Source organism: Lolium rigidum, chromosome 7 (genome assembly GCF_022539505.1).
Source record: "Lolium rigidum isolate FL_2022 chromosome 7, APGP_CSIRO_Lrig_0.1, whole genome shotgun sequence".
In the NCBI taxonomy this organism is placed as follows: Eukaryota; Viridiplantae; Streptophyta; class Magnoliopsida; order Poales; family Poaceae; genus Lolium; species Lolium rigidum.
The window spans coordinates 125,478,487-125,550,575 of record NC_061514.1 but is presented as its reverse complement, the minus strand read 5'-3'; the positions used below and the strand labels follow the sequence as shown (position 1 = coordinate 125,550,575).

The window sequence follows — 72,089 nt, the reverse complement described above, 5'->3', positions numbered from 1 at the left end:
GTGACCTGTCACTCCCTGTTCCGGGATATGGAACTGCGAACGCTGCCGGAAAGGAGCTCCATGAAGTTCTAGTAAACCGGTGAAGGCTGACGGACATAGTTCTTTTGAATAAAAGCAACCTCTTGAAGAAATGATTATGAAAACCTGCATTGGTATTAGACTTTCTGGTCTAATGCCGTAGCTAGTGCATTAAACACCTCTTTCCTATAATGAACTTGTTGAGTACGCTCGTACTCATCCCACTCTTAAATCCCCTGCTTAGATATGGAGGCATCAAAGGAGGATCTACAGTGCAACACGGAGACCGAGGAGTCAACAACTACTTCAAGGGACAGGAAACCTGTCAGAGGAGGCAGATACCACATCCAACAAGGAGAAACCTAGATTAGCAATAGAAAGGAACTAGTTTCCTAAACCTAGCTCCTATTTAGCTAGAATCTATTCATAGCCTCTGTAGTTAGTTAAATACTCTTCAAACAGAGTTCGTGTTAGGACTAGTCTACGAGTCGTTCTTCTGGAGTTTATTTGCGGTTTTACCTCATTGTAAAGTAGGAGGTCTGTGCTGATCTTATGTAACGAGTCGGTGTTGTAATTCTATAGACATGCCTTGGACCCGCATATGTTTCGTTGTACCACTGCGAGCGATATAATACTAGTGGAACGGTGTTTCATTGGTGTTATATCAGACTTGCATACTACACCATGCGGTGGTATGCTTCGGGTCACCACGATTGGTATCGAGCAAATGCTTTGACCTTAGGATTAAAACCCTTTAAAGGAGACCTATAGGATTGGTAGTGTCTATAGGAAGTTTTCTTAGTTAAACCTAATATTCTTATGACTTGAGATGGATATTCACTTGAGAATAATCCTGACACACTTGAGTCAACATATCTTATCTATCTTTCCTAAGTGAAGCTAGCTAATTCCAAGTATGTAGAACACCATTAAGTCCTTAAAATCATAGATGAGTAGACCACAGTTGGTATACAATACATGGTAGTCCAAAGAGAGGATACAACCATAAGGAAGATATCCTATTGGAAGATGTGTACCAACACATGTTATGGTTAAGTAAGAGTTATTCAGACCTATAATATGAACGATATCATGTGATAAAGATAAATATATTAGGAAGATATCCTACTAGAAGGTGTATACAAGACAAGTAATAGGGTAAGAAAAATTTATCTAAACTTGTGAAACAACTGATAGTAAGTGATACAAACAAGTGATATGAGATAGTATAGACCATGATGAGTCAACCATGGGATAAGGAAGAGGGATAGGAATAATGTATGTCTACTTCCATGGTAGGGATAGTAATCATATAAGATTCACTTGAGAATCATTATGTGATGGATTAGAACATTATAACCTTGAGGAGGAGAACAATAAGAAACCAGGTAATAGTGCAAAAGCTGTGCTTCAAAACCATGGGAAGTGTGCCAAGCACATCATGACCATAGTTTTACAATAGTATAAACACTTGAAAGTATAGGAGCTATATTCCAATAGTTATGTGTTTAGATGAGCCATGTTAGAACCTAAACCTATCATGTGAGATAGTCCTCAATATAATGAAGGTTAAGTAGTACTTCCAAAGAACATTAGGTTAACCTTAACCATCCCCAAACCACTTTGTGTCAAGTTTATCCCATTGCAATTGTGCAATTAAGGTAAATATTGAGACAAATAGTAGAATGCCCTATATTCGTGCTAAGTATCACGATATAAACCTATATTATGTGGTGTTCTATACTACACATTAGAGCCTGACGTTTAGAGATGTCTTATTCAACAATCATATTCAGGCTTATGAGGATGTGTACTATAAACACAAAGCTGAATCTTCTTGGATTTTATTGGGTTTTAATTGTTTGACTAGATCCATGCATGAAGCTTGACTTCGATATGCAAATGCATGTTGCAATATCAAGTTCTTACTTGATGCTATAGATCTAGAGGGTAATGGAAAACGTGTGAGGAAGTGACGATTTCTGAAGGTTATGAAGACAAGAAGAAGGTTCATCAGATAAAGGAAACAAAGTTGTGGGAAGCAACCACAATACTCTGAAGGAAGTACCAACCTAAACTCATGCTTTACCTCAACAGAGGAGTACTTTAGTACATAAGAAGCATGAAGGTGAGAAAGCTGGTGATTATGGTGAAGCTCAAGCAGATCCATAGTCAACCTAGAAGAGGGAATGCATGGGAAATCACTTCGAATACTATAATCATAGTGTTAGCTAGTGGTTTTCTTGCAACAATAAACCCTCGAAGAAAGAAAGATGACCTATGAACCCATAGAAGATATAAGAAGACCATAGTTGGTATCAGAAGATCACGATTGGTATAGGATCAATACTGCGAGATAAAATAGAAGATGTCTCGACCAGTTTATAAGAACCTATAATAGAATCCATTTTTAGATATCAAATAGCCACAGTTGGTATAATAACCACAGTTTGGTATTACAAATAGTCCACTATTTAATTATTTGTAACAAAAGTTTGTAAACAAATAAAAATCTTGTCAGCCAAATAGCTAGATCTATAAACATTTAGTCGAAGGATTCACATTGGATGTCCACAATTGAGTGGATACACCACAAACATTCTTCGCGAGACCTTAGAAGAAGTAAAACCCATAAGTTAGAACCAGACCAATATGCCAACCATAAATCCAATAGTTGGAAGAAAAGGAGTTGAAGACCATAAGAAAACTCTAAGGGGTAGAGTAAAGACTGAGTGGATGTACAATAACCCAATATTTGGAGTAAGAAAGATGAAGAAGGTCCGAAGCGAGAGGAAGTTCAATCTTATTTTCATAAGATTATTGAGCACTATTTTCGAAGTATGCCGGACCGGAAGTCGAGGTTTATACCTCGAGGAAGTAAGGATTGGACTATAACTTGAGAAAGGGAGTAATATTTACTCAGAAGTACAATAGCTCAAGTCAGCTAAGTTTAATGAAGTTGGATGAAGAAGATATTGTAGACCAAATACAGCTCGAGTAGGTCAAAGACTGAAGGGATTTGACAATACCAATACCAAAGACTAATAGAATGCTTCCTTTCATGGAACTTAAATAACCCAAAATAGTTATAAGTATCAACTATAAACCATGATTGGATGGACTATATAAGTCTAATCCATTCCTAGGAAAATAAACCATCACAACCATTTCCATGGTAAGTACCTTATCAAGTACCATTACTGCAATTTTTGTACTAAGGGAAAACAAAGTCCTATTTTATCAAATAGGAGAATGTTATCCAATTAGTCTTCAGTCAAGACTAGCAGCACCAGAAGAAGTCTCAATCATTGAATCTTCATTGAGAAAGGAAACAAGTTTATAGAGTTGGAAGAAACCAATGAATCAAAGTTAAAACCATGGTTCAGAGACAAACCCTAATGGATTCCAGGAAGAATCTGGACAAGGGATATATTCAATTATATCTAGTGAGATCAATATGGAGTTCGAGAAAAGTGGCAGTCAATACAAGTCAGAACCACGCTCCGAAACGTGAGAGAGATCAAACTTCGAGGACGAAGTTTAGTTTAAGGGGTAGAGACTGTAATATCCCGGGTAATGGGGTTACAAAAATAGAGGAAACAGATGTGTGCATTGCATTCATGCATAGAAAATGCTGGGAATTTTCGCGCTTTAAAGTAAAACAATCACAAGATATCGAAGTTTCACTTGACCTTGGTGGAATTGAAGTAGCTCATCAAGTCAAGTGCTATAAACCTCAATGTGACTTTGCTAAAACCTTGTTTTGGGTAGAGATGATTTGATCAAAGGGGTTAGATCAAATGGAACTAATATCAACACAGCAACACTTTACCAATGATCAATTGCTTGATCTAATAAAAGATTATAATAAGGTAAGTCTTGCCATAGCATATGAATATACAACTACTTGTAAATCAAGTAACAATGAATGAAGAAACTATTCTTCACCCATCTTTTCCATGTCTTAAACAAACCCATGATCCTACCCTGAACCTCATGGTATTCATATTATTTCATTCTTGGAAACATAACAAGGAGATCCACTCTAGAAAAATATATCTTTCTCTATATCAAATAGTTAAGCAACAAACCTAGAGAGGTGAGAGTTCTATTATAATTATTAGAAAAGCAATAACAAACCTTGAGCTAAACCTTGGATATACATCCAAGTATTCAAATCATCCTCTACATGAGGAACCCTAGAGTAATATACAAGTCCTTCCCAAATGAGAGAGAGACCAATCATACTAATTCTAGTTTTACCTATTTAAGAATCAATGTTAAACTTTGAACTAAAGTATTAGGTAAACCATTCCACCTTGAAGTGGTGAGATCACCAAATACCAAATGGAATAAGACTATATCCATGACTTAGTGAAATAAGGAGTGGAATAATCCAACTAAGATAGACAATTAAATCTTTAGCCTAACAAACTAAATAAATATTAGGAGTACACCATAAACCCTAGAATAAACCATTCCTGTATGAGAGAACTCAAGCTATAGAGTTACACTCAAGATAGATGAGGCAACACCTGAAATAAAGGGAGAGAACTATTCTTTAACCAGATGATCATATCATCATTGTTGAGTAGAACCCTAACATAATATCTCAGGCATTCTCCTGGGATATAAACTAATGAGTCAATCATAGAAGTTTTATCCTAGAAAGTAAGCTAGAAGTGCTATACATTAATTGATCAAGACAATGCTTGATCATGGAACTGAGAAACCAAATTAATGAGAGATATCTTAGGAAGCCAAACCTTGAACATTATAAATTGAGTGATGATCATAAAACCTAAGAACTTAAGGTAGAGATATTAAGAACAAGTTGATCATGTCTAATCCATGATCATGCTCTTGATGTTTGTAAGGATAAGTTAAAACCCTACTAAAATAAGTAGATTTCATCACCACATGAAATCATAGGGAGATCAGTAATAAGCAACCCTAGACTTATACCTCAATCCCAACTTGTGAATCTCTTGGTGATCAAAAGTAGAATCCTACCACATTTACAGTCCACCTATTCTTCACTTAAGAACTACATGAAAACCTTTAGTGTCAAACTCTATACTTTATATGGTGGGAAACCATATACCCATATGACCAAAGTTAACTATAAAAAGAAATATAACCAATGAAGTTACTTAAATGATAAATTGAGGTTAACAATAGAAGCCAATTGGTACAAGATAAAACTAATTCTCAATATCATAGTAACTAGAGGAGAACATAAAATGTTAAGTAAACAACCACCTATCATGGTTAGGGGAGATTAAACCCTAGCATGCAATATGGTGTCATCTCATTTCTACAACCTTGAATTAAATCTCAACACTGATTTATGTATCACTATGGTGATCATAATATAAAACCAGGCCATACTTGAGATTCAAACCAATTCCCATTAGGTGAATATGCTTAGAACCCTAGGATTGTTCACTAGTTAAATCCTAGACTTAATTATGGAGCATAAGAGGAACATAGTTGAAACCCTTTATTTAAAACCATGTGAGGTGATCAATCACTTACCTTTGTAATCAAGACCAAACCATTATGAGAACAATATTTACTCTAGACATTTTCAATATTAATAATAGTGTTCATCTTAAAAGGGGTTATAAGAGAATTTACAAAACTACAATAAATAGGTGATTCCATAAAATAATATGTAAGTGAAACAAACTCTCAATTAAGAACCCAATACCTTATAATAATCTTTAAAATGCTTTGAGCACTAATTATACACTTTAAATAATCCAAAAGAAAATTAAAGGGTAAATATAAACTCATGCCTATTTGTTATTTTGAATAAGCCAACAATATGCAATATAATCCAATATAAAATAATTGTTTCAAACGAAATAGTGGTGTAATAATCATTGCACCAGATCTTAATAAAACTCACAAATAAAAGATCTGCAAGAATAAACAGAATTCAAATATGAAATTCAAATAGGAAATATAAAACAGAAATTCAAACAGAAAAAGAAAAGAGGAGAAAAAGACTTACCGAGGCTTACCAGCCGTGCGGCCCGTAGAGAAGCCCACCATCTCAGCCCAGCAGCAGCCCATGGCCCGGCGGCACTTCACAGCCCAACACGCCCACGTACCCCTTCATAAAAATTTAACGAGGAGGAGTTCATCCTCATCCTCTCCATCGTGCTTGGAGGCCACGACGACGCCGTGATCGTCTTCCTCTTCGTGCTGGCGCCCTCTCCGCGACCGACTCCGTGACGAGGCACGCTCTGGCGTTGTATAAAGGCTCGCGACGACCTCTCGTTCTCGTTTTCTTCCTCCCTGCTCCAAAAATTCTCCCCAGACGAAACCCTAGCTCGCCCCGGTCATCTCCCTCGCCGCCGTTCGGAGCCTTCCCAAGCCTCGCCGTGACCGCCATGAGGACCGTCGTCCTCGACTTGTTAAGCCTGCACCAGGAATCGAGCCGACGCGTCCTAAATCGACCTCACCGAGCCATCTTCTCCGCTCCCGGCCACCGTCTCCGCCGGCGATGGCGTCGCCGTCCGGCCACCTCTGCCTCGTCTGGGCACTCCGACGAGTTCCTGGTGAGCTCTTGCACCTCGTGGACCATTCCACTCTCTCCCTCGCGTCCTATACCGTGTCATCGCCGGAGACCTGCCAAGCTCCGCCGCGCGGCCTTGCCCGTCGGGCAAGCGCCGGCGACCTATAGGGGCGGCGCCACCACTCGTAGACTCCCCGTGTCGCGTAGAATCGCAACGAGCATCATCGCGCGCCCGTTAGTCGCCGGAATCTCACCGTCGTTGCCGAGTCCGCCGGCCACCGTGAGCTCCCGGACCTGGTCTCGATTTTGACCAGTCCACGCTCACGTGGCATCCGACGTGGACCAAGGCCCACAGGTCGGTGACCACGGGTAGAACTAGCTCGGGTGCGTTTAACGATTCTGTTCATTTTAATTCAAATTCAAAAATTGCTGCAAGTTCAAGTAAATTTAGAAAATTCATTACAATTCAGAAAAATACAAATTAGATATCAAAATGTTCCTAAAAAGAAAATCTATCCAATAAAAATATAATATAGAATTTTTATGGTTAATAAAAAATTAATTATTTTTAACTCATTAATTAAGTCTTTTCTTTTATACTTGATTGAATTAAAATTCAATAAATAAGGAAAACTCTAAAAATTAAATAGAAACCAGTAAAGAAATAAAGAAAACTTTAAAACTAATTTCTTTATTTATTATTTTGTTAAATCCTTATTAGAGGGATTTAAACCCTGTTAATAATTCTCTTAATTATTAATTCATTAAAAATAATAAAATGTTAAATCCAATATTATTTTTATTTCAAAGTTATTAATAATTTCAACTTGATAATAAAGTTCTTAACTTAAGAACTAAATAGTAATTATGAAACCTAGTTCCATTTTAAAATAACCTTATGGTTTCATAATTCCATGTGAACACTAAAACCCTAATTCTATTATGAAACCCTAGTTCCACCATTTTATGTGTAAACCCTAAATGGTTTCCAAAATCTAAACACTAGATATAACAGGAGATCATGTACTTCCTTTTGAATTCATAGAACCATAATTAGCAAATTAATACTTGCTATGTTCACATAAAATCTAGGAGTCCTATTATCAATAATGTAATGTATGCATACCTACTCAACCTAATTGATCAAGTAGGATCAACCAAATCTAAACCCTAGATTCCATTACCAAAACCCTCATCTTTAATTATCCATGCCTAGCATCACACCATTGTGATGAACCCAAATAGCAACCATGCTTATTATCTTGCATTAACTAACCACACTACACTAAACCATACTAGTGTGAAATACTTAGGAACCATTCCATTTAAGAACCAACCATTCTTTACTTAGGGAATTAAATAGTAAACCTAAACAATCTCAACCCTAATTATAATACTTCTTATTACTTAAGAAGTATGTTCTTCGAAAGTTATTCTTTTGAAGAAAATAAGGAATCATCGGCAACCACTGCTTATAAGGACCTATAAACCCTAGCCAGCTATCACTAGCAAGATAAACCAACCTTGACAACAACCATGTATAATGAATTGCTTAGAATACCTAGGCTTATCTTAACCTTACAAGCCCTAGGTGTTGATGAATCCAACTTTATTGGGATCCATCTAATATTTACTCCAAAAACTACTTGGAACCATAATAAATTATAGAACTCCACCAACCTAATTATCATACTTGTTCTTTATTAAAGAACATGTTCTTCAAAAGTTATTCTTTTGAAGTATATGATAATTAATCCTTAACCATGCCATCTAATACTAAAACCGACCACTTGTTCTTTACTTGATACCATTATGCCCATTATCATTCTTTATGTGCTCAATTGATTATTATTCTTTATTGTCTACCTGTTGATAATACCAAGTAATCACACCTGAATAAGAACCTTGTATGTGAATCACTCTAAAAGTGCAACACACCCTAAACTAATCATTACCACTCACTAATCCTAAATCATCAGGGTTAGGTCACGCTTAGAGCGATTGCATCTCATTCTTATGCATTATTGCATCCTTGCCAATCTTTTAAACATCGTCCTTACCGGACGATGATGCTATTTCAGAATTTGGAGTTATTGCGTATCGAAGACCTTGTACGCATAATCTTGCGAGTCAAGAAAGGCAAGTTCATCACTTGCTCATGCCATTTGATTATTTCTATCAAATTACTTGCAAAGTACTATGGTTATCACTATTGCATAAAAACCAAAACCACTACTTTCATAACTATGAATATGACTATGTGGTGGGCAATGGAACCATGGATTGTGTTGATATGGTGGAGGTTCCATTGCACGGGTTTATATCCATCTAGGATTAAACAACAAATGTCGCCGATGATTCTTGTGCCGTAATACCCGTGTTAACCATAAGATCCGGAGTGGGACGGAGTAGTCAAAAGTGTTTCCACCTCTCGTTCATCAACGGATGCGCTTACCGTAGCGGTTGTGTCCGGCGAGAACAACCGGAGGGTGGGGATCCCATTCTAATTCCCCACGGTAAAGCATTGCTTGCCGTAGCGAGTTGTGTCTTGCGGAACAACCGGAGGGTGGGGATCCCATTCTAATTCCCCACGGTAATGCGGTCTATGATGGGTTGCAGCCACCGGCGTAGGAGTGTATGGTAGAGCCCAGCATTGTTGTCGTGGTCGGGGTCCACCCGAAATTACGGGAATAATGGGACCGACGTGGACCCAGGGTCGGCGCATGCAACAACGGGTGGGTGTTCGAGGTAGCGGAGGAACATGATTGGCTAGACCTTATACCGGGCCTCACACCATAGGAAGTGTGGACGGGTTGCGCGCCCGGTTGGCACCAAGGTTAAGATCTCTTATGGGTAAAGCAACACACCTCTGCGAGTGTAAAGAACCGTGACTCTGTCACTCCCTGTTCGGGATATGGAAGCTGCGAACGCTGCCGGAAAGGAGCTCCATGAAGTTCTAGTAAACCGGTGAAGGCTGACGGACATAGTTCTTTTGAATAAAAGCAACCTCTTGAAGAAATGATTATGAAAACCTGCATTGGTATTAGACTTTCCGGTCTAATGCCGTAGCTAGTGCATTAAACACCTCTTTCCTATAATGAACTTGTTGAGTACGCTCGTACTCATCCCACTCTTAAATCCCTGCTTAGATATGGAGGCATCAAAGGAGGATCTACGGTGCAACACGGAGACCGAGGAGTCAACAACTACTTCAAGGGACGGGAACCTGTCGGAGGAGGCAGAATACCACATCCAACAAGGAGAAACCTAGATTAGCAATAGAAAGGAACTAGTTTCCTAAACCTAGCTCCTATTTAGCTAGAATCTATTCATAGCCTCCGTAGTTAGTTAAATACTCTTCAAACGAGTTCGTGTTAGGACTAGTCTACGAGTCGTTCTTCCGGAGTTTATTTGCGGTTTTACCTCATTGTAAAGTAGGAGGCTGTGCTGATCTTATGTAACGAGTCGGTGTTGTAATTCTATAGACATGCCTTGGACCCGCATATGTTTCTGTTGTACCACTCTGAGCGATATAATACTAGTGGAACGGTGTTTCATTGGTGTTATATCAGACTTGCATACTACACCATGCAGTGGTATGCTGGGTCACCACAATTTTTCTGTCTATGGGAATTCATTTGATAGTTGTTTGCGAAATCTTGATAAAGTTTTGCAGAGATGTGAAGAAACTAATCTTGTTCTTAATTGGGAGAAATGCCACTTTATGGTTAATGAAGGAATTGTATTGGGACATAAAATTTACGAAAGAGGTATTGAAGTTGATAGAGCTAAAGTTGAAGCAATTGAGAAGATGCCCTATCCGAGGGATGTTAAAGGTATTCGTAGTGTTCTTGGTCATGCTTGGGTTTTATAGGAGATTTATTAAAGATTTCTCCAAGATTTCAAAGCCTCTTACTAATCTTCTTCAAAAAGATGTACCATTTGTTTTTGATGATGATTGTAAGGAAGCTTTTGAAACTCTTAAGAAAGCCTTAACAAGCTGCTCCTATAGTTGAACCCCCATTTGGAATTTACCATTTGAAATTATGTGTGACGCTAGTGATTTTCTTTGTAGGCGCTGTTCTTGGACGAGCGAGTAGATAAAAAATTGAATGTTATTCATTATGCTAGTAAAACCCTTGATGCTTGCTCAAAGAAATTATGCTACAAGCCGAAAAAGAATTATTAGTTGTAGTCTTTGCTTGTGATAAATTCAGATCTTATATTGTTGATTCAAAAGTTACTATTCATACTTGATCATGCTTGCAATTAGATACCTTATGACAAAGAAAGATGCTAAGCCGAGGCTTATTAGATGGGTACTTCTTTTGCAAGAATTTGATTTACATATTGTAGATAGGAAAGGTGCTTGATAATCCTGTTGCTTGATAATTTGTCTAGATTGGAAAATATTGCTTATGATCCTGTTCCTGTTAATGATAGTTTTCCAAATGAACAATTGGCTGTAATAAAGGTGAGCTCGCGAGACGGTCCATGGTATGCTTGATTATGCTAACTTTATTGTTTCCAAGTACTTGCCTCCAACCTTTTCAGCTCAGCAAAGGAGGAAATTCTTTTATGATTTGAGGCATTATTTACGGGATGACCCACACTTATATAAAGAAGGAGTGGATGGTATTATGCGAAGATGTGTCCCCGAATATGAACAACAAGAGATATTGAGTAAATGTCATGGTAGTGCTTATGGAGGACATCACGCGGGAGAAAGAACCGCGCAAAGGTTTTGCAATCAGGTTTTTATTGGCCAACTCTCTTCAAGGATGCGAGAAAGTTTATTTTATCTTGTGATGAATGCCAAAGGGTTGGTAATATCTCCGGACGTAATGAAATGCCAATGAATTATACTCTTGTTATTGAACCGTTTGATTGTTGGGGATTTGACTTCATGGGACCTTTTCCCTCTTCAAAAGGTAACACTCATATACTTGTTCTTTGTTGATTATGTTACTAAATGGGTGGAAGCCATACCTACAAAAAGTGCTTGATGGTGAGACCTCTTTAAAAATGCTTTTAGATATTATTTTTCCTAGATTTGGAGTACCTAGATATATTATGAGTGATGGAGGTTCTCATTTTATTCATGGAGGTTTTAGAAAAACTCTTGCTAAGTATGGTATTAATCATAGAATTGCTTCCAGCTTATCATCCTCAAACTAGTGGTCAAGTAGAGTTATCAAATAGAGAGATTAAATCTATCTTGCGAGAAAACCGTTAATAAATCTAGAAAGAATTGGGCTAGTAAATTGAAGGATGCACTATGGGCTTATAGAACTGCTTATAAAAACCCCATGGGAATGTCACCTTATAAATGGTTTACGGAAAAGCTTGTCATTTACCTTTAGAGTTAGAACACAAAGCTTATAGAGGTCTGTTAGAGAATTAAATAAAGATCCTAAACTTGCCGGTGATAAGAGGTTGTTACAATTAAGTTCTCTAGATGAATGGAGAAGCGAAGCTTATGAAAATGCTAAACTCTTTAAAGAAAAAGTTAAAAAATGGCATGATAGGAGGATCATCAAAAGAGAGTTTAATATTGGGGATAAAGTCCTATTGTATCGGTCTCGTCTCGGATTCTTTGCGGGGAAATTACTCTCGAAATGGGAAGGACCATATGTTGTCGAGGAGGTGTATCGCTCGGGAGCAATCAAGATTAGCTCTCTCCAAGGCAATGCTACGCAAGTGGTGAATGGACAAAGACTCAAGCATTATATCTCGGGTGATTCTTACAATGTTGATGTTGATATTATTCGAGTGGAAACACCGGAAGCTTTCATCAAAGGACAAATTGACGATGCGCGGAACTCAACTTCGAATAGGTAACAGTACTGGTAATGAAAAGTACGCAATTTATTTTCCGAACTATATTTTTGCTGTTTTTGGAAAATATGAGAAATTACGAGTTCGAAACGGAGTGGAAAGGACGCACGAGGCGTGGCACCATAGGCCGGCGCGGCTCGACTGGGCCGCGCCGCCCTATGGTTTGGCCGCCCCGTCGCCCCTTTCCGAGCTACGGTTCGATACGGTACTTTCCTTTTGTCGAGAAAATTTTTGCTATATAATTCCCGGACCCACTGGAGGTCCGTATATCGTGTTTTCGACGTGTTTTGCTTGAGCTGTTTACGCCGGGATCTGTTTTCAGTTTTAGAAGCACCATGGTCTCCAAGAACAAGGGCAAGGAGTTTCCAGATGAAGAAGATCGAGATCTTGGGTGGAAAGAGGAAGACAAGGACGTCAAGGAAGAGGATGAAGAAGAGGTGAAGGAAGATTCGCGCGCACACCCGCGTGCTACCATTGCAAGCATCAAGGTGGTGGACAACACTTTCGGTGCAAACAAGAGCGCAAGAATTCGCACTTTGGAGGAGCGGTTCCACGTCATTATCTAGCTTCGAAAACATCTCCATCAGGCACTCATCACCCCTTTCGCAATCTAATTTTCAATAATCAAATTGAAGGGACTCCCAAGGCAGCATTGCCTAGCCGGTGGGATATAGATCGCTCTAACACTTGCGGGAGAAAAGGAGCCTGAGGCTGAAGAGTGGGGAAATAACTCCAAGAGGCTGGGACTCGCCATTAGACGGACTCTCTAACCGCGTCGAGCACAATTCGAGAGATGATTCGCAATCTCATATACGGGATTGACGAGCTTCGGGAGCTTATTGAGAAGGCTGGTCGGGAATTCATCACCACCATCGCCGAAGGAGTAATTCATCATCGGTATTGGCATCCCCTTGGTTTGTTCCAAGCTTGGGGAGTGCCGCGGTATCACATTATCACTATCTTTTACTTTTATTGTCAAGTAGTGTCATATCATGAGTAGGGAAGTTATCATATGAGATGGGTTGCGTTTGGAAGTATCTCTCCTTTAGTTGTCTATGTATCCCTTGGTGTGAGTTATCGATATGGAATATTAATGAGAAGTCTTATCATTTGCATATTGCACATCTTATTTTAGTTTGCATTCTCTACTATATGATTCGTCTTGTTGTTAGTATAGGTATCACTTTGGGAGCATTGAATAAATCTATTTGGTTTTGGCAAACTTAGCATTGGTCAATAGCAACAACACTTTGAGGTTTAAATAGAAAAGAGAAATACATGTATATGTTTCATTGTCTTTCTTGTTAGCTCATAGCTTATTATTATGAAGTTAAGATTGTTTGTGCTTACAAGGAAGATGCATGATTGTTTCTATAACATGTATATTTGTTTGTTTCCCTCGACTCTTATGCTTGCTAATTAACCTTGCTAGCCAAAGACTTGTACTGAGAAGGAATACTTCTCGTGCATCCAAACCTTCAACCAAACCTATGTCATTTGTGTCCACCATACCTACCTATTACATGGTATTTTCTGCCATTCCAAGTAAATACTTCATGTGCTACCTTTAAACAATTCAAAACTTAGTATCTCTTATTTGTGTCAATGTTTCATAGCTCATGAGGAAGTATGTGGTGTTTTATCTTTCAATCTTGTTGGGCAACTTCCACCAATGGACTAGTGGCTTCATCCACTTATCCTATAATTTTGCAATAAGAGGCGGCAACGGGGTTCCCAGCCCCAATTAATTAACTTTCATTAATAATTCTCTTCACATATTTTGCCACTGATTCATCGGTAAGCAACTTAATTTTGCAATAGACACTCCTCCATGGTATGAGATTGTTGGAAGGCACCCGAGGATTCGGTTAGCCATGGCTTGTGTAAGCAAAGGTTGGGAGGAGTGTCAACCCTTAAATAAACTAAAATACATGTGTAAACAAAAGAGAAGAGGGATGATCTACCTTGCTGGTAGAGATAACGTCCTTCATGGGAGCCGCTCTTTGGAGGTTTGTTTGGCAAGGGGGTTAGAGTACCCGCTACCGGTCGTTGACAACAACAAACACCTCTCAAAATGTTACTTTTATTATCTTTATATGATTTCAAAACTGAAAAAGCTCTAGCACATGATTTAATCCCTGCTTCCCTCTGCGAAGGGCCTGTCTTTTACTTTATGTTGAGTCGGTAAACCTATTTCTCTCCATCTCAAGCAAGCATTTGAGTAGTTGTGATCAAACCATTATATTGTGATTTGCTACATCATGTCTTTTATTCTTCCTTGTTTAGTACAAGTTTTATCCGAATGAATATAGCTTTGCAAGTTATCAATGATTATGAAGAGACCATTATGATTGAGTATGCAAGTTGTGCCTTATAAACTTTAGTATGAGAGCGCTGCTCAATGAGATAAATATAATACGTTAATTGTTCTCTGACCAAGAACGAAGTTTGCCATCACCAATGATGATTTCTTATGCACCTTTACTTGTGATTACCTTATACTTGTTTCAATATGAGTTATAAGAGATTGTTTACTATAATGTCCTATGTGAATGAATATGATGCTTCTTGTCCGTATTTTATTTATCGACTCTTCACTCCATAAACATGTGGTCATGTCTATCAAGTTCAGTTTCGCTTGGGGACAAGCGAAGTCTAAGCTTGGGGGGAGTTGATACGTCCAAATTGCATCACTATTTTATATCATAATTTGCTGTTATTCATCGATATATTTCATATTGGGACACAATACTTATGTTATTTCATCTATTTTGCATGTTTCATCATTATTGGAGAATCGAACGCCGGAGCCGGGATTACTGCTGGAAAAAGCACCGTCGAACGCAATATTTCGGAAGATCAAGCTGTGGAAGGAAATTATACCAAAAATCCTATTTTTCAAGATGACGAAGGAAGCCGGAAGGAGGAGCCGGGAGGAGCCGGGGTGGGCCCACACCCTAGGGCGGCGCGGCCCGAGGCCACGGCCGCGCCGCCACGTGGTGTGGAGGGCCCACGACCCCTTTCGCCTCCTTTTCTTCGCGAAATCCTTCGTCCCGAAAACCTAAGCCGGAAGGGGTACCTCGCGAAGAGTTACGGCCGCCTCGCGGGGCGGAGAACACCGAGAGAGAAAGAGCTCTCCGGCGGGCGAGGAATCCGCCGGGGAAATTCCCTCCGTGAGGGGAAATCGACGCCATCGTCACCGTCATCGAGCTGGACATCATCTCCATCACCATCATCATCATCTCCACCGTCATCACCGCCATCTCCTCCGCAGCACCTCGTCACCGCCGTAGCAATTTGGGTTTGATCTTGATTGTTTGATAGGGGAAACTCTCCCGGTATCGATCTCTACTTGTTGTTGATGCTATTGAGTGAAACCATTGAACCAAGTTTATGTTCAGATTGTTATTCATCATCATATCACCTCTGATCATGTTCCGTATGATGTCTCGTGAGTAGTTCGTTAAGTTCTTGAGGACATGGGTGAAGTCTAAATGTTAGTAGTGAACTATGGTTGAGTAATATTCAATGGTGTGATATTTAAGTTGTGGTGTTATTCTTCTAGTGGTGTCATGTGAACGTCGACTACATGACACTTCACCATTTATGGGCCTAGGGGAATGCATCTTGTATTCGTTTGCTAATTGCGGGGTTGCCGGAGTGACGAAACCCGAACCCCCATTGGTATATCGATGCGGGGAGGGATCGCGAGGATCTCGAGTTTAAGGCTGTGGTTAGATTTATCTTAATTACTTTCTTGTAGTTGCGGATGCTTGCAAGGGGTATAATCACAAGTATGTATTAGTCCTAGGAAGGGCGGTACATTAGCACAGGTTCACCCACACAACACTTATCAAAACAATGAAGATTAATCAGCTGTATGTAGCGAAAGCACTAGACTAAAATCCCGTGTGTCCTCGAGAACGTTTGGTCATTATAAGTAAACAAACCGGCTTGTCCTTTGTGCTAAAAAGGATTGGGCCACTCGCTGCAATTATTTCTCTCGTACTTTACATACTCGTACTTTATTCAATCTGTTACATCAAAACCCCACGAATACTTGTACGTGAGCATTTACAGTGAATCCTTCATCGAAACTGCTTGTCAACACCTTCTGCTCCTCGTTGGGATCGACATTCTTACTTATCGAAGATACTACGATACACCCCCTATACTTGTGGGTCATCAGCCACCAACAGCGACACCCTCCGGCGTGTCAACGCCGCGTTTGTGGAGCGATAGTCTAGTAGTCCGGCGCCGGGCGAAACAGGAGGCTGTTGCTGAGATCGCGACGAAGGGGTCGCTGCCCATTTCCAAGTTCATGAGCGTGGCCGACGCGGTGCCCAAAGAGGCGCGCGCCACCTACGACTGCATGTACCCCGCCATGGAAATCAACCTGAAGACGCACCGTCGCTGGATGAGATCGAGCAGGATAAGCTGTGTAGGGTTAGGGTCGTCATGGACACCATCAAACTCTCCTACGCTGCGTACCTCCACGCTTCCCAGAACAAGCAACTCCCGCTCCTGGTCGTGCTCAGCGCGCTCGCTCTACTACGACCAGCTGAAACTTTGCTACGCCGAGGTCGGTCACGACGACGAGGAAGCGAGGTCGGAGGCTAGGTCTGCGCGCATGCAAGCCAAGGCGAACGCGGCGCTGGCACGGGAGAACGACACGCTGCGGGCGGAGCTAGCAATGACGCGAGGGGCTAATCATCGCACATGCCAGACATGCGGCGACCAAAACCGCCCGCAATACAGGCAAAACCACCATGAGGGGGCTAGTCGTCCGGTTTTGCAAACATAGGGGGTTAAGTGCCCCAGTTTAAAGTTAGGGGGTTCTCAGTCCCAAACTCAATACTTAGGGGGGTGATTTAGACTTCTTTCCAGGGAACGACCGAACAAACGAACGTCTCGGCGCAACCCGAAACGGCCCTCATCTCGATCGCCGATCCAGGGTTGCAGGGCAGCAGGGTGTAGTTGGGGCTAGGGCGAGGTACCGCCGCCACCCCGCCGCTTCACCTCCTTGCGCCGCCACCCCGCCGCTTCACCTCCCTGCGCCGCCATCCCGCCGCTTCACCTCCCCGCGCCGCCTCCTTCCAGCGACTTACGCAGGTTCCGTATCTCGTCACAACCTGTTGGATTGTTTCGATTGGCCTATTTTTCTCATCACTCGTGGGTGGTGGCCGCTGCGGTTTCCAATTTTAGACCGGCGGCGGCGGCATTGCGGCAAGGATTAGCGGAAATGGAGTCTTCGCCTCTCGCCTGAACTCGCCGCCTCCTTCTGTCCGTCCCGCGAGAGCAAGGGGCTAGGGCGAGATACCACCGCTCCGCTGCACCTCCCTGCGCCGGCTCCTCTCGGCGACCCTGCGGTAGGTTCCGTATCTCGTCACAGCCTGTTTGAGATTTTGGATTCTCCTGTATGTATTTCTCACCACTCGTGGTGCCCGCCGGGTTTGCTGTTTAGGCTGGCGGCGACATTGCGACTAGGGTTAGCAGAGACGGAGTTCTTCACCCCTGACCTGAACTTCCTTCCTCCTCCTGCTCGTCCCGCGAGACGGCGAGAGCAAGGGGCGATCAAAGCTCTAGCCAGGCGCCTCCCCTGCTGAAGTGGACTCACCGGCCTCTCTACTCCATTGCCTCACCCCACCCTGCCACAGGGGCCTCCCACACTCCCTCGCTAGGTACATCTCGCTAACCCACTTGTACAATGATGGGTCCCTACTTTCTTGGAATCAAAGTGCTTTATGAGGCAATAATTATGCTTATTACTTTCCTGTCAGTGGTGCATAATTTATGAGTGATAAGTTGACACATAATACTGATGCACAATTTTGCAAACCTGCTCATGTTCATTTTTTTTACCATGCAACCTGATTCTGTACTTATTTGTTCATCCTTTTTCACTATATTGATTGGTGAGTAGTTTAGTTCTGTACAGATCGTAACGGTACCTCTCTGATCCTATGCATGGCTTATTGGTGGTCTTTTATTACAGCAAATGCTTTACAGTGTCCACTTCTTGAATGGTTTAATTGTACCTGGTGATCCATATTGATGACATCTATACACTGCAGTTCACTGATCCTTCTCATTACTTATTTTGTGACCTGCTATTATCATGTCCTTTTCTTGGATGTATCAATTATACCCCACAAACTGAGTTGTTAGCATGTTCTCTATGTTGCAGTCCTAACTTTTTCCATTTGACGTGCTTGGTTAGCATATTTCTCCCTGCGTACATATGCAAGCGTGAACGTCGTTTATAAATTGCCACTGCTGCCTTGATGAAATGTAAAATTTAATAGCATAGCGTAGATATTCAAGGGTGACTGCTGTTTATAAATTGCCGCTGATGCTTTGATGAAATGTAAACTTAATGTTATTTGGCATGTTTGGTGTGTTCGTTGCAGTGGGGAACTGACTTCAGTGTGAAGGTTTTTTGGACATAGTCTCAATGGCTCAGCAAGAGGATGGCATTTATGATTTGCCAGACCAGCCTCCTTTGATGACTATCAACTTGAAGCTGAGCCACGAATATGACTTTGCAAAATTACACCGCTCTTATGCAAGCCAGATGGACCGGCTACGCAAACGTCTCAGGCAGAAATTTAAGACCCTTGTGAAGGGGAAGGGAAGCAATAAGAAGGAGTTTTATCTCACTCCAGACAGCATGTGTGTTTTCACTGTTGCATTTACTGATGGTAAGAAGACTATCACAGCAATCATTGAAGGTAGACATATGTGGATGAGAGGGTTCCAAACTTCAAATGGAACCATTTATGAGTTCATTGAAGAAAAGGAGGAAGAGAGCGATGAGAATGATAAAAACAAGAAGCGGCAGCAGCAGGATGACGGGAGACATGAACCAAGGAAGTACATCAAAGGATCCATCTTACTTTCCCATGGGGGAGGATATACCAGGCTACTACGTGATGGCCCTCAGTTAGAAAACTTTGGAGTAGGGTTTGGTGCTCTGAAAGATATGCTTAATGAGCTATCTCACTTTGATCCAGCCAGGTCTTCTGTCAAGTCTCTGCTTGCTATGGCAGCACTGATAATACACACTGCTGAGAGCATAAAAAATAAATTCATCTTCATGCTTGTTCTGAAATCACTCGATCCATTGTTGGGTGCGCAGATGCAGCTGTTGACAGAACTGGGGAAGCGGTACATCAATAACTGGGCAAAGATATCAAAACTAATCTTGAGATATCTTCACATTTCAACAAAGGTTTGGGATGTCAATGAGCAGAAAAAGGTGAAAAATGAAGAATTCTATAAAGTCCCATGCTGGACAAAGGATCCAAATGATGTGCTCAGCCATATCATATTCATAAAAAGTGATGAATTCCCAGAGAGTGTTCTGCATGTAGAAGATGGCAAAACACGCACCATACCAGATGTACTTCAAGCGTCTATTGGTGTGGTTGTTGTGGGAGGAGTGAACCTTGCCTTAGATTATACAACGGATATTCCTTGTGTCGCTCAAGTGTTACTGCAAGCAACTTCGTTGTCATCAAATGTCCAGATCATTGAAGGAGAGTTCCCCATCTACACAAGTGGTCACTTAAACTTGTGTACGCTGCATCTGAATTTGAGGAAAAAAGAAGGCCATCAAAAAGAAGTGGTTAAGTTAACCCTAACAGTCAGTGCTTTGCTCGAGGCGACTGCACATGCAAGCCAAGTCAATGATGAAGCTATCTCCTGTCAACTGACTAGAACATGTGAAAAGGACAGCGAGGTACTCCCTCCCTTCTAAGAGTAGTGCACTTATCACAATACCCCCATTAAATTTGTTCCTCCTATATAATTGCTTAACACCTTTTTTTTTCCTAAAACCACCGATGAACAGTGAAAACTGTGGACTAACATGTACTAAATAAGCAACATTTGTGATGAATTGTCAGTTAATATTTTCGTTAAAAAAAAGATGAGCAGGAACCAACTGGAGATATATTCAAGAAACGAAGAATTATTTGAGAAACTAGCACATGAAAGAGCTACAAAGTCGGAAGAAGAGTACCCAACTATAAATCCAATGCTGCTGCTTCCTAATAAGAAAGAGATGCCACTAGAGTTAAAAGGTAAGACTTGAAAACAATGCTTTTTTAAATAAAAAAAATTATAGTGACAACAGAACTTATTAACTGTGCGGATTCCAATTTTCCAGACATTGATGTTGGGCTGATTTGCTGATACTACCATGGAATGCACCTAAGTTCCAGGCCATCGGTAATTCTTGGAACCTTTGCTTTGTTAGGTTTGTCACCAATGCATGTATGTTCAGCTGTGTGAATATGCCCATATCTTGGTATCTGTGGCTCTGCGTGTGCTTAATTTGTGGTTGTATGTGTTGATTCATATGAATATTGGGAAGTTACAAGTGACCTTTCTTATTGCTGTTCTTTTAGTTTTGTTTTACTCATCCCTTGTGAGTTCTGCTTAGCAATGTGTCTAAGCGGAGGTGAGTCTGAAAGTTGCAGCGCAGATCTCCATTTTTTTTTGTTCTGCCTGTTTCTGATTGAGCGTACTACTTCTCTTTGTGTCTCTTTTTAGCTTTCTAGAACACGTGCCCCTGGTGTTAATACTGTGTACGTTGTGGTGGAATTTCCTATTATGTCCTTGCATGCGTGCATTGCATCATTTCTACTCATGTTATAAATGTTAGTCCTACTAATTCTTTTTTTTTTTAGAAAATGCAAAGGACCTTTAACTCTCATTTCATTTAAAAGATAGAGTTGTTTACATTCCTCCTAGGAGGTGGGTTACAGAATTCTACCCCTTTACTTGTTGTCTTTATTTTCACAGATTTGTGTCGAGTTCAATTTTCTATGAAATGACTAAATCTCAGTTTATATTCAGGCCTGCTGCCCCTTTTCCCTTTCTAGTTGGTCATAATGACTTTGGAATTTCTCTTGTCTTCAGTTCATAGTGCAGTCTACATACGAGTGTGATTTACTTAATTTGGGAAGAGATGGAAGAAATAAAGGTAGAAAATAGTTGAGTTCACGTTGTAGTGTTAGTAGGAAAGTTGTTGCTTCAGTTGTTTCTCCTTGGTATAGCTTTTTTTTTTCTGGTCAATATTGTGGTGCGGGGCAAACAAACGCATGGAAATATGGCGATCTGTTTTATGTCTCTGTAGTTATACATCGAGATTTTACATTGATGCACTTTAGTGGAACTAGTCTGTCAACCACCTTGCTATGTTCTTTTTCATCTTCTAATATGTGTCACATGTTTCTGTTAATTGTTAGTATTTGTACTGCCCTCCCTTAAGAACAGTAGCATCATATCTGGTGCTATACTAGGCAGCAAGTACCTTAGCTTTTGTGTCGTTGGTTGGTCATGATGTTTGTGAAACATCATGCTTATAGACCGAAAGGTTGTGTTTTTTAATCCTTTCCGTAGTACTGAAGATGGAAAGGTCATGGTGGTGGTTTATTATCTGTTGTTTATCTTCACTCTAGTGGAGTTATTGCATTCTCCAGTATGTGTGGCCAATTGGTCATTATGAAATTTCAAGTTGGTGTGAAACTTATCTAATTTGATTTCTTGTATACTGCATATGCGTGCGCTTTGTGCTGATAACTGTTGTGTTTATAAAAACTTATTTTCTGATGACCAGCTGCCCAATATCATTTTAAAGCCTTTGCTTTGAACTTAACCATGGACAAGCAGATACTTATGGCCATCAATTTTTACCTTGGTGCATGGGATGATGCATATGCTGAGTATCAATTGCCTTTAGTTAGATGTTTTTGAGATGATGATCAAGTTGCATTTGTCACAACCTGCAACTTTGCACTGAATAGTACTAGTACGAAAGGTATCAACCAAATGCATTCACAATCATATGTCTCGTACTGTTAGTTAGCTGATGATGATCAGAAACTAAGAACGGTGGGAATTTTAAGTGGTTTATCAAGAGTTCATTTCTGACGGACTTCCTCCTTGATCATGTAAACACCCCTTGGCATTTGTTAATTTAGTCTGGTTAGTTAAGTCCTGTTTGATTAGGCTGATTATGTGCACGTGATCAGTTTATTGTACTCCCTCCGTTCCATGAAAGTTATCTTATATTTGTAAAAAGTTGGATGTATCTACACACTATTTAGTGTCTAAATACATCCAAATTTAGACAAATCTAAGACAAGTTTCATGAGATGGGGGGACTACTAAACTTCTCCAGAGAAAATGGTTTTTCTGGGATTGAAGATCAATTTTCTTGTTTATAGAACAATCTGTACACAGGCACATAAATAAGACTAATCTTCATATTTAAAGGGAAAAAATGGAAGTTATAGGTGAGGCCTGTCTAGCATAGTTCATATATGTGAAGTTTTTTCCTTCTTGGCTTCACGCTATCTTTCTTCAGTTAAGCGAGACTTCATTTCCAATCCTGTCTGTCCCTGCTTCAGTAAATTGCTAATGTGCATGTAGTGTGAACTTTTACTTATTTATGTGTTATGTGTTACAGCATTAATGGATTAGGTGGCAACTGGAGAAGATCGAGTGAGGGTTTTTATGGGCCAGCTGTCCAGAAGCAAACGTTGGCAACTGCCATCTGAACTGGCGCCGTGTCTGCAGACCGTTCTCGCTGGGTGGCCTTGGCGTCTGCGACCTGGAACGCGCTGGCCTGGCCTTGCGTCTGCGTTGGCTGTGGTTCAGCAGCACCGACACGAACAGGGCCTGGAGAGCTACAATTCTCCAATTAGGAGCGAGCCCTTTTCTTCGCATCCGCCACCATGTAGGTCGGCAACGGGCAATCAGTACTGTTCTGAACTGACCACTGGATCAACGGACAATCCATCAGCGAGATCACGCCACATCTGTTTGCATGCATCCCCAAACGTCGACGCTAAGTGAGAACCATGGCAGAAGGACTCCATGCCAATACTTGGGCTAGAGACATTCAGGACGTGCTCGGATTTCAGGAGATTGGCCAGTACTTCCATCCTGGCTGAACCAGACCGCATGATCTGGAAGTGGACTGCAGATGGCATTTACTCTGCACAATCCTGCTACAAGGCCACGTTCCAGGGATCCATCGCAGGCAAAGCTTGGTAACGCGTCTGGAAGAATTGGGCACCGCTGAGAGTGAAGTTTTTCCACTAGCTCGCTGAGCAAGACTGCTGCTGTGCTGCTGATCATCTCGCTTGCCGTGACCAACTGCATCATTCAGATTGCCTGCTCTGCAACCGGCTCCTGAAAAAATGTCACGCCTGATGCCTCAGATGCCACTTCTTCAGACAGATATGGCACGGAATTCTGTCCTGGTTAAGCCTTACCTGCACGGCCCCAGTTAAGGAGGAATCCCTCTTTGAGTGGTGAGTCAAGGCCAGGCAATGCACTCCCAAGCCCCTGTGCAATGGCCTCGCCACGGCAACCCTACTCACTTCTTTGATGCTATTGAAAATGCACGATGACTGTGTTTGAAGGTGCTCAGCCATCAATCAGCAATTCAGCATGCTCACCTCGAGCATCCAGGAAGAAGCTGGGCTCGGGCTGGTGACAAGGGCCAGAAACCTGGGATGGGATGTACACTGATCTTTTTTTTTCTTCTCTGTAACCTCTCCCTCTTGGGAGAAATGTAACAAACTCTATCTATTCAATGAAAAGAAACGCAAGGTCCTTTGCGTTTTCTCAACAAAAAAAAAACAAACAAAGGGATTTTATTTTCTTGAGATAACTCCATCGTTAAACAACTTAGTAGAGCAGCAATTTCTTTTGAATTTTCCTTTACAGAGTGTTTGTTCTGAAACTAGTATTACAGTAGATCTAAGATTAATTATACTATGGTTCGGTTTCTAGCAAAGCGGAGCGGACCATATCAAGGAAGAAACCATCTGCTGGGCAGTACAAACTGAATGTGGATGCGACCTTTTTTTTCCAAGTGGTTTGGGGGCTGCTGCTGCTGTGATTCGTAATGATCATGGTGAGACGAACAGCCGAAGCAGTAACCTTGCGTTATGGCTTGCAGTTGGTAGAGAGGGTTGGATGCTCACCAGCTGTGGTAGAATCTGACTGCCTTGAACTTATTGATGCATGCCCAGGAGCATCTGACATATGGGGACCTTACACTGCTATACTAGTTGACTGCTTTCAAATTGCACAAAGCTTGGGGTTGATAAAATTCCAACATTGTCCAAGAGAAGCAAACCAAGTGGCACACAATCTTGCTAGATTAAGTTTTGATTCAGATAGTATTTTATCTTGGGATGGTGACCCACCTCCTTCAGTTTTACATGATATAATGAATTATCTCTTAGTTCTTGATCAATAAAGTGTGCCATTTGTTTTTAAAAAAACTCCATGGACATGTAGGAACCTTCCTGTTGGAATGTCTATACTTGAATTACAAGTCCTATTTTTTTCTTCTTTTGCCTGTGCTTACAGATGTGGATAGTTCTCGTACTTGATCAAGACTCCACTACGTTATGTGAGATGAATAGAGACAAATTTGCCATGTATGTTGAACAACTGAACTTGGCTCCTATGTATGGTTCTGCCTGCCGATGGAAATGACATGTTAGTTTTACAGTTTTTTTTAAACGTTGTTACAGCAACTCATTTTTGATCAGGGAAATCTTACATATCTTATGAAACTCTGCAACTAGCAATAAGTTTCTCATAACTCACAGCCCACTTCATGGAAAGAAAGCATGATCGATGAAAGTTGGTTCATGTTTATTACAGTACCTTCAACATTTTGAAATTTCTATATGAGCCGAACCGTTTTCAGAATACATAATTTATAAATAGATGTGTTTTAAAATACTTTTTCAAAACTTATAAACATTAAAATAATATTAGAAATACATATAGAAAATTCTAGATTTATGTTCAGTTGGCTTCATGGATCTCACAATTTATAATTTTAAAAGTGAAGGATCAAGTCTTGAATCTGGAATTTCATTCAAATCTAACAATACAAAAATCATAATTGAATTAAGTGTGGGATATAATTCCCTTTCGCCTTATCTAATGTGGGCACCATTCTTGGATTCGTGCATATGGTGTGTTGCCAAAATCCATCAAAAGATTCCACCAGCCAGATAATTGAGCCATTAAAGGCGCTGAGGAAGAGATAGAGGTCCCTAGGACTTGGGGAGGGGCACTCAGAATCTGACATATGGGCAGGCCAATATGACACCAGACAGGTACATGACAACCGGTGATACCAGAATTACAATCTGAAGGTACCAAAATTGAGCCAAAGGTTTCATTGTCCCAACATTTTTTGAGTCACAACTCTGAATATAGTACAAAAGGTGACTCAAGCAAAGTTTGAGGCAAAGACAAACTCAGCAGTAAAACATGACCTCCAATACATCCCCGTCAATCTTTGGGAGCTGTAGGAACTCAGGTAGTTCATCACTGGGTGTTGTTTCCCTTATGCTTGAACCATCACCAAAGTTGCCTTGGTAGCTCCGCCCTCGTGATGCAGCAAGATGGGCATAATACACCGGTGCAACTGCATAGTAAAATAGTAAGTATGAAGAAAGCTGCTTTCAAGTCTGAAAATATGTGTTACACTAACAATGAAATTGGTGAGGCACCACACAGTTGTATGGGCCATCAGATCGTAACTTAAAACGTAACACATTTGCTTGGTTTGGTGGGACGGAACCAGCATTCCTTTGTTGTCATTAAAAAATTCCTGGTTCTGTCTGAGATATCATTGGAATATTAGGTTCTTGAGAGTCTGGCTAGGCCTGTAGTGGCAGTTCTTGACAGGTGAAACACAAGGAATAATTTAAAGTACTCACTCATAATATAAGATGTTATTACAACCAATATATGAGTATATTGGCTGTAATAACGGAAGTGGACTTTTGGCTGCCGGGTGCAACGCACCACCATAGACTAAGAAAATTATAGTAATTTTAAAAAGTCAATTTTTTTTTGAATTTTCCTGGAAACCAAGGATGATCAAGTTTGTACTTGTAAAAAATATGTTTGTAAACGAAATTATTCCCATGGTCTCCAGGGCAAAAAAGACAAAATTATTACAAATATATAGTGAATAGTATCTGGTCATGGAGCGTTTCGAATTTCTTTTTCTAACCCAGGATACAATAAAAGTAATTTCCTAGGGAAATATTTTGTTTCAAGTACAATACCTGGTCATCTTTGATTCCCAAAAAAGTTTGAATTTTTTTTGAATTTATCTTTTTATTTTTCCAACTATAGGGGTGTGTGGCGCCCGGGAGCCCATCTGCATTTCCCCTGTAATAACATCCTATATTGTGGGACATAGGGAGTATGACATAACACTCAAAACAAACACCATAGTTAGCTTATTGGAAAAATGAAACAGACCACAAACATCCACATAAGTTTGTTAACCCACTAGTCAGAGAAAGCGCCATGGAAAAACACGATCACAGAAGCACAGAAGGCCAACAGTCTGTCAAGAAAATTGTTTATCCAGTCATTGGGTTGTCAAAAAGGTTACAACACTCCTCGTTTGAGTTTCAGTGGAGTGAGCAGCACTACCTCATTTGTGTCTCTATAAACTGAGAGCAGCACTTGAAAATAATAAAATTATTTCAGCGCATTTTTTGGGTCCAATTTACCATTAAATTGCATCATGACCCATGTGTATAAGGTATTTCTCATTGGCTTTTCTAAGAGGGCACCATCTGATGTGGCCTACAGCTACTAACCACACATAAATGAAGAAGAAATCTTTGAAAGGTATGAACTTAAATGTAACTCACCTATAGACACAGAACGCGTACAGCGAGCATAACTGCATTTTGAAAAGGTCAGTCAAACAAAGGTCGTAATCATATTGAGTACCTAAACGCAAATGAACTGAGTGAATAGAGATGTAGCTTACGTGTAGCATAGATTATATGTGATCGACTGAAGGGCGCCAGGAGTAAAACGATTTTCATCAAACAGCACAGTGTAGTGCGTGGGTCTGCAGCTCCCCTGAAAATGACATTATATTCACTTCATGGTTGACAAATACACATACACAGGAACCATGGACACATTGCGGCGTCAGATTCTATATACCTCAGAAGCATGGCTGGATAGGTAAAAATCAAATCCCCAAGGGTCGCAGATTCCGTAGTCAACAACAGTTCCTGCAATCTCAAAGGCATTATGTTTTGCCCAAACAAAAAACAAAGCAACGAACACAAATGGTTCAAAAAGGAAACAGCTTCAAATTGATGGTTCAAATAATGTTAAACATGATGTGGTCACAAGTAGTCAATATATAATCACACAAAATGGCAGACACAAAAAAAATGCAGTTCCGTTTGAGTTCAGCTAAATTGATGCACTTATAACCTTATATACGATTAGTTCACTTATGCACTGTAGAAATGCCCAAATCCACAACCAAATTTAGCTCGGTTGATCTATTCATTTATTTTCCAGCAAGGCGAAGATCAGACATTGGTTTGGCTGCTTTTGTTTCTATTCATGTTATCTTTTTCCATACCTTGCACACTTTTCCTTCTTTTGTATTAATATAAAATATTTGCCGTGGGGTCACCTGGCGCCCACTATTGTTGTTCCTAAGAAAAATCTCCTGCTAAATTTCTTTAGATTATGCACAATACCCTTGCAGATCTTCTGGTGAAACATATGAACTACACGCTAAATTTATCTGATTATAGACCCAGAGAGTATCAGAACTGTAATTATTGCAAGCAATCAAGCAGCAGCGTGAGCATACCCTCAGTTGCGAGGCAACACAAGAGTAATGAAAATAGGAATCTTAGACTAAGTATTGGCCGACAATACTTAAGCACCATAACCACGCAAATTCCCAGCTTAAACCCACCGAAATCCAGAACTTAGTTGAGGAACAAAAGGTCACACCTCTCTCAGACAACATATCTTATCTCAATGGCTATCTAGTTGTACCATAAACTAAAGCTCCAAACAACCACCTGCTGAAATATCAGCAAAGTACACAGCCTAAAATGTGTATCATGCAGCATCATCTCCAAAGCCACGGGTGTGTACCCAATAGGGTGCACCTTGATGTCACGACCCAGTACCTCTCTGAAGCTGTCAAGGTGAAGCAGAGGACGGACGAGCGGCAAAGGATACGGGAGGCCCATCAAGCGGCCCAAGCTACAACCCAAGAGTGGACCAACTAGGTCCAGGACAGGAGTAGGTGTTAAGGATGGTCAGGCCAAGAATGATGGGGATCGATTGATGACTTGTATTCTGGACATTGTCCCAGACTCCCTTCTTCCTCCTCCGGCTACGGCCGCGATTCTCCTCCCAGCGTGACGCTGCGGAATTGTATCCAACCTTGGTGAATTCGTGAGTAATACAGTGAGAGGATCTTACATATGGTATCAGAGCCCACGATTTTCGGATCTGTGGCTCCAAATTCCGCGTAGAAAAATTCCACACAAAAAAAAGAGAGAGAGAGAGAGTGAGTGAGGCGAGATCCACAAAATTTTGGGAGCGTGTGGCGGTGGTAGATCATTCGGGTGCAGATCTCACGGCGGCGGGCGGTTGCTCACGAATCCTTCGTGAGTGGTAGAATCCCGGCCTGGCGGTGGATCCGTGCATCATCGGAGGCGAGCTTCGACGGCGGCGGCTGACGCTGGTTCCTGGTGCGGTGGTGTGGGAACTGGCGGAGGAGGTGCTGATGGAGAAGGCTCAAGCAGATCTCACGGCGCTGAAGAAACAAGGCGACGAGTTGCAGAGGCAGGGTGCGGATTCTGCGGCTACGCTCAAGTCGATCAACGAGACGCTGAAGGGGCTGAGCACATGGGTTCCCCATGTGGATTCCACGCTGCAGGTGGGAAAATAATCCTATACGACCTGGGTCGTACGCCTCCATGCCTGGACCAAGTCCTGCGCGTGACACCTGGCGACACTAATCTCAAAGCAAGCCAGAACACGTTCCCCTTCCTGATGCCAAATCCAATACGATTCCGTTCCTTTCTTCACAATCGCTGCCGCTCCTCAACAGCCGCACTTATCCTGTTCGCTGGGTACCACGGTCCACGGCCACCCATCATCGCTCGCTGCTCTTCCCCGAAATCTCGCTGCGGCGAACTCCTGCCACAGCAACCTTCCTCGACGCCGTCGCTTGCAGCATGACCGGCGCTCTAGCCACGGCCAACGTCCTCGACGACCGGCGTTTGCGACACGGCCGGCGCTCTAGCCACGGCCAACGTCCCCGGCGCTATTGCTTGCGGCAGCGAGGGAGGACCGCCCCATTTACTTGCCAGCAAGTGCGAGTCTGCGATTCTGGCCTGGTTTGGTTTGAGATTAGTGTCGCCAGGTGTCACGCGCAGGACTTGGTCCAGGCATGGAGGCGTACGACCCAGGTCGTATAGGATTATTTTTCCCTGCAGGTGCTGCAGAAATCAGTTGATGCTATGGGCAACAGGGTGACACAGTTGGAAGGTGCACAACGGGAGATCGAGCAGTCTGCTGCGGCAGCGTCACCCGGTGCAATGGACGCAGGACAACCATCAGGCACACTCAAGGTAGTGATTCCACACCAGACCACTGGCCGTAAGGACTTCCCACATACACCAATTCAATTTGATATAGGAGATCGTTCTGGAGCATTTGATGAGAGTGGGTATAATACATCTCGTGCTGGGAACTACCACAGTCGCCCACCAAAAACAGATTTCCCCAGGTTTGATGGAGAGAACCCCAAGTGGTGGAAAACTGTATGTGAGAAATATTTTGCACTCTATGCTGTGGATCACAACACCTGGGCGAGCTTTGCTAGCATGCATTTTGTGGGCAATGCGGCACTATGGTTGCAATCATACGAAGCTGAGCATGATGTAGATGGATGGGAGGAGTTGTGTGTGGCGGTTCACCTCAAGTTTGGTAAAGACAAACATCGGCAGCTGGCAGCTTTGGAGCGTTGCAGACAAACTGGAACAATAGAACAGTATTACAAAAAAATTGAAGAGCTTAGGCACAAGGTTTTGGTGCACAATAAGCACTATGATGAGGCATACTTTGTAACAAAATTTATGAATGGGCTGCGGAAGGATATTCAGAGAGCAATCAAACTGCATGGTCCGAAAACTGTGGATGCAGCGCTGACTCTAGCTGAAACACAGGAAGAACTAAATGATGAAATCAAACCTCAGTACACGCATCGTTACAAGAGTGATTATCGTTCATACAGTAAGACAGGCTTTCCAGGAAAAGGCATATTTGGAGCAACTCCTGAAGAACATAAGAAACAAGAAGATAAACCTGGGGTAAAACCACCATGGGACGAGAAACTACAGTCATTGAAGGCGCAGAGGCGAGCACGGGGTGAATGCTTTAGGTGCGGTGACAAGTTCCAACCAGGGCACAAGTGCAACAAAACAGTGCCATTGCATATGGTGGAAGAGCTAATCGACCTGCTGCATGTCAACAGTTCTGATAGTGATCAAGAGGAAAACCATTCTAGCAGCTCTGAGGACTCGCTCATGTACATCTCACAGTGTGCCCTCGCGGGCACAACTCACAACAAGAGTATCAGGTTGCAGGGGACATTGCAGGGGAAGCAAGTGTTGATACTCATTGACTCAGGAAGCTGTGGCAGCTTCATTAGTGCTGCCACTGTTGCTCATCTGAAACTTGCAACACAAGAAGTAGAGCCAGTAACTGTGCAGGTGGCTGACAGTAGAAAGTCTCAAATCACTACAGCTTTTCGAGAGGCGGCATGGGAATGCCATGGTGCAAAATTCAAAACAACATTCCGAGTTTTCAATATACCATGCTATGATATCATATTGGGGATGGATTGGTTGAATGAGTGTGGAAAAATGTGGATCGACTGGCCAAACAAAACATTACGTTTCAGAGTACAAGGCAAGAGAGTGACACTGAAAGGAATCAAAGACAACGTACGCCACTGTGATGCAATATCTGCAGTGGAGATTCAAAAATTGATCAAACAAAACGCAGTTGCACAGGTCATTCATCTGTGTCCAGTGGGCGAAGCGTATGAAAATTCCCCATTACCACCAGAAATCGAGCAGCTCCTCCAAGGACATGCAAACTGCTTTGATACTCCAAAGGATTTGCCACCGCATAGATCATTTGATCACGGTATCGAGTTGATGCCAGGTGTACAACCAGTGAATGTCAAACCTTACCGATACTCGCCTCAGCAGAAGGACGAAATCGAGCGGCAGATAAAGGACATGATCCGCCAGGGCATAATCAAACCGAGCCAAAGCCCTTTTGCATCGCCGGTGTTGTTGGTAAGAAAGAAGGACGGCACGTGGCGCTTCTGCGTTGATTACCGCCAACTGAATGCCGTTACCGTCAAAGACCGTTACCCCATGCCAATCGTCGATGAACTGCTCGATGAACTGGCGGGTGCCCAATTCTTCACAAAATTGGATCTGCCAACGGGGTGGCTACAAAACAAATTGTTCTTGAAAAAGAGCAAGTGCTCATTCGCTCAGAAATCCTTGGAGTATTTGGGGCATATAATCAGTGCCAACGGGGTGGCTACAGACCCAGCAAAAATTTCCGCTGTCCAGCACTGGCCTCAGCCACGAGACGTGAAGCAAGTGCGGGGGTTCTTGGGCCTCGCCGGATACTATCGGAAATTCATCCGCCACTTCGGGATAATTTGCAGACCGCTAACGAACCTGCTGAAGAAGAACGTGCCATTTGTATGGTCTCCAGTCGTGGATGACGCATTCCAAACACTCAAGCGGGCGCTCGTACAAGCCCCAGTGCTAGCGCTACCAGACTTTCAGCAAGAATTTGTGCTCGAGACGGACGCCTGTGCAACTGGGATTGGCGCGGTACTGATGCAACATGGACATCCGCTAGCATTCTTGAGCAGAGCTCTTGGTCCCAAGAACCAGGCCTTGGCCATATATGACAAGGAGTGCCTAGCGATTCTTCTGGCAATTGAAAAATGGAAGTCATATCTTCAACACGCTCCATTTGTGATTCACACGGACCAGCAAAGTCTGATCCACCTTGGTGAGCACAAATTTAACACGAAGATACAGCAGAAAGCCTTCTTCCGACTCCTTGGGCTACAGTACAAGATAATTTTCAAGAAAGGCAAAGCAAATGTGGCAGCGGACGCCTTGTCACGTCGACCAATGGCTCTCTACGCTGTTTCAATGGCAAGACCACGGTGGATGGAAATAGTGATTGAAGGATACACAAAAGATGAAAAATCGAAGCAGCTGTACACAGAACTTAGCTTGCAGGGGTCCAATGAGCAAGGTTTTTCTCTTGTGGATGGAGTAATAAGACACCAGGGAAGAATTTGGTTGGGTACACACACTGAAGCGAAACAGGCAGTGCTCATTGCATTGCACAGCAGCGGTCTGGGTGGCCACTCAGGTCCTTTAGTGACATACCACAAGATCAAACAGATGTTCTCCTGGCCAAATATGAAGCAAGAAGTGTTCAGCTATGTACATCAATGCACAGTGTGTCAACAAGCCAAAAGTGAACACACCAAACTCCCTGGGAAACTCCAACCATTGCCCATTCCTCCGGAAGCCTGGCATTCAGTAGGCCTGGATTTCATTGAAGGATTGCCAGTATCAGGAATATTTGATACCATCCTAGTGGTGGTGGACAAATTCACAAAATTTGGCCATTTTATTCCACTGAAACACCCTTTTACAGCAGCCTCAGTGGCCCAACTGTTTGTGGACAAAGTGTACTGCTTCCACAGCATGCCCAAAGTGATCATTTCTGACAGAGACAAGGTGTTCATCAGTAATTTCTGGCAACATCTCTTCAAATTAGCTGAAACGACACTGAATATGAGCTCTTCTTATCACCCTCAGACTGACGGGCAAACTGAGAGACTCAATCAGTGCCTTGAGACATATTTGAGATGCCTAGTCAATTCAAACCCAAAAAATTGGTCAAAGTGGCTACCACTGGCAGCTTATTGGTACAATACCTCATTTCATTCAGCCCTGGGCAGGTCCCCTTTTGAGGTACTCTATGGCCGTAAACCTCGTCACTTTGGATTCCAGCAAGCCGAAGCAACTGGGCATACAGAGTTAGATGTGTGGCTCAAGGAGCGTGCTGACCTGTTGCCACTAATTCGTCATCACCTCGAGCGAGCTCAACGGCGCATGAAGGCGCAAGCAGACAAGAAGCGACTAGAAAGATCATTCCAAGTGGGCGAATGGGTGTACCTGAAGTTACAGCCATATGTGCAAGTGTCAGTGGCGCAACGAGCCTCACAGAAACTGGGATTTAAATTCTTTGGACCATATGAGATCCTCAGCAAGGTCGGCAACGTCTCTTACAAGCTGAAGCTGCCCGAGTCTTCCCGCATCCATCCCGTCATCCATGTGTCCCAACTCAAAAAAGCCATTCGTCCCCAAGACACTGTAAGTACTGACCTACCATTGACATTTGTTGATGCATGTTTTGCTGTCCAGCCACTATCTGTCACCGATGAGCGCATCATCAGAAGGGGGAGCAAGCAAGTACCCCAGGTACGTATCCAGTGGTCAGGGTTACCGCCAGAGTGCCAATCCTGGGAGCCCGTGTTCGCGATCGTCAATGCTTTCCCGCAAGCACCAGCTTGGGGGCAAGCTGGTTCTACAGGGAGGGGTATTGTCAGGACCCAGTACCTCTCTGAAGCTGTCAAGGTGAAGCAGAGGACGGACGAGCGGCAAAGGATACGGGAGGCCCATCAAGCGGCCCAAGCTACAACCCAAGAGTGGACCAACTAGGTCCAGGACAGGAGTAGGTGTTAAGGATGGTCAGGCCAAGAACGATGGGGATCGATTGATGACTTGTATTCTGGACATTGTCCCAGACTCCCTTCTTCCTCCTCCGGCTACGGACGCGATTCTCCTCCCAGCGTGACGCTGCGGAATTGTATCCAACCTTGGTGAATTCGTGAGTAATACAGTGAGAGGATCTTACACTTGAATCAAGGTGGACCCTAAACCTGGGACTGGACATGCCCCGTCCATTGGCTTTGGACCTAACTCACCTTGGACTATGTTGGACTGGACTATCTTGGACCCAGACTTCTCTTAAACTCAGCTCCAATAAACAGTGGACAATGTTGAGCTCAGGCGATAGATCCATCAAAGATCCATTGGACGTTGTTGCTAGCAATTGATCCATCCTATGATTGTTGCAGTATACGTACGCGCTGCATGTACGCGCCACTGAGCTGGCCGATGCATGATTGTACTGATCGATGGATTGAAGCTAGCCTGGTCAGGACATGCTCCATGTACGGGTTGCAGTACGTACGCACTGCATGCACGTTGTTGTTCAGGTGCAGATAGCCTGGTGACCTGCTCGATTGTTCTAGCTCCATTTGGATTTGGATATTCTTGGACTTATATGTGGATTTGGATATTCTTGGACTTATATGTGGATTTGGATGGAGTTGGATGTTATTCATTGTTATCTGGACTGGATGTGGACTGGATCAATTATATTTGGACAATAGTTGGGTAGCTTCATTTTGGACTGGACATTGATCCATTTCCAGGTTTAACCTTGAGTCCTTGACAACAACAATGTCGCCTCCAGATCCAATTAAATTTACAAACTTTTAAGGAGATTGCAGTGTTGAATTCAAATGTATATCCTTTTGTCCTTGACAGCAGCAATGTGTGTACCCAGATTCAGTGATTGATGCACAAATTGATCATGGTCATACTATGTGGCACCGCCATGAAGATGGTGAGCATCAACCACACATGTCAAGTAGAGGGTACTACGCCGGACCCCTGGATCACGACTCCAGCCGTGAAGGGGTTGTCGCACAACACAGGCAGGGGAAGAAGTGAGAGGATAATAAATCTGGTTCTGTATTTCTTGCCCTTAGGGAGGTAAAGGCTGGCATTGTATAGCCCATGGCATAAGGCCAGAATCTTAACAAACACAGAAACGACTAAACAAATTTTTTTTTCGAGAAAACGCAAAGGACCTTTGCGTCTCATTTCATTGAAAAGATAGACTGTTTACAATCCTCCTAGGAGGCAGCATACATCGTACATACTCAGCTACTCAGTGCACATCCCAGGTCGCCGGCAACGCTACCCTAAGCCCCATAGCACCCGCCTTGGCCCAGAGGGATGCCTCTTCCTTGACTTTGGACATCAGGTCGTGCACAGATGGCCGTGCTCCCTCAAATACAGTCGTTTCTATGCTTCCAAATCATCCATGGCAGGAGCAGCGCTGCTGATCCCAGCCCTTTGCGGAGAGGTTTGGGCGTCGTTTGCTTCGCTTCCACCAGCCAAGTGAAGATAGAATCGTCCGTGTCCTGTGGCGTGCGGCACGACAAACGCAACCATGCCAAAGCCTCGAGCCAAACTTGCTTGGCAAAGGGGCAGTGGATGACTAGGTGCCGCATGGTTTCGGGTTCCTGATCGCACAACAGGCAGCGGGGGTGGTGTTGCAAGCCTCGACGCGCCAGCCGGTCGGCAGTCCAGCATCGATTTTGGGACGCTAACCAGTGATAAAACTTGACCCGTGGTGGCGCCCAAACTTTCCAAATGTGCTTCCACACCGGGCAGAGGGTGGAACCCTGGAACGTGGCAAGGTAGGCAGAGCTGGCAGAGTAGTTGCCGCTGGCCGTCCACTTCCAGAGCAGCTGGTCCGGGGCGTCGTGGAGCTGTGTGCCGTCAATGGCCTGCCAGATCAAGAGGTACTGCCCAATCTCATGGAGCCCGAGCGTGCCATGGATGTCTCGTGCCCAGGCCGTCCGCCACCGTCCTGAGCTTCCTTCTGCGCTTGGGGATGCAAGCATACAACAGCGGCGCGATCTCGCCGATGGACCGTCCATTGAGCCACCTGTCCTCCCAGAACAAGGCCTTGCGTCCGTCCCCGACCTGCATCGTGGTGGATGCGAAGAACAGGGCACGCTCTTCGGCGGTGAACTGTAGGTCCAGATCATGCCAGGCACGGCGAGAATCGGTGCGACTGAGCCATAGCCAACACAAGCGCAGGGAGAGGCCCGTGCGCTCCAGGTCGTGCACGCCCAGGCCCCCAAGGGAGATCAGCCTCGCCACCCGCTGCCAATTCACGTGACAATGGCCACCCTTGGCGTCAGCTCGCCCAGCCCAAAGGAAACCTCGCTGGATTTTGACGATCAGCTTGATGGTTTTTTTGTAAGGGGCTTTCACTAGTAGCTGGTGGATCGGGATGGCGCCTAGGACGGATTTGACCATAGCCAGGCGGCCAGCCTTGTCCATGAGTCCTGGCTTCCAGGTAGGGAGCTTCGCCGCGACCCTGTCGACCACGGGCTGCAATTGCGCAGCAGTGGGTTTCCTCACGGTCAGGGGTATACCAAGGTAAGTGATTGGTAGCTCGACGATCGGGCAGCTCAGACGACTAAACAATCTTACAAACTAACTCTAGAGATAAGATCCTATTAAATTAAAACGATACAGATAAATGCCCATTTCACAAATTTTAAAATAAGATAAGCCAGATGAAACACTGGGTGAAGATCGGGAAACTACAGTAGAAAAAGTGAACAGTACACTAACCAGGAAGGATCCCTTTGGGTTCAGGATCCCTGGTCGTCACGAAGGGAAAGAGCCTTGTCTGGTGTCTTTTCTGGACAAGCACAAAAGTGATTGGTGGAAGATAGTACTCATCCAACGACATACATGCCTTCAAAAGGGGAACGATATAATCATGAATACAGCAAGATAATAAACTCAGACTTTAAAAATCAGAATTAAGGTGTCACCTTTCGGATAGCATCTACTTCATGAAGCAGAACTTGACTGAATTGGCTTTCACTTACTCCATCTCTATGCACAATAATGATCGGTCAAGAGGCCTCATCCAAGAGCATACAACAAAAGAAATATCATAATTTGATAAACAGACCTGTAAAAAATAATGCGTTCAGGCTTACGGTGATTCTTCTGGTAGAAACTCAACAGAAGCTCCCTACAATAAACAAAAGGTATCTCAGTTTTCTATCAATCATGTGAGGATTCAGAGTGGGCAAATAAAAGATACCAATCAAAAGCATCCTTACTTTATCATGCTATCAGTTTTTACACAACCATTTGTATCTTGAGTAACCTGAAACAGATTTGTTATAATCTCCTGCTTTGGCAGTTGGGCGGAGATTACACATCTATATGTCGCAACTTCGGGCCAGTCCATCGATGCCACTACCTACAAGCATTGCAAGATAGTGACATCTGTGCTTTATGTATTAACCACAAAGAAATTGGAGGCTCTAAGGATCTTAAGCTCAGCTTTAAAATCATGGTAAATCAGAACCAAAATGTGCTGCTTGACATTCTATTCAAAAGGCAATGTCAGTAAACAAATAAGAACAATGTAATCAACATGAAGATACTAACCGCTGAAATAGAAGGTGAGTACACCCCTGGTGAGGGATGGCTGACATCCGCACCAAAAATGATTGTCGGAATTCCTGACAAAAATGGTAATCCTTCCTGGAGAATTGCATTCCGTCCTCCGGCCTGGTTCAAGGTATTCCTTTTGTAAATACCAACAGTACACCATCCGGAGAGACATGTGAAGCAGGGGGTGTGGATACATGTATACCTTCAAATTGATTTTAAGCGCAACGTTTTCAAGGTATTCAGCATTTGCATGTTCTTTCACATGCTTTGGTAAGCAACATTGCGATACTATCCCAAGTTGTGTCTCGCATATGCGCTTAATAGTACCTACAAAAATATACAACATATATCACTAGGGAAGGAATGAAACCATAGAACTTCTAACCGCCAAAGATTTACATACCATAGTGTCCTTTTTCTTCTGGCAAAATTACGATAAGCAACTGCAACCGCTTGGGTCTTCCCTGGTGAGCAAACAATTCCAAAGTATGATAGTCAAGAGCATTCAAAGCAGATTGTATGTCCATGCATTTGGTGGATTGAGGCAGTGTCAATGGCTGTCCTTCAAAAACCTTGGAGCGAAAGATTTGATTTATCTCAGTACATATGTGTGATAACTTAAAAGATTGGCATGTGAAGCCACTAAAGGAAGCAAGGAACATACCATCCCCATGTCGTTGCACATATTGATCAACTGAGTACAGAAACTCTCCACCTTCAAAGCTGGCACTTTTGAAAAATTCAAACAAGCCCAACGTTCTACTTTTCCTCCATCGATCAATTTCTGAAATAATAAAAAAGTCATACAGTCAACAAACATTGTCAATGTGGCAAACCTGCATTCCAGCCTTTTTCCACTTTGACCAACACTGTCACTTTTCTCAATAGGTGAACCATGCAGACACCTCTCCTGCTGTGACTGCCTGCTGCTACTTCTAATTGATCCGGAAAAGCTCCAGTTTATTGGTAAAAACAACACCTGACGTCTCAGATTTGTCTAAATAATCTAAGACATCCTTTTCAGGACGTAGGGAGTAATACTGACTAGCATTTCTTGAATTAGTTAATACAGGTTATGTGACAATCAATGAATCTGCTAAATGGACGATTTTCACAACATGACCTTCCTAAATATACAGATTCCACACAGATGGAGTTCAGCAAGCCCCGCGGACATTCATGCAAATTGAGCACCCCCTACCAATGAGAATTCCTGGAAAAGGTAGAGAGGGGATGACACATCCCTATTTGATCCCATTTTGTATTCCTTTTTTGCAATAAAGTACTATAAAGCTTAAATATTTTGGGCTCGTGCGCTAATCACTTCACATCTGTTTTAAGCATGGATGCTATTTCATATTTCGCATTAATTTATCACATGAAAACTGAAGTGTCTAAACTTCAATTGAGTGTGTAGAAAACAGGACTTCTGTGTCTTTTACTCAATTATATGGTGACCACTGTTCGATATATCCTACCCAATGCATATAGTAAGCACTCAATGGCCTCCAGTTTCTCTGCTCCTTGTATTGAGACATATCAAACAGTTTGTATCCAATTAACGATGTATAAAAAATTATAAGTTCAATTAGAAATTTGGCATCACCTTGTTAACCATATTCCATCGTCCACCACTGGGCATAAAATTTTCTTCATTTCCATATTTTAACTGAAATGATGTTAAGCAAGCAAATCTTAGAATTGATAAATAAATGGTAATTAGAAAAATATATAAATATAGTGTGTATACCAATGGTGTTGGTAGGACAGATCCATAGAGCATTTTGGGAAACCCACTGGCCGAGAACTCCCCCTCTGTGAGCTCTCCAAGGTCAAAATTGCTTTTGGCAACCTGTGGGAAAAATATCTTGAGAACAATAAGAGCAGCTCAAATAAAATGCTTATAGGAACTAAAAATGGCACATATGCTACTAAATACCAAACTGCACAAGCATATTAACATTATTGGCTTTTCGCCCAATAACAGATCAATAGCACACGATGTAATATCCTGTGGCCACCAGCGATAGCCGGGACATGAGATGGATACAAAGCTGCTTCTTGAGAGCAACCTCACCATGAGGAAGAAGAAGATCCAGAGAGAACAAGGGACGGACAGAGGAAGGAGACGGGTTCAGTTTCTGCAGTTCTGCCATGCCCTTCTCCATGCCTATCCTTTCCCTTTTGTACTGCAGGTCTTGACTGTTTGCTAAGCCCATATGGCCCACAGCCCAATAACATGTAGCCCAGATTTGCAGTAGGCATGGGTGTTACACACGAGAACTCGCAAGGAAAATTTGCCGCAAACTCATGCACACAACAATTTCCTCTTTATTTCGATGGACATTTTTTTTATACTAATCAACGTTGTTCAATCTAATTTGGACTTTTATATAGCTGTTTTCAACAACCTGTGCATATTTGCATGTTCAAACTCGAGAACCAACTAACGACCGTATTTTCCATCACATTTTAACTTTAAACGACTTAACTTGAATGCAATAAGATTCCAGGCGCATGCAAACACCTAAATGACAAGCTTGCTCACTATGAACGGGAGATGCAATTAACAGATTGCTTGCTGTTGCAACTAAAGAGGGTTGGATCTTGGAGTGGCTACACCAAGTATTCCATCTCTAGGAACTTCTACGATGAATGGGGGAGATGAGGCCGCACGATTCTAGACACAGCGCGCCCCCTCCCCTCCAGCCTGTAGCCCCGCCGACGACGAGCCCCTGCCGGTAGGTTTCCTCCCAGCCCTCTCCTCTCCCCTCCTCCGCGCCATGGCCTCCGACGGCAGCAGCGACGGCCACCGTCGTGGAGGCCGGTGGTTGGCCTCCGACGACGATGGCTCCTCCAGCCGCGGCTCACGCAGCCGCCACGCGCCCCCTCGCTGGCCTCCCCACCCCAGCGGCCAGTACTCGGGTGATGCTCAATGGCGAGCCAGGCCCCCCGATCTAGCATCGGACGGGACTGTCGCCATCGTTGTTTGTCCTAGTGATGAACTCGCTCAACAAGGTGTTCGCCAAGGCAGCTGAGTTGGGAATGCTGCGACAGTTGGCGCGGCGAGATCTGGTGACCTCTGTGTCGCTATACGCGGATGATGTGGTGATCTTCTGTCACCCGGACGAGGCAGAGCTGAGTGCGGTCCGCGACATCCTGGAGCTCTTTGGACAGGCTTCTGTCCTACGCACCAACTTCGCTAAGTGCTCGGTGTCCCCTATTGCCTGTTCGGATGAGGAAGCTGTGGCTGCTGCAGAGCACATGGAGTGCCAGCTAGCGCCCTTCCCGGTGAAGTACCTGGGTATTCCCCTATCGGTTAGGCGTCTGTCGGCCGAGACCTTCCAGCCGCTTTTGGACAGGCTAGCTGACAAATTGCCGACATGGCGGGCATCCATGATGCCGCAAGCCGGACGTTTGGCGCTGATCCGAGCTGTGCTCGCGGCAATCCCGCGGCACCAGCTAATGGTACTGGCCTTGAACAAAAAGACCCTCAAACAGATCAACAAGATCCTGCGAGGGTTCCTCTGGGTGGGCCGGGCAGAGGCCAATGGAGGTCACTGCCACGTGAATTGGGCAAAGGTGTGTCGGCCGCTTAACCTAGGGGGTTGGGGATCCCCGACCTTGCACGGATGGCCATAAGCCTTAGGGTACGTTGGCTGTGGAGGATGCACACGGACCCCCGGCGACCATGGCGCGGGCTAGACATGCAGTTCTCGAAGGCGGAGCTGGACATCTTTGCGGCCTCCACCTCGATGGTAGTGGGTAACGGAGAGTCCGCCCTCTTCTGGGAGGACCGTTGGCTGGACGGCAAGTCCATCAAGGAGATGGCGCCAGAGGTGTTCGCGCTGGTTCCTAAACGGCGCAGAAGGGTGTGTACGGTGCATCAGGCACTGGTTGACCGCACTTGGATTCCCGACATAGCTGGAGCACCGAGTCCCCTTGCACTATGGCAATATGTGCAACTTTGGGCCAGACTGAGGAAAGTCCAGCTTTCGGGGGAGCAGGACACATTGACCTGGTTGTGGACGACGGACGACGGCCAGTATACTTCTCATTCTTGCTATGAGGCCCTCTTCCCGGGGGGATCACCTCAGCATCATGGGAGTTGAACTGGAGGTCCTGGGCGCCTCCTAGGGTGAAATTCTTTATATGGCTGGCCTGTCTGGACAGGTGTTGGACGGGTGAGAGGCTGGCGCGTCGTGGTCTGCCACATGCGCCCAGATGCCTGCTGTGTGACCAATCCGAGGAGACTATGACGCATCTACTCACTGGATGCTCATTCTCCAGGACGATCTGGTTCGAGGTCCTCTCGTGGATTCGATCCACCTCGGGGCCTCCGGCTTCGGAAGGGGACTTCGTGGAGTGGTGGTCGCAAGCGGTGCGGACCGCTCCCCGCCAGTTGCGCAAGGGTACTTCGTCGATAATCATGCTCACGGCGTGGTGGATCTGGAAGCACCGGAATGCTGCGATCTTTGACAACGCGCAACCTTCGGTGCCTTCCCTGCTCAACGACATCAAGACCGAGGCGCAACAGTGGGCGAGCGCAGGAGCCCGGGGTGTGTCCGCCAGATCCTCCCCTAGACTAGGTCTCCTTTCTTGGGTCGAGTTGTAGTGCGGGGTGTTGGTTCCTTTGTGGACATGTACATATAACCTTTTTCTATCTATCAATGCATCGAAACGCAAGTCTTTTGCGTTTTCGCGAAAAAACTTTTAGCAAATAACTACGACTATGAAATATACCTTCATAATTCCTTTCAACCTAGTATGAGGGCGTTTGCAGGTTACTTTCAGCAACTTAGCAGCTTGTGTGGTGCTAAGTTTTTCTCGGTATCTCTGCCCTTGCACAACCTTGCAAACCTAGAAATAAATTATGCATCAAAAGAATATAACACGACAAATTTCATATTCAGTTTACAAAGTTTCTACCTCCATTGGTAAAAAAATCTGACGGCCAGAGACGCCGCACTGTAGACATGGCCAGTGAATGTATTCCAGGTTGCGATTATACCGACTCTGGTAATAATCAACAATGGTGGTCATAATGCCATCATCACCTATAGGAAACCTAGTAATAGCACAAGACAAAAGATTCTGTCACATACGAATAACCTATAAATGTTAAAATACGAAGTACTAGCTTTTTTCTGTTGCTTTATTTGATATGTGATATAGAAAACGTACATGAGTTCTTTCAAAGGCACAACAGTTAGGCCTTTGATTCTGTACTTCATAATTTTATCAGGCTGGTGGATAGTTTCAACTTGGATCCCCTTCAAAGCTCTTTCTATCTGTATATCAACAAGAAAATCATTAGAAAATAAAAATTTAACAGCACTATCTATTTTATATTTAAATATCGATGGGGCCAGTGATTTCCTTGGCTGAAGATTAATACCTTTGCATATTCCTTGTGAGATAATGGTCGGCTGAGGTCAGTTCTACCCAAAAACTCACCGACAAACGTGACCACTGAAATTGGTTTATAAAAGGGTGCTACAGTTGTATCTGAATAACAAAAACATATCATAGTCACTTCTTCAACCATTAAAGATTTAATACCATACTATACGAGATTGCAATTTAGTTATGAACAGACTATTATTAAGTAAACCATTTTAAAAAAAGGCTTAACAATTTGTCTGGTTGTGTGCATGACTGCATGAGCAGCCGAAGTATAGCATCAAAAAGGGAAGTGAATGGATCCAGAAAATTCTAGCCGATTCGTCACTACATCATTGCAATATTTGGTGATCCAAAGAGAATGGAAAGCAGCAAACACCAGAAGTGGTATGTGGCAATGTTGGAGAAAATGCAGGAAAAAACAAGACATGTGATATGGTTCTTCCCCCAAGAAAATGGCTAGTAGTTGCAAACCGTTATATACTGTGAAGCCAAATCTAGGGAGCATAACAGCACCTATAGTCAAATCAAGACCACACTGTGACAAGCAAACTCCCTTGTAGCACCCCTGCCATAGCTCCAGCCCCTCTTTAGTGTCTATTACTGGACCAAACTTGGTTGAAAAAAATGTCGTTGGCGCATTGAGACAACTGCAGTGGCAAGAAACCAGGAACGGTATTAGGAACAAATTAAAGCAAAATTAAATAAAAGAGTTAACAGGGTTAGGAAATGAACATAGTATGCCATGAGATGCATTTTTACGAAACGTGTATGGCTATGCAATGCATTTTTTTTTATTAATTGCCGTGCATTTTGTTATATATGTTTCCACCTAGTGTTTAGAGAATTTGTTAACCAATGTTTATTTGAAAGTATCAATGACACCATAGATGGAAGAAGTGCCTCGTACAAACTTTTTCTTCAACATAGGTATTTAGATAAGATTCTTGCTAAGGGGATAAGGAGAACCCAACAGGAGCAAGTCTCACTAGAGAAAGTAGCATCAGGTTCTTACTGGAGGAAGAACAATTACTTTAAGTTGCTTATGCAATAGTTCTTACTGTTAACTTGCAATCATATATAACAGGAGTCCATTGTAAGCTGAATTTGACTGGTACAGTAAGAATTAGTGCCATGGCTTTACTGCTTCATGCCGAACTTTCATGTGCAGTTAACGGATATAGTTCTAGATGATCAAAACTACAGGAAAACATGGTAGCTGGAGAACTGGTTATAATTGACCCATTGTTAATAGTTGTTGAAAAGTCGAAAAAACAAACTATCATCATAGCCATACCCCTTACTCTGATGCATTGACTTGATCATCACAGAGAACAAAGCACCACTTTCGTTTATCATCTTCAATTTCCATTTCTCCCTAATCTGTGTTTTCTTCCATGTTTAGCATGTTCATAGATTCGATGAAGTCCTGCCCATTCCTTGGTAATGACTTCTCTCAAAAGGCACTCGACAAAATTTGGCCATGTACTCTCTACTTCCAGAGCTCAAAGTCGGGTAGAAACATAATACCGAGCAAGAGCAACTCGAGACAGAGTCCCTTACCTCGAAGATAATGCTCTCACAACAACATTAATGGCATGTAAGGTATCCTGAGAGACACCACTTCGTTCTCCATCGTAATACTCGACTATTTCTTGCATTTTCAGCGACTTAGCAAAATGGATTGTGATACTATAACTGACCCTGAAAATAAATCATGAAAGATATAATTAGAAACTCACAAAAAAGGAAATATAACATATAGAAATCTTACGTGAAAAAAGTTACTGCACAAACCTCGGTGCACCATCACTATCACCTTCATTCAAGCTGACGACAAATTCCTCTTCAAGTTCAAAAGAGAAAGGAGTGATTGTGTAGATCGGATGAAGCCTGGTGACCGGGTGTATACGTGAGCACGCGGTCTCTATCCAACACGTGTCCAACGCCGTGTCTTCTGCCGTTTATCCGTGAAGAGATCGGAACAAGACGTGTGGTCCTAATTAAAGTGGCTCCCCTTCTTATTCCCTTTTATCCTCCACCAGACGCACAACAGCACAAGAGCCTGGCCATGGTCGCCTGCCGATTCCGCCCGCAAGCCTCTTCCCCCCGAGCGCTGCCCTGCCCTCCCCTCCCTTGGACCGGGGCGGCGCCAGGGTCCAAGGTAGCCGCGGTTGGGGAGAAGGCGCGCGCGAGGAGCCGCTCTGGCGGATGTCGGCAGCTTCCGGTGGTGGCGCCCATGAGGAGCTGTGGAGGGCGGCGCCCACGAGGAGCTGTCGAGGGCGGCGCCGGAGAAGTGACGGGTCTTGGTCTAAAGGAAAGGGGAGGAGTGGCCGAGCTCCTATGGTCCACCTGCCCGCCGACCGCTCCAAGACGACGATGCTGTGCAACCTGGGCGGCCAGGACGAACGCGGCGAGGACGGAGGAGCCAGGCATCGATTGAATTTGTGTCTGGATGAAAAGTCAAGGAGGAGGGTACTTTGTGCTCCTGCTACTCCGTGAAATTGAAAGTGAAAGTGAAATTATCCAATTAATCTGAGCTGACACAAGTTCAGGACCATGTCACGCACAAAAATCATGCTGAAGATCCAAAGGAGTGGCCCAACATCGAAGCAAACATTCAGTCAAATAATCTTCCAAGAACAGATGGTGAACAAATCACTACAAATTCTGCACAATCCATCAAAAATATTCGGCCTAAGATACAAAGCATTGGGTAAATCGTATCTAAACAGCGATTTAGGCTCTGTTTGGGAAAGTGCAGCTCCAAAGACCAAATCGAAAAACCACGGCGAGCAAGTAATATGTCTTGCAGCAATCACGAAGCATTGGCCGGAGCAACCACTCCAAGTACGCCCTCGCTGGCCGCGCTCGTGCAAGTTACGGCCACTCGCTGCTCCGGCCGTTACAATGAGCTCGATTTGCTGGTTCCCCCACGCGCAGACGGCTCGAACCCGAAGCCCAGATCGAGGAAGCCACGCAGCTCGACGGTAACGCGGTTCCCCCACGCGCGGACGGCTCGAACTCGAAGACCAGATCGAGGCAGCCACACAGATTTGAGGTCATCGTCGGTGACACTGTGCGCGCGGCTGAGCGAGGACGATGAGGACGCCCGGCGCATCAGGCCACGGCGGCACCGCTCTCAGGCCTCGCCCCGCTCGATGTCGGGTGACCACGAGTTCTGGTGCTGGTGCTGGAAGCCCCGCCGCGCCCTCATCTTCTCGCATCCCAGCAGGTGGTGCTGGTGCTGGAAGCCCTTCTCCATGGCGCCGCCGCCGGCCTCCTCCTTGTGATGCGGCGAAGGTGTTGGGACTGGTTGGGAGAGAGAGTGGGCAGAGGCGGCCCAATTCGAGTCAACAGGTCGGCTCGCGGTGGGATTAGAAAAAGTATGTTTCACGCCGTTTGGCCTCAGTTTGTGAGGCTAGTATCTTAAAGCGAATCCAACGGTGATAACCGCGTGCTCACGTATACACCCAGTCACCAAATCCACTCTCTTGTGTAGATATGAGTGCCATCAAAAGCAATCACTTTCTTTCCAAGACTTATTTTTACAAGCTCTTCTACTAATGCCTCTTTAATACATCTTGATCTTGTTTCAGGAGTCACAGAAACCTAAAAGAAATATTAGAACACAAAACACAAGATATGCACATTTACTATTATAAAAAAGCTCACCTTATACATATTGATAATTGTTTCTGGACAACAAAATGTGATGTAGCGGTTGACCAGCACAGTGACTCTACTTCCTATCAAACAAAAACCTGGCCGCTCCGCACGCTTGATCATGTTACTGTTAAACAAGCATAAACTAGACTTAGGGTTCCATTATTTGGTCAGCTGACAGATGTTGCATCAAAAGAACTAAATTAGTAAGAAATGATGTACCACGTCCTCCTAACAACTGAAATATTAACAGAGACATAAAAGAATGCCTATTTGTTTCTACAAAAATACGTGCATAATATTAGGATACTGAAACATGAATTTTCAAATTAACATCCGGAATTGGTTATAAATATCTGTTATCTTTGGAAATCTCCAATTTAAAGTGTTTCTCGTTATACATGTTTTCTTGTTACACTTGATGATTTTACTCACTATCTTGGACCTTTTCTATCCATCTTAAGTCAAAAGCATTCAGCACCTTGTCCTCCTTTCGCGCATATGTCTCTTCTTAGTTTGCGCTACCTCTACAAGCCATACAATGTGACAAAGGTCGCAAATTCAACAGCAATCACCTTCACACCCTCACTTCCATACACGGTATTCACCTTTGTTTTTCTTGTCCTTACACGTTAAAGACAAATGGTAAAGCAGAACGCACTATTCATAGTGTCAATGACATTGTCCCCACGCTACTATTTCAAGCTAGAATGCCCCATAGATTTTGGGTCCAAACCCTTCATGCTGCTACCTACCTACTCAACTACCACCCCACGAAAACCATCGCAGCGCCTGTCCCTTCCTTCCTTTTTTAATACCCCTCCTGACTACTCTCACTTGCGCGTTTTTCGATGTCTCTGTCATCCTGACTTAGCCTCTACTACGCCGCATAAACTTTCTCCTCATTTAACAACTTGCATTTTCCTCGGATTATACCTCTAACCATAGAGGTTATCAATGCATGGACATAACTTCTAGTCACATCATCATCTCTATTCTCTGGGAACGTGGTGTTTGAACAAATTATCCATTTGCTCAAGCATCACCTATTTCTACTTATGATTTACTAGAGCTACTTCCTCTGGCTCCCCGATGCCGGCAGTGCACCACGCCCCTACCACCAACGACTTCGATCTGGTTCTGGACGTGCACACTCCTACTGGGTTGCACCTTCCACCGGACCGTCTGGGCTGCAGACCCCTGCTAGACGACCTCCTCCAGCTGGACCGACTGGGCAGCACCCTCCAGCTGGGCCTCCATCCACCCCAGCTGGGTCTCAACCCAAGCCGCCTGCACCAGATGCACCTGTTCGGCACGCCCACAAGGTCATCCCACCACCCAACCGTCTGATGTTCCTCGTTGTCGTCCTTGACATGTACTCACCCGTCCCCAAGTGAGTTCGAGGTGCACTTGAAGACCCGAACAAAGGCTATGACGCTGAGTATAACGCACTCATCACCAACAACACTTGGAATCATGTGCCCTCGCCTCCCAATGCCAACATTGTCTCCAGCAAGTGGATCTTCCGGCCCAAGCTGTGACAGGACGACACTCTTGACAATTGTGACCCGCATCGTCGCACCGATGCCGCCGTCGCTGCTGCAATGTCACACCTGCGCTGCAGGGTGCACCCTCAATCAAGCCATACCCAGAGACAACGGTCCAGGGAGCCGTAGATGTGGCTGGACTGTCGTGCACACACGGACCCGTCACAGTCAGACAGACTTGAAGCTGACACTGTTTAGGTGTGAAAGGGTGTGGTCTGTCCATGGAGTGTGCTAAAAAATATCTAATACCAAATGTGGTAGACTCTCAAGATCAGCTCTAGCAAATTCCTCACATTCCTTCCCCCAAAATAGGGCATCTCCCAGTAGGCTCTTGCCCTCGAATCCACTCCCTCCACCTATTGCAACACTCACACGTCAAGGTATCATATAGCTCAAGTTATCAAATAACAATCATATGACATTGTATGATCACAAATTTCCACATCAATTTGGCCAAAAATATATCTATGTCATTCCACATACAGTACATAATTGAACAAAAGAAATCAAATTAAAAAAAACTAACTTTGTAGGCAGGGTGCCGAACAGGTTACGGGCGTTCTCCACGGCACTGTCCACGGAGCAAGCCGGCAGCACTGGAACAGGAAGAGGAGGAGATCCATGCGGGGGATGATGCGCGGAAGCATCCGACAGCTCCAGCTTCTTGGCCCTCGGCGGCGCCGCCTTCTTCCGCCCGTCCGGCTTGGCTGCGGAGGACGATCGAGAAGCAGGAACGGCAAGCGGGCGCCGCGGAGGTCCTTCCTCCATCCGCGGCCTTCGCGACTCCGCGACGACGGCTTGTCTCGGCTCGAGATCGGCCGGTGCATGGTCGCCATCGGCAGCGGCCGGAGCTCCAGCCGCGACAAGCCGTGGCCGCGGCGGCGCGAAGGGCTCGGAGGCGGGCGGAACGAGCCCCAGGGGAGATGAGGGAACTGCAGAGGGGTCGCCGTCCTCCATTAGCGGCGGCGCGGTAGCCTCGCCTGAGAAGGAAACGTACCGGCGGCGGCCTGGTGCGACGCGCGCGCGGGAGATGTCGGGAACGACGAAATATTCCGGACTCAGCTTGCGTCCCTCACGGCGACACTTTTCTTTACTATATGAGATATATGCACCATTAGTACCTAAACTTGGCATTCGGGTGCATTTTAGTACCTAAAGTTGCAAAACGTGCGTTAGTGGTACCTAATCTTGGTTTTCGGGTTCAGTTAGGCACTAATCGCGTCCAGAGTTGCCACGTGTGACGCCACGTAGGATGATGACTGGCGCCAGATCAGATTTATATTTGCAAAAACCCCCCTGCAGTATGTAATCTTGGTTTTCGGATTCAGCTGTCCCCCGTTGTCCCTTTGAGTGAGCAGGTACGGGAAGTTCCCTAATTTCCTAACCCTACCCGAGCTCCCTGGCGGCGGCGGTCTAATTCGAGAGCTGGAGGCGGTTGCCCAGGCCGGCGGCGGTTGCCTAGGCCGGCGGCGGTATTAGGCGAAGGAGTAGGCTGCGGCAGTTGATGCGATAGGAGGCCGGCGCGGGCCGTGGGTGTTGGAGAGGTTCGCGGATGGAGGCGCTCCCTTCGTCGCCGAGGCACCCTCCCAAGTACGGCAGCGCGGCCGTCCAGGTCCGTACTTCGGCAACTCCCCTCCCATCATTCGTGGATTTGGTTTTGAGCGATTCTTTGCTCGTCTTTGAATCCTGTCATATACTAGAGTTAGTACTCTCCACAGCACACTCTGTCCCTTCTCACAGTAACAAGCTAATGCGCCGAATTGGTAAGAGTAATCAGTTTTGGTCAGCACCAAAAGACGTTGTGCTATGCTAGCCTGACATTGCTGGTAGATGGTAAATGTAGTTACCAGTTAGCAGCAAAGGACTGCATATTAATATACTGTTAACATCACAGAGCTCAATCTTGTCGCAGCAAGGAGGCACTTCCGTCTCGCCTCCATGGTAGCTCCGTTGGCTTCGCCGGAAATTCATGGGCGGAAGGCGAGGTCTGGACGCAGACCGACGAGGTGTACTGCTCGGGGGAAAAGATGAGGCCGACGGCGACATGCTCAAGAAGGGAATCAGCTGCGGAGGTGATCATTCCGGTTGTGTGTGCTTCTCTGCACTTGTAGTGAGTTTCAGTTAACATTGCACTTGGTAGTGAGTTTGAGACCATCATTTTTCTTGCGCTAATTTGCAGAACCAAGTCCGGAATCTACAAGGAAGAAGACGTGGAGAAGCTTGTGAGAAAGCTACCTGAATTGCAGCTTGAGGTCGAGAAACTGAAGACAGAGAAGATGTTGAAGACAAATCACATAGAAGATATGAGAAATAGGAACAAGAAAGAAATGATTTTCATGTGTGTAGTTGCTAGTTCTGTAGTGCTGTATGCATGTGTAGCTTTGTTCACTAGGGGTTTCCTTTGACCAGTAGTACAAGAAGAGATGGTCTTACTGTGTACAACATGAATGTAAAATTCATAACTTGTTTCAGTCAATGAAATAAAGAGGAATCTGGTTTGAATTCATACTATTATGAACAGATTGTGCAAAACAAGAGAATGCAGCATGTACTGATGTACAGACTACAGATTGCTACAGTTAACTAAACTAACTGAATAACGGAGACTGCTACAGGCTGCTACAGTAACTGAACTAACTGAAGAAGCTGCAGCAAGATCCTTTGTCCCTTGTAATGTTATGAATATCACAGTAATTGTACACTAATTATTTGAAGAGGCCTACAAAAAATAATATATGTTGTTGAAATAAGCCTTGTCGTCTATAATAATAATATGGGAGCCTGTACATGATTCTCCTTTATCAACAGCAATGTTAACTTTGTCAAGCAGTGTGTCTTTGAATGTTAACATCTACTATTGCACACACTATTATTCCAGAGACATGCACATCTGAAGAAGCAAAAAACAGAGAAGCAAACTGATACAAGGGCTTGGACCAGAGCAACCATTACAGTGTTATTCCACATAAAGGTTCAGCACTGATAAGAAAATGCAATTACAATGTGATGTAGTACCATGACCTGTGGTTTTAGTCAATGAAACTAAAGAGAATTACAGGTTCAATATGAAAACAACTAGACATCTAAGCATCATCTGCTTGTGGTGCATTCTGACTTAGAGGCCATTCCTGTGCATTTAGCTCCGGAATAGCATCATTCAAATCAGGAATGCTGTTGTGACCTCTTGCTGTGTTTGCATCTGCATTACCAACCGTAGAATTGGGTTTTCTTGTTTTTCTTCCTCTACTTGTGGTTGCATCTGCATTACCAACCGTAGCATTTCTTTTTCCTCTTCCTCTAGTTCCAGCTGCAGTAGCTTCTCTTCCTCCTGTTGCCCTGCCTCTTCCTCTTGCTCTCAAATTCCCCCTTGTTGATGCAGTTGTGACCCTTGTTGTAGATTGTGGAGTACTGTCTCTAGCAGATGCAATAAATTCATTTTCAGGCAAAGGACCTAGAACTCTATTTGCTGGCATGTGCTCGTTTTGCTGCAATGAGGTGACAGAAACAAATCATCAAGACGAAAGAAACTTCAATTAATATGGAACATATATAGCAGTAATAAGATGAGAAGACCATGCTGCACCTCTTGCTGCATTCTGTAGACCATGCTCTCTTGTATATTTGTAGGATCAAGATCAGGATTGGCTGACTGTGGGTAAATGTGCTGTAGTAATAGAAATTAGAAATTAGAAGTGTGTTTGCCTTCATATTTTTTGATTACAAAACCACCTGTATGACTTAAGTCAGTCCCTGCTCTCATGTACCATGGACAGCCAGCGGCACAATGTGCAGTTAACCTCCTTCTGTCATTCAACACTTTCTTGATCTTCTTCCTATTTCTTACAGCATATGTTGCCAACGCCTTTCTCAACTCTTCAACCCCACTAAATGTCATTCCCCTAACAAAAATAGGGTTATCCATGTCACATGATGGATTGAATTCAGTCAATTTGTTCCTCAACACTACCATATTATCTTCTCCAAGTTGTAAGGTCTCATCATCTAATGCATCCTCATCCTCTTTGTCATCAACCATTTCCTTCTCATTGTTATCACCCACAGATTTGTCAACATTGTCAGCAAATAGGTCATCATCACCATATTCGACATCGTAGTCGCTGTCATAAAACTCAAAGTCGCTGTCGCTGTCGCTATCACTGTGTCTCAAGTTGCCACTAACACACTCTTCCACAAAGGAGCTGCAAGAGGCTTCAGGCAGAGGAGATGCACCTGCGTTTGGCAATTTAGACGATCCACTTGATATAGCTTGAACTGCACGAGACACAGCACCTGCTGCCATTTTGATGGATGCAATAGAAGGTGCCGCAGCAGGAGGAGGTGTAGCCACTGCAGAAGGAGAGTTAGGTACTGGAGCATTAGTATGTACCACATCAGTCCTGAGCTGCCTAAGAAAATCGGTGTGGTCAACAAACACACATAGTGTTTTCTCTTTCAGACATGCTCTTGCCATTCTTCTAATCACTGCATCACAGTCTAATGGAACTAATCCCTCCCTTATGTCCTTGCCTGGTAAACACCAGTACAAATGAAGTTTCCCATCTCTTGCAAGGCCAAGACTTCTCAAGATCTCATTCATCCAATCCATAGACCAAGTGTCACCTGTCAAATAGTCAAAGTGATCTACTGACGAAACGACATACTCCAGATTGTCCCTTAAACCACAGAAGAAACCGTTATGCACCACTTCAACAGTAAATAGATTTGATTCCTCTGATGGATACAAAACTGCAAATTCAGATAACACACATAACACTCTCTGTCAGATTCATTGCAAATACGTATGCAGATATTCAGATAACACATGGACTTGACATATATCCTACAAAATCATGCTGCCCAATCAATAGTAAATCACTAACAAAAAATAAAAAGCTCTAGTTTACTCCTAGGAACGACATCCATTGATGTGTATCAGGTGCATGTGCACTTGTGCATTTCGTTTTTTGAGAAACTCTTGAAATTAAACTCTGCACTCTCTAATTTTCTGAAACATTAGAAGAAAACTGCTTCACATAATAATTAACAAATATCAAAGAACTCTTGTAGCTAGACCATGTGCTGCCTTTGCCAAACAATTGTTGAACACTCATTTATCTATAACATTCGAGCAAACACATAATATTTTGCCCTTACAATATGTACAGTACTACAGTTCTACAAATATAGAGGAACATCTGTATAGGCAACTTGATGTCTTATTCAGTAGAGCAACAGCAAATTAAATTTGGACGACGCAGGCAGCAGGCGCAACGGCGGGCGACCAGGACGGCCACTCCTTCTTCTCCGCTTGGAGGATGCCGGTGTGCGCCAGGCAAGCGGCAGCTCTGAGGTTGAGCTCAGCGACCTGACCGACACGGGCTCCTGCTCCTCCTCTTGGGAGGACGCGGCCGGTGTGTACCAGAGCACGCACCAGGACGACTACATGTTACAGGAGACATTTAGGGTCCATTATCCTTTGGTGAAGGGCGCAAAAGTTGTTACGGACAAACACCCTACATTTTCCTACGATCAAACGCCCATCTTTTCCACGGCGGCGGACATGACATGAATTCGACATAAAGATCGCATGGAATCAGAGATTTCCAAAGTTTTACTACATCTATGCGATGAAGAACAACTAGTGCGAGTGTTTCCCATGATTTTTCCCCTCTAAAACCTACTCAATCTTCCCCGATCAAACGTACGAAGTACCAGCCATGAAGAACAATACAGTTAACCAACAAAGCAGCTGCGGACAAAGCAAATCGGGGGAATCGCCATACCATACTCCGGCGGGTCCTCCTTGAACTCGCGGAACCTCATCTCCGGCAGGGCCTCGGCAGAGACGACGACACGGACGATCGCCGCGGAGTCCTCGAGGTGGTTTCGGCTCCTCTGTTTCCGCTGAGAAGAACCGGCCACGAAAGGAAAGAATACAGCCGTATCATGGACATGCTGTTTTGCAAAATAACCCCCAAAAATTTCCCCTAATTAAGAAGGAAAGCTACAAATTCGTGGAAGGACCAGAAATCAATTATGCAACATCCTACGTGGCAACTCTGGACGCGATTAGTGCCTAACTGAACCCGAGAACCAAGATTAGGTACCACTAACGCACGTTTTGCAACTTTAGGTACTAAAATGCACCCGAATGCCAAGTTTAGGTACTAATGGTGCATATAGCTCTTACTATATATATACACTAGTAAACGGTGAGACTCAGAATGCGCGTGCTTCGCTGCGGACTAAAAAGTAGATAATATCTTTCGAATGCGACCCGCACGTTTGGAACCCGGTTACGCGCGAGGTCTAGATCAGAATCATCAATGTGTGCTCTTAGATTCACACTTAATATAGCAGCTAATTAATACAGTTGAATACGAGATGAAATACGGCAAGTGTTAAGGTAAATGTCAGAGTATTAGTACTAGAAATAAAAATTTGTCAGAGCATTACAATGCTAAGAAACTTGTAACATACCAATTATAACTCTAAATAGTCAAACTGAGACAATTTAGTGTGACACAAACTTAAGTTCCTCCTAAGGAAAATACCAAGGAATCAGATTTGTGCATTTCTATTTGAGACCTCTGTTTACAAATCATAATTGTGCATTTTCTACAGATTGTTGCAAAAATCTCATCAACAATTTTAACACCGAAAAAAGAACCATCTATACAAGAAATGAGTTGTCATGGTTGATACAGAGAAGCTCATGTTCACCCGAGAAACATACACCGGAGCAAACTCACTCCAGATTTGTGACAGTAGTTTAGAACAGTCTAGATTCAACACAAATTCATAGAGATATCCATGAATCAGAAGCAAATCCGAAAAAAAACTCCACAAATATGAACGGAACGAAAGAATATCAAGAACAAAAAAAAAGGATCGAGATCGGACATGACAAAAACATGGATAGAATGAGCGCCATGAAGCACCGCCATGGATCAGCGGATGTCGTCGGCGCGGCGGAGTTCCTCCGCTCCTGGGACATCTCCGCCCCACCTTACCTCCACCTTCTCGACCTCCATCACCTCCTCCTGGCCAGCGATGGAGAAGACCATGCCTTGCTCCCGACGAGGTCCTCCAGCCAAAATCAGTGGACTCCCTCGCCGCCCCTTGACCCAGCCGGTTCTGGTTGAGGAGTCAGACCGGCGAGCTCCGGCCGCGCGTTGAGGCGGAGCACGGCCTCCGCCATCACCCAGGCTAACGGAGTTGACCTGCTTGATTAATGCGAGGAGGGGGAGGGGATGCGGCTGGGGAAAAGGTGGGGAAGGAAGGAGGAAGGGGGCAGAGGATTTAATGCTAATTAAGTGCATGTCGGTGATTAAGGAATATATACACATTGTATACCTGCTGAAAATACAGACTTATTAGCCGTGTGGCGCTCTTTGATTAGCTGCGTTTTCATCCTCGCCCGTCCCCGGGTTCCGTTAGCTATTTTCGCTTTCGAATGTCGGTATCTAAAGGTATAATTGTTGCTCTTCCATGGGGCTCTCACAGCGATTTCAGCTTCTTAGCCGTCGGATCTTCCCATCAGGCACATCTCGTCCGTTCGTTCTGAGCCAGCAGGGGCGTGTGGACACTTTCCCATTGGTTCCCTTGCTAGACGAAGCCATGAAACGACGCTATTTTACCCGCCCTGTGGCTGCATCTGGGTCCCACGTTCGGTTGGGTCCACTCGTCATTCGCTGGGTTGTGTTTGGAGTTGGTCGCGCGTCGGTTTGGGCCATGAGAAAGATCTTCTCCCGTCGGGGTAGTTTGGGGTTTTCCTCGATGTCCCACACTCCCACCCAATCCCCTCCCCCGTGGTCTCCCCAATCCGCTTGCGATGCCCGCCTCCTCCTCTTCATCCTCCTCCAATCCCCTTGCGCCGCCGGCACCAGTTCGTCGCGTCGCCATCGCCGGACGGAAGCACAAGTCGTCCCTCGCATCGCAGACAAGCCTTGTCTGGTCGCCATGGCAGGGAGAGGAAGCGCATGCCACCGCTCGCCCCACCACCTCGTGTCGTCGCCATTGCCGGGAGGAGTCACAGGCTGCTGCTGTTTGGCAGTTCCTCTCCGTCTCTCCTCGTGCGCTCTGGTACTCCCTCCATATGCCACCCTCCTTCTCTTGCCACTTCTCCTCTGATTTTTGCTCATCCTGCCCGAGTTTTGTCCATCCATGGCAGAGATCCCGTCCATGGCATGGTCGTCCTCCGGCCTTGAGCGGGACAGAAGATTTATGGAGGCGGCCGTCGGTCTTGCTGATGGTGAAGAAGAAAAAGGGGCGGGCCGCCACTGAGACGGACATGTAGAGGTTGATGCGCAGCGAGGCCACCTCGTCGCCATTGAGACAGATTAAAGGTACAGCCTAATCCCCCACCCCCGCACATGAAGTTGGTCTTCCACACATCACCAAGGAGCCAGGCATCCCGTCACGCTGCGGTCGTCGCCGTCAGGTTCTCCGGCCCCGACGCCGTTGGGAGGGCTCCTCAGGGCCAGCGAAGTAGGGGAGGTCGCTCTGCTAGGAGGGGCTTAACCGTGTGGAGCACATCAACCTCCTCAGGGCATACATGTTTGTTTCCTCTGCTCCCTTTTCATTCTTTTGTACAGATTGCCAGTGAGATTGTTGAGCAACATCTGCATATCTACTGCTTCTACTTCTATCTGATTAGAGATGTACCTGCCCGAGAGTTGATTGAATTTTCATGGCAGGTGGGTTCTCTCCATTATGCACACAAGGTGTTTGATTGAAATACAAGCAGACCACATGTGAAGTTAATTCGTTTTTTTCTTGAATTTAGCTTCAGTAACGATGACTCCCATCTGTATAACTTTTTGATATATGACTTTCACGTGCAAGCTACCATTAATGATATGTATGAGTAGATTTGTAGGAAAAAAATATGCGATTGACTGTTTGAGACACCCATCAAATAATATATCTCTAATTGGAAGCCCATGTACAGCTTTCTCAGCTGTTTGAGAAGTACTAGATAATTTCAGTGTCTTTTTCCGATCAAGAGCAGGGTTGTTATGTTGATCAAGAGCGGTTGCAGGCGCATATCTATCGGTTAGTTCATATCAATTCCCATGGAAACCATGTTTGGCTGTTGCTTTGGCATGTGATATGCACTTATGATTATTGTTGGGTTTCCTAACTTTGATATCGACTAATGACACACCAATGACACATGTCGTTTAGAATACTAAATATATTACTGGAATTTGTAATCAAACAATATTTGCTGGTGTGAGTAGACCACCATTTATTTATTTCCCATGCCCATTATTTTTGCAGTATGTTCTTTTTTGTTTTTTGAAAATGCATTGCAGGTTATCTAAATATATTGATCCTAAGGTGCTATGTGTTCTGCATTTTGCATTGTGTCAGTTTTTTGGTATTTAGCAAAAGGTTGTCTGAGTTTGGGTAGGAGCATCAACCGGTCACTAACAGTTCACTCATGTAAAATAAGCTTTTTACCAATGTGCTTTCCAAATCTGCATCACCAAGAGCTCTCCTCCATGTTGATTTTATTTCAGTTTCCCTTCCGATATATGTGATATGTGTGTGTTTTCTCGCGTCACAACATCTTCCAATATATCGCAGAGAGTTTCAATTGGTATCGGTGACATGTTAATCTTCTGTAGGATCTGTAGCTTCAATTGGTGTGCAAGAAGCCATTGTAGGATTTGTAGCATTAGAATATTGTAACTACATCACGGATACAGATGTTGAATATTTATCAGGTAGAAGCACAACTATTTGTTTCCTGATATTATCTTCTTTGGTATATCATACAGTGTGCTTCAGACTTATACACATTCTCTGAATAGAATGGAATTTTGAAGAGCAGAAGTATGGTGGCTCATAATAGCAGCCTAAGATTTCAAGGGCAGATATGTATAGATACTGCAAGCCAACTATTTTATAAGTCTGGGCATGCCAAATATTGGCTGATTTTCGGTAAAATATGTTTTCTTAATTTAATCAGCAATTAATGAAATAAGGTATTCGTACAACTCTCTCTTTTTTGCCGTACCATAGGCTTGCAACTGCTTCTCGTGTTAGCTTAACAGACAAGCAGCTCCGCAGATCAAACTGTCCTTCTTTGTGAGCTTACACAAGTAATAGAAGTAATAGGTTCAGATCTTTTTTATGAACCTACAACTTTCCTCTAGCCAGCTGTACACTCCCGATTATTGTATGCGGTGCCGTTCTCAACTGTATGCTGGTACTGTTCTTTGGTGCTAGCACTTTCAATTATTTTGCTCAAGACATTCGTGTGTGTGCTAGCTTGCGATGACAGGTCGGTTTTTTGGATTTCTAGGGAAAAATAAAGAGAGTGCAGGCCATGGTATCGTTCAGTTCGACCATTCAAAATCACCACCTGATTTGAGCTTTTTCAGTAATAATTCATCTCGTGCTACTTTCCCAGCAATGCATAGTCCTTACCGTGTTTATTTTTCCTGCAGCCCCAAGCACTTGCCTATTTCATGTATATATTGATATCTTTCCAGTTCTTGCGCTTTCAGGTTTTAACCATGGTATACATTCACCATAATAGCTTTTAAATTTCTATCTTGTGTGTACTACGTAGCTTCGAGTACAGTTTCTTGCTAGATTTCCATACTGTATGGTATGCGAGCTAAATCCATTATCCAAACTATTTTTTATGTTTGTCTACATAACCAAGAGATATTTACATCTTAACTTGTAGGAGATCAGATGTTTTCTGATTTGCGTTTAAGACGAGCTTAAACTGATTGGTATCTTCACCATGTAGCTTTCTCAGAATGCGAGGATTCAATGTGTTGAAGGCAAAATGGATATTCTTGAATATGTTGAAATGGTGTCAGGATTGTGTTGTTGTGCCATTGCAAAGGTATGCCATGGTCATTGCTTGAAAATATTGTTGTGGCTGTGGGTACAATTTTGGTTCAACAAACATTGCACATATCTTTATCTGCATATTGGTTGTTTATATGGTTCATCTAGGATAAATTATTTTATTGATGAATCTATGATATGATTCTACTTGTTTTCTAGGTCAGAAGCAACAAGAGCATGCACTTCATTAATTGTTTTGGTAGTTGTTGGGATCAAGTGTTATCTTTTGACTGGATAGTGAAGAACCTGACACATTCATTGAGAAGAAAAGTAGGAGAGTTACATTAACATTGTTGTACTGTGGAGACGCCTTAGTGCATAAAAGCACGAACAAATATAAAGTGTTATGTTCTAAATCACCAAGCTGACTTCAGGGTATTTGTTCTTTGATAGTCTTCCACTTTTTTATTCTCTTTGAGGTATGTAGTCTCATAGTATTTTTACTATATGGTTATGAGTTGCTGCACTTTTATTTGTGGACACACGTATATATCGATGTAAACTTGTGTGACTATTTCTCAAGCACTTCAAGTTGTAGTTTCCCTGAATTTGGGTAGCTTCCTATGTCAAAGATAGTTTCTTACACTTCTTACTCTTAATTGGAATTTTTATAATGTAAAGTTTTTAGGAAACCATTTTATTGTAAGTGTGACACTTAACATGACATAATGTTTCTACAGAGCTATGAAAGGAAGAAACCATTTTTATAAGACATATTGTAAGTGTGACACTTAACAAAATAATATGTTTATGCATTTATACTCTTGATGTATGCTTTATCTTTGAGGACGCAAGAAATTTATTTATAGTCTGTGGAGGCTAGATTTTCTTTTGATTTTCTTACTTCCACAGGTGCTTGGAAGTAAATAAAGAATTTCCATTATCCTAATGTACATCATTGAAAGGGAGCTCATTGAAATCATTTTAAGTGCCAATATATCATTCAGCTTTTTCAGATGATTGGATATCTTAGATAATCATCGTCTCATTGCTTCTATTTGATGTTCTCACTTTTTTAATGATAATAGATGGTTGAAGGATGAGGTGGAGCCAACAAGTGCAGCAATAAAAATTGTGAGCAATTAGTCGGAAGGTGACCAATGTGGATGTTTTTTACTACTGTTGCATATGAGAAATTTTGTTATTTTATTATGTGATAGTCTGGAATTATAAAGATTTTGCGTATGCTACCCTAGCTGGCAGAAAATTCTTCGGCTCTTATATTCGCGAACTTGTCCATGTGGTTTGTCACCTCTTTAATATATATGATCTGCTTTCTTTTCATTTTTATGCACATATGATTTACTGGAGGAGTAGGGTTATTTTGCCTCTTTGTTCTCTTAGACAGCTAACACGAGATTTTATTCTGCTATGTGTCTTCAGGTTGTAGGACAAGGTCCATTCCTTTGGTTGAGAACATTTTGCTTCCGAAACAAAGTAGTGCTGAAATCAATGCTCAAGTAAATCTTGAGATGAATGCAGTTAGTGTGCTCATTACATAGATCTCTCGAAAGCATATCACAAGGTTTCTCCGCTTGCACTCGGGAATGAGAAATCTCCGGGCGTATTTCTTCTTTGTTCCGATATATCCGGTCATTCGGGATCGATAGGGCATAAAAGCACCTATTACTTCGAATTATACAAATGCTTGAGTAGGTCCACTAATTTTGTTATAGGGTAAGTGTTGGTTTTCGGTGGGATCGAAGCATTTCACTAATGTCAAATTTTGAAAACAATTTTACTATCAGTGAGATCATCTAACAACCATGTGTGGACCTGGTTCTTTGCAGATCTAAACTACACTATTCCATCCTCTGTTCTCTATGATTTAATTCAGGTAAATGGCTATTATAATCTTTCCCTCTTTCACTGCCACTTCCTTCATTTTGGAGAGTGACTATAGATAATCACCATGCTAACTCTCTGAATGTAGTGCAGAAAATATTTAGCTCACATTCAGTTTCGTTTTAGTCTAACCTGAAATTAAGTAGCTTACGTTTGTCAATCTACCAACCCAGTATATCTCAAAGCAAGGCAAGTTGACTATACGTACATGGTTTAGGTTTTGCAGTATCTACATGTGATCTAAGCATTGTTTTATTTGTGTAATGTTGTTTGGCTGCTTAATCAGGCTTTGTTATTTCTGCATCACATGTGCGTCATGAACTTCAACGACATCACGCACCATTTTCTGCTTTCTATTTACGCTGCCCTTGATCTGAAGAAAACAAAAAAAGGTACGCAGCAGCATGGATTGGATTTCACTTGCTACCATTTTCTTTATTCCCAGAGAAATTTAACTCATTGGTATTCTGAATTACATGCTAGGCGCAGTCCATGCAATTGCTATGGACATTTAGATGGTGTCTCCTGAATCTGCTGAATTATGTATTGGGAGCGATGGGGCAGGTCTATTCGACAACGTGCTATGTGTGTTTCTTCAGCCAGGATTAAGGTGCCCTGCTTACTGCGCTTCATAGTCTCCTAAAAGTCCTTTTTATAGATAAAAATGCAGTCTGGTATTTTATAGTCCAATGACTGTGGAGCTTTGAATAATGGAGCTACATTTGCATTGATTCAGCAGAAAACGAAGCTTTGCATTCACCCACACTATCCCTTTTAAGTGTTGGCATATAAATTCCATGGAAATATTATTGAATAATATTTAGAAAGCAATACACATTTGCTATGCTTAAATCTGATAGACATATTGTCAGCAGGTGAAGTCATGTGGTACTTCAAGAAACAATTCTTTTCCTCTCGTTTGTCCAAAATTCTATATGACCCTCCTGGATATTGAAAAAATGTTGGTCCAGATATTTCTTGTATGCTTCAGCCTTGGAGACGCAAAATACATACTTTTTATGTGTAAACTTTGTTGTTCTCTACATTATTGTTTCTAGCTTCTTGGTACATTCAGTTTTCTACTGTAGTTATCACCTTGAAAAGGGAATAACTTATCATGGGATATGTCTCAACCCTTAGTAAAGTGCAGTCACATGAATTTCTTATTCCTTTTTCACGGCTATTGGAGTAATTCAAATATTCACATTAATCTCTATTCAATGCTTGAAGTTTTCAGCTTCTGAATTTACTATGACACTATTATTTCAGCTTCTGAATTATGAAATACTTGGCAAGTAGCTTATGCTTTTCCTGATTTTTTGGTATCTCTGTGTCTATGCTTGCAGTTTGACTATTTTAGCATCAACCACTAAAAATAACTGACTCACGTTATCTTCATTATTTCCCCCTTTGATTCTAGATGCTACATTTATCTCCAGTGTGTTCTAACATTTTGATATCGTTTTCTGTTTCCACTCATCTGTAAAGGAAATAATGTTTGCGTTATCATGTTTTGTTAAACCTGTACAAGATTAGAATTACCATAAAGTGACGGATTACATGTACATAGCATCAATCAATTTGTACAGAGAATTCATATAAACAAGATTTTCTTAAATTTGATCCAGTTCAATCCGTAAATATGTTTCTTTGTGTGAAATTTCTTTTCCTTGAATTCATAACTTAAATTCTGCTCATAATTGAGAGAATTGGAGATCGATGCTATGATGGCAATTGCTACTGTAAGTGTGATAAGCTGGTGCTCTAATATTCCAACATTTTTTGGTTGGTAAAAGTGGTAGTTAGGCTTGATTTTGCAAAACTCTATGCTGGCCATGAAATTCTTGAGGACCAATAAAATATGAAAACCATTATTTGCTAAATTTAGTTGCTGATGTAGTTCTTTTATGAAATGGTGCTTACATGGTTTTAGGCATGTACTCTATGTTGGATGAGCATGCTCAAGATAGGTATCTGAGCTCCAAGATTTTATTGGCAAGCCAAATCGCTGCATTCAAGATAGGTTATGCATTTACACAGTCATGTGCTAAATGCCTTTCGGTCATTCTGCTAAAGATATGCTAGGAAAGTAGGCTGATATTATGGTTATAGAATCTTATGCATATTAGATTCGTTTGTGTATACCTACACAGTCGGCTTTTATGGTTTTCTGAACTATGGACACTGATTGATTTAGCTAATAAGATGAATTCTTCATTTTTCATTGTTGGATGCAAGCCAGTTTTATCCCATGGGGCACTCAGCTCATTCGTTTCTCTCTCCCTACTAACATAGGTGCATCTCCATAGTCATATTTCCCTCCAGCATTTCCTTTCATAAAGGTCAATGTTCACATTCCTGTCCACATGTGCCTGGCCACCTCTGTTTCTCTAATTAAAAACTTGTGTATTGCTCATTTGGTGTTGATGATTAAGATTCATGAGCAAAAAAAATATTCCGTGGATATTATCTTAGTTAGTACTGATTACACCTGAGTGTGCAACTGAGCACTTACATCAGCTAGATTGTGGGCAATTAGAAACTTCTTGCATTCACTTGCCCTATATTTTGTGGGTGACGGCACGCGAGGAGATTGGTTGGGCGGCGTGAATGGAGATACATGTTATGGATTATTTTAGATAGTGCTAGGAATTATTTAGCCATCTCTACATTTTAGTGTGCTCCTTCGCTATGAATTATTTACTATCATGCACATGTGTTGAGAGAAGAAGAGCAAATTATTTTGTAGAAGGAACAAAATACACAATCACAACTACTATGAATTTCACTGTCGATTTGCTCGATTTGCTCTTTCAGGTGCTCCCAGAGTGGCTCAATTCTTCTTCACGTGTCGCGGAAGGCTTCATTGTGCCTTGCCGAAAGGTTGTCCTCTAGATTGCTGGCTGTATTGGTACCAGGTAGAGATTTATACCTCGAGCTTTTACTCAGGCCTCAATTCTACTTAGGCATAACGAAAATATACTGTACAAATTGATAGGCTATTGAGGAACTGTACCTAATCTGGATTAGTTCTGCAGGGACTCCACTCTATTCATTGGCTACCAAAAAAACAATTACACTACCCCTGTTGAGTATCATTGTCAATAGATTGTTGTCGAGGTCGAGTGTGTGCCCTCAAGCACATGTAGCAAGAATAACTAGGGTACTTTTTATCCTTTGAGCATAGTTAGTATAAGTCATCCGCAAGTAAGACCTGGGGTACTTTCCTTCTAACTGTTAGATGGCATCACCTATTTATTTGTTGATATCATTTTGAGAACATATACTTATCGATTTCTTGGTCTCAGCAGGACACAAAATCTATGTCCTTTGTCGAACTCTTACAAAACTAATTATATATTTACTAATAATAGATCAGCTAATCCCTGTCTAAAACTACCTACATTTTTATTTATTCACCAATGGAGGCAACTCTAGAAGGTTGGGTTTCTTCTTATGATATATCCAAGTGCAAATTATACTCTTGGTTTACAAATACTTTCATCTGATTACAACATTAGTATAATATTCCCTTTGTTTTCCAACCTCTTTTATTCCATGACGTTCTTAATTTGGTATAATTACAACATTTATTTGCTGTGTTACAGCCTAATGGAAGTTGTCGAGATGGAAGCTGTCAAGATCCTGCCCAGTGTCATGTTGGAAGCTATGTTGCAGAAGCTGCACCTTTTAGCGGTGCAACTACTTATTAGAATTAGTTTTTTTTGTGCGCAGTGGCCTTTAAAGACTGAATTGAGGCGAGCTTATTTAGATGTTACTTTTGTTATTTTTAGCATAAAAGTGTTAATTTATTTCGCTCTTTCCTTGATTGTGTATAAGCATTGTTGTTCTATTCTGATTTTGTGTGTTTAATTTTTATTGACTTTGTTTGCTAAATCCTATAAAACATATTTCCATTTACACGTAGATCAGTTCGATTTTCACGGGATCGTGCGCCAAGGCGCACATCTAAATCTAGTATATCTAAGAGCAGGGCCAGCCTAGTATCAATTTTTGCACGTGAAGTAAAAACACTTTTGTTGCTGGAGAATTTTTACCTGTAGCATGTAGTTTTTTTTTTTTTTTTTGAAGAAAAGGCAAAAGATTTGCCTTAATTCATTGATAAAGAAGAAGCTTGGAAAGCCAAGCTATAGTTTTAGTTTTAGTTTTAGTTAAAGTCTTACAACCACACCGAGGTCACAAAAGCCTACTCTCCCGCCATGAGAAAACCCAAATGTTTGGCACCGGCAATGACCCAAGTCCTAGCTTCCGATTTGATGCGATCGAAGATGAAGGTAGGCATGGTGTCAACATGCTTGAAAGTCCTAGCGTTGCGTTCGTTCCATAGTTCCCACGTGACCAACATAAAGAGGGTGGCCATAGCTTTCTTTCGGCCTCCGTGAGCAAGCACGACGGAGGTCCACCAATCTTCAACATTGTCAAACCCGTCCCAAGATGAAGGGTCGAAATCGTGTATGTGAAACCAATCTTTGACCATGTTCCATATCCGGTAGAGAGGCGGCACTTGAAGAGAAGATGAGCGGCCGTCTCGTCATGTCGCCGACAGAGCGGACAAACTCGCCCATTAGGCCAACCCCTCTTTGCAAGCCGATCCGCCGTCCAAACGCGATTTTGGATGATGAGCCAGGAGAAAAGCTTGCATTTGGGAGGAGCCCAGGCCCTCCAAACAATGGAATCCATGCAGGATCGAATAGTCCCCGTGAACTGAGCCTTATAAGCGGACGCGCAAGAATAGGCATCGTTGTTGGTGAGCTTCCAAATGATGGAGTCGGGGGTATCATCGTGGAGGGTGAGCTGCGAGGTGTGCGACCAAAGCGTGATGAATTCCTGTAGATTTTGCACAGAAAGACCCGCGGAGGTATCAAGATGAAGCACCCAATCATTGTCCGCAATGGCCGTCCTCACGTTCGAGCCTTTCTTGTTGGACAGAGCAAAAAATGGAGGGTGCTAAGCATTTGGGGCTGAGGCCATCTGCCCATGTAGTTTGTTTATCAATTCTGTGCAAACTACATATTGATGCTTTAGAAAAGCTTAAGCTTGAAACATCAGAGAGGGAAAAGAAGAGAAGTTGAGACATGTCAGGGCGTTAGAAAATTCAAACCTAGGCTTGAGAAAAATTTAGAAGCTAGCTAAACTCATAACAGAACTACGGCCAATGAGTTTTTATTTCAGACTGGAGTTTGATGCAAATACATCAATGTTAATAATACAAGATTCAACATAAGGTTCTAACTTTGACGGAAAATAAGCTCAAATCTTTAGCATTTTGAACACAGAAAAATGAGCTACTCTCTAGTCTAGTCTATGATTCCAAAAGGTTTTCTTAATTCACTTAATGTTGAGAAATTGTAATCAGAAAGAAATTGGGTACATAACCCTTTCAGAACTCCCCAAAAAATCAGAATATGAACAGATACCATGAATCAACAGAAAAATTTCATGTACAACAATTGCTTTAAGTTTGTCATAGTCCCAAACAACTGAAATCTACATAGTCAGAAACTGAACTAAACTTATTCATGTATCTGCTTGTACAGTATATTTTGTAAGAAACTAATTGCAAATCTGCAGCTCTAGCTATCTTTCTCAAAGGTTGAGAATCCTAAGTATGAAGCAAAGAAACATAGAAAGAAATGCATTACGTCAGCTCCTTCATTCGAGTTCTTCTGAAAACAGAATATATAGCACCATCTGCCGTTTCACGGTGAAGTTCCAGAGTGGCACAACCAGTGCGGGGGCGTGGCCATTGAGCGAGTAGTAGGTGCACAGGCTAACAGGACAACCCCCATCGCCACGGTTCAATTCTAGATCAGCCGAAAATGATGAGCTGCAATAAATTATGGAAAGCTAATGTATATCTAAACTTGAGACATTAAGAGAAATGTATTTCAAATATTCAGCTACCTATTCTAAAAACTGGGCAACACACAAATGCCAAGTTTGTGCGGAACTCAAATAGCTACTATATTAAACCTTAACAACTTCGTTTTTTCTCAGATTTTTTACTTTTTTTTGGGGTGATTGCCGTGGTGACACTAATGCGTTTTCACCAGTTTGCTTTCACATGGTTTTTCTCTGTGTACGGAACGGGGCTGCGCAGCGTTTTAGCAGCACTCATGATATTGTCACGTGTGCAACTCTGCGTGTGTTCCCTTCCTTGTTAGTATTTAAATAGGGGTGAATTTGGTGTCTTCGACGTGTGATCGTAGCTAGATCTGGTTGAGATGGTTGTGGGCCATCTGGGATGGGCAACAGATGTTCTGACTTCTGAGCGAGCGGTCGGACGGTGATGTCGTTTACCACCGCTTTGACTCCCTAGAAAACCTCCCAAAATCATGTCTTGCTTGTAGGAAACTATTCTTGAACCAAACTAAAGTTGGACACTGCATGATTTCCTAAGCACGCGCATGAATCAACAAACTGTTGAGCGGATAAAGCATCCCAAACCATGTAATGGGATGAACTGTCACCTGTGTGATATCCCCATATACCTCAAATTCGTCCTCTTCAGCATAATACACCACTACTTCCCCTACCGAAAAACAAGACACTAAGAGCATCTCTAACAGAGCCCGAAAAAACGCAAACTGAAAACGCCGAGTTCAGTGCACCGAAAACGCGAGTTCTGTCGAAATTCGCAGTAGCGCAGAATAGAAACCGTATAATGGAACTGAAAAGAGGAATTCGAAATGGCGCGGGTAAAATTTAGCGATGATCATAGTTCTAGATGACATAGTTGCTCCGATTGAGCATACATACGTACATAGTTCTTGAAATTGAAAGCGTAATTAGTGGTACACCGGCAAGCGCAACCTAGCTAAGCAAAATGTGGCCTATATGACATATGGCGCGCGGCGGTGCCGGTGCTGGCGGAGATGGTCGGCGGCGTGGAAGATCTTCACGCGTCGTCCTTGTCAAGCTCGACTATTTCGAGCTTGACGCGGCGGACGCGGGCTTCCCGGCGGGCCGTGATGCGTGTAGTTGACACGTCCGTTGGGAACCCCAAGAGGAAGGTGTAATGCGCACAGTAGCAAGTTTTCCCTCAGAAAGAAATCAAGGTTTATCGAACCAGGAGGAGCCAAGAAGCACGTTGAAGGTTGATGGCGGAGGAGTGTAGTGCGGCGCAACACCAGGGATTCCGGCGCCAACGTGGAACCTGCACAACACAATCACAGAACTTCGCCCCAACGTAACAGCGAGGTTGTCAATCTCACCGACTTGCTGTAAACAAAGGATTAGATGTATAGTGTGGATGATGATGGTTGTTTGCGAAGAACAGTAAAGAACAATTGCAGCAGTTTGTATTTCAGATGTAAAGAATAGGACCGGGGTCCACAGATCACTAGTGGTGTCTCTCCCATAAGATAAGCAGATGTTGGATGAACAAATTACAGTTGGGCAATTGACAAATAAAGAAGGCATAACAATTCACATACATATATCATGATGAGTACTATGAGATTTAATCAGGGCATTACGATAAAGTACATAGACCGCTATCCAGCATGCATCTATGCCTAAAAAGTCCACCTTCAGGTTATCATCCGAACCCCTTCCAGTATTAAGTTGTAAACAACGAGACAATTGCATTAAGTATGGTGCGTAATGTAATCAACACAAATATCCTTAGACAAAGCATCGATGTTTTATCCCTAGTGGCAACAGCACATCCACAACCTTAGAACTTTACATCACTTGTCCCGGATTTAATGGAGGCATGAACCCACTATCGAGCATAAATACTCCCTCTTGAAGTCACAAGTATCAACTTGGCAGAGCCTCTACTAGCAACGGAGAGCATGCAAGAACATAAATAACATATATGATAGATTGATAATCAACTTGACATAGTATTCAATATTCATCGGATCCCAACAAACACAACATGTAGGATTACAAATAGATGATCTTGATCATGATAGGCAGCTCACAAGATCTAACATGATAGCACAATGAGGAGAAGACGACCATCGAGCTACTGCTATGGACCCATAGTCCAGGGGTGGACTACTCACACATCGATCCGGAGGCGATCATGGAGATGAAGAGACCTCCGGGAGATGATTCCCCTCTCCGGCAGGGTGCCGGAGGCGATCTCCTGAATCCCCCGAGATGGGATTGGCGGCGGCGGCGTCTCTGGAAGGTTTTCCGTATCGTGGCTCTCGATGCGGGGGTTTCGCGATGAAGGCTTTAAGTAGGCGGAAGGGCAGGTCAAGAGGCGTCACGAGGGACCCACACAACAGGGCCGCGCGGCCAGGGCCTGGGCCGCGCCGCCCTGGCGTGTCGTCGCCTCGTGGCCCCACTTCGTTTACTCTCCGGTCTTCTGGAAGCTTCATGCAAAAATAGGACCCTGGGCGTTGATTTCGTCCAATTCCGAAAATATTTCCTTACTAGGATTTCTGAAACCAAAAACAGCAGAAAACGACAGCGGCTCTTCGGCATCTCGTCAATAGGTTAGTGCCGGAAAATGCATAATAATGACATATAATGTGTATAAAACATGTGAGTATCATCATAAAAGTAGCATGGAACATAAGAAATTATAGATACGTTTGGGACGTATCAGGCCTAACCGGCGGCTTACAAGATGTATATATAGGTGGTGCCAATGATTCGTACCGTACCGCGGGGGGCTGTCGCCCCCCCGCACCCTCCTTCGCCCCTGCAGGGCACGACGTATGGGCTAACTTTAGACTCCGCTACGCTTTGACCCAAGCCTACCGGCGACGGGCCTCGTTCCGCTCGTCAGAAGTTAGCCTCCCTTTAATATATGAATTTGGATCACAATATAACAAACTTCACCTTGAGACAAATTCCATATTGTAGCATCAACTTCAACAATGTCCTGAACAACAAAGAGAAAACACTTGCTGGCGCCAACAACCACTTGGGCTAAATAGTTATACCAACCAAACTCGAGCAAAGCTCAAACTTGGAAACAGGAATTGGCTTTATCATCATATCAGCAGGATTATCATGAGTACTTATCTTGCATACCTTCAGTTTACCTTGAGCAACAATGTCGCACACATAATGGTACTTGATATCAATGTGATTTGTCCTCTCATGGAATATTTGATGTTTAGTAAGGTATATTGCACTTTCACTGTCAGAAAACAAGTTAATGCAAGAATCATGTCCACAAAGCTCAACATACAAACCTTTCAACCAAACAGACTCTTTGCAAACTTCATTAATTGCAATATATTCTGCTTTGGTCGTAGATTGTCAACAACAGGTTGTAATGTTGTCTTCCAACTCACAGCACACACATAACCTGTGAGGGATCATCTCTTATCCAAATCGGCAGCAAAATCTGAATTCACATAGCCTACGAGTTCCTCACCGGTCTTGCCAAACTTCAAGCAAGCTTCGGATGTGCCACGAAGGTACCTGAAAATCCACTGAACAACTTTCCAATATTCTTTACCAGGATTAGCCATGTATCGACTAACCAAACTAATAGCATATGACAAATCAGGGCGAGAACAGACCATGGCATACATCAAGGAACCAACAACACTAGAATATGGAACTCGTGACATGTACTCAATATCTCCATCAGTACTAGGACATTGCAATGCTGACAATTTAAAGTGAGGAGCAATAGGTGTACTAACAGACTTTGCATCATGCATATTAAAACGATGAAGAACTTTCTGAATGTAATTTTGCTGACTAAGAAATAACACACTAGCTTTTCTATCTCTTGTAATTTCCATACCTAGTATTTTCTTAGCAGCACCAAGATCCTTCATCTCAAACTCACTACTTAATTGTGACTTTAAAGTAGTGATCCCTTTCTTGCTCTTGGCAGCAATCAACATATAACAGCAAGTATATTGGTGATCCATTAACAAACTTGATATAAACACAACTATCATATTGAGATCTCTTAAACTTATGTGCAATCATAAACGAATCAAACCTTTTATACCACTGTCTTGGAGACTGTTTCAAACCATAAAGGGACCTCTTTAGCTTGCAAACAAGATCCTCCTTACCAGGCACAACAAAACCTTCAGGTTGGTCCATGTATATCTCCTCTTCAAGCTCACCATGCAGAAAAACAGTCTTTACATCTAGCTGCTGCTCCAAGCCTACCGGCGATGGGCCTCGCTCCGCTCGTCAGAAGTTAGCCTCCCTTTAGTATATGAATTTGGATCATAATATAACAAATATCATGTTGCATTAGGATCTCATCCAACTGAAATGAACATTTAACGAAGCATCAAGCTGGAACTAAACATATTTATGTTTCATTTTAGTTTGGACACCGACAAAACTGACCCCAAAAAATCGTGCTGCATTATGATCTTAAGTAGTCATGGACAATGTTCTTCCAACAGAGATTGTAAGGGTACATTGCAGCTATGTGTGATTTTGGTAATTAATGACAACCCCTATGGACTAATGTTTTCATTGAGTTTATATGAAGGAATATTCCATAGGTACTACTTGTAGTCCATGGTTGGATTCAAGTATGGATGCCATGAAGATAAAGATATACCTTGTGTATGGCATCAAGATCATCGATTTGAAGATATATATGTGATATGATCAAGAAGAAGAAATGAAGATGGAGTTCTTATGAGGAACTCAATATTAGCCACGCTCTACCTTATGTGATAAGCAATGAATGATCAAGATCTTGAGTGTTTGATTCCAAATGAAGAATTCAAGTTATGGCTCTAAGTCGGTGTCATGATAGTCTCATAAGTTGAGCTATGGTTGACTAAGATTTAGAGCATGCAAGCAAATGGAAAATTCTATATACACCTCAAGATAGTATGATAGAGCATGAGAAGGTACAAGGTTGACCAATACAAAGAGTGAAGAATAGATTCAAGCTTGGTCAACACATGAAGCATGAAGAATGTGCCACGTGAAGTCACGTGGTATGGTAAGTCTTGTCAATTATGCTTCATGAACTAACCCATCATATATGTGCCCTTGTGTTGTCTATGTGGGTTAGGTATCTTTTCATGGGCATGCATCAAAAGTGAGATCTCAAATAGCCCATGAGAGGATGAC

The 72,089-nt window shown here is 43.3% G+C and overlaps 2 protein-coding genes across 3 annotated transcripts; one reads left to right on the top strand and one right to left on the bottom strand.

The window, feature by feature from the left end:
- Positions 1 to 17,427: 17,427 nt before the first annotated feature.
- LOC124678518 lies at positions 17,428 to 23,336 on the top strand. The gene is made up of 7 exons (XM_047214390.1): positions 17,428 to 17,494; positions 17,588 to 17,751; positions 17,847 to 18,063; positions 18,793 to 20,123; positions 20,313 to 20,466; positions 20,553 to 20,614; positions 22,860 to 23,336. The coding sequence occupies exons 4-6, from the start codon at positions 18,837 to 18,839 to the stop codon at positions 20,576 to 20,578; spliced, it is 1,467 nt and encodes a 488-aa protein (XP_047070346.1). The 5' UTR covers positions 17,428 to 17,494; positions 17,588 to 17,751; positions 17,847 to 18,063; positions 18,793 to 18,836; the 3' UTR covers positions 20,579 to 20,614; positions 22,860 to 23,336.
- A 2,171-nt stretch (positions 23,337 to 25,507) lies between these two features.
- On the bottom strand, positions 25,508 to 46,854 carry LOC124675749 (protein argonaute MEL1-like). 2 transcript variants are annotated; one of them, XM_047211824.1, is made up of 23 exons: positions 46,777 to 46,854; positions 46,606 to 46,713; positions 44,899 to 44,984; positions 44,665 to 44,805; positions 43,618 to 43,751; positions 43,097 to 43,206; positions 42,883 to 42,989; positions 42,628 to 42,766; positions 42,442 to 42,558; positions 39,449 to 39,550; positions 39,305 to 39,367; positions 38,363 to 38,482; positions 38,102 to 38,270; positions 37,901 to 38,025; positions 37,693 to 37,815; positions 37,359 to 37,501; positions 37,205 to 37,267; positions 37,062 to 37,125; positions 36,856 to 36,982; positions 27,410 to 27,480; positions 27,228 to 27,322; positions 27,106 to 27,137; positions 25,508 to 25,856 (listed from the first exon to the last, which is right to left on the bottom strand). In XM_047211824.1, exons 1-23 carry the CDS (start codon positions 46,783 to 46,785, stop codon positions 25,687 to 25,689), a joined length of 2,418 nt encoding a protein of 805 aa, XP_047067780.1. In that variant the 5' UTR covers positions 46,786 to 46,854; the 3' UTR covers positions 25,508 to 25,686. The 2 variants fall into 2 exon arrangements, with proteins under 2 accessions (XP_047067780.1, XP_047067781.1); XM_047211825.1 differs by lacking the exons at positions 44,665 to 44,805; positions 44,899 to 44,984; positions 46,606 to 46,713; positions 46,777 to 46,854 and adding an exon at positions 44,406 to 44,560.
- Between the last annotated feature and the right edge of the window lie 25,235 nt (positions 46,855 to 72,089).

Bases quoted from the DNA above. Each gene is read 5' to 3' on its own strand.
- LOC124675749 (XM_047211824.1), bottom strand. The intron at 42,990-43,096 runs GTATTAATCTTC...GTTGATATACAG, and splicing joins CTCACAAGGAATATGCAAAG to ATAGAAAGAGCTTTGAAGGG. The intron at 25,857-27,105 runs GTGAGTTACATT...TTTACTATGCAG, and splicing joins TACGCGTTCTGTGTCTATAG to TTGCACCGGTGTATTATGCC.
- LOC124678518 (XM_047214390.1), top strand. From the start codon at position 18,837: ATGGCTCAGCAAGAGGATGGCATTTATGATTTGCCAGACCAGCCTCCT. The intron at 20,124-20,312 runs GTACTCCCTCCC...GTTAAAAAAAAG, and splicing joins CATGTGAAAAGGACAGCGAG to ATGAGCAGGAACCAACTGGA. The intron at 20,467-20,552 runs GTAAGACTTGAA...CCAATTTTCCAG, and splicing joins GATGCCACTAGAGTTAAAAG to ACATTGATGTTGGGCTGATT.